This window comes from Tyto alba, unplaced genomic scaffold (assembly GCF_018691265.1).
Source record: "Tyto alba isolate M040663 unplaced genomic scaffold, T.alba_DEE_v4.0 Super-Scaffold_1000006, whole genome shotgun sequence".
NCBI lineage: Eukaryota > Metazoa > Chordata > Aves > Strigiformes > Tytonidae > Tyto > Tyto alba.
Window position 1 is genome coordinate 24,939,288 of NW_024881272.1, and position 63,110 is coordinate 25,002,397.

The 63,110-nt window shown below is 43.5% G+C and overlaps 4 protein-coding genes and 1 long non-coding RNA gene across 8 annotated transcripts in view; 3 read left to right on the forward strand and 2 right to left on the reverse strand.

Moving 5' to 3' along the window:
• The window catches only part of MMACHC (metabolism of cobalamin associated C), an 8,453-nt gene extending 6,317 nt beyond the window's left edge, over positions 1-2,136 (forward strand). The window contains exon 4 of the mRNA XM_033000849.2: positions 1-2,136. This exon is cut by the window's left edge and continues 2,772 nt beyond it. The gene's annotated coding sequence lies outside the window, so the exon portion shown is untranslated.
• A 7,192-nt stretch (positions 2,137-9,328) lies between these two features.
• PRDX1 (peroxiredoxin 1) lies at positions 9,329-16,689 on the reverse strand. 2 transcript variants are annotated; one of them, XM_033000891.2, is made up of 6 exons: positions 16,591-16,689; positions 13,599-13,715; positions 12,448-12,601; positions 12,039-12,161; positions 11,255-11,385; positions 9,329-9,711 (listed from the first exon to the last, which is right to left on the reverse strand). In XM_033000891.2, the coding sequence occupies exons 2-6, from the start codon at positions 13,702-13,704 to the stop codon at positions 9,626-9,628; spliced, it is 600 nt and encodes a 199-aa protein (XP_032856782.1). In that variant the 5' UTR covers positions 13,705-13,715; positions 16,591-16,689; the 3' UTR covers positions 9,329-9,625. The 2 variants fall into 2 exon arrangements, with proteins under 2 accessions (XP_032856782.1, XP_042663162.1); XM_042807228.1 differs by having other exon boundaries at positions 16,564-16,621.
• Positions 16,690-21,005: 4,316 nt separating this feature from the next.
• Positions 21,006-44,834, forward strand: AKR1A1 (aldo-keto reductase family 1 member A1). Of its 2 annotated transcripts, XM_033000578.2 has the most exons (10): positions 21,006-21,051; positions 23,498-23,540; positions 24,855-24,950; positions 30,953-31,072; positions 32,727-32,878; positions 35,606-35,801; positions 36,388-36,587; positions 37,607-37,679; positions 39,102-39,188; positions 42,865-44,834. In XM_033000578.2, exons 3-10 carry the CDS (start codon positions 24,861-24,863, stop codon positions 42,928-42,930), a joined length of 984 nt encoding a protein of 327 aa, XP_032856469.1. In that variant the 5' UTR covers positions 21,006-21,051; positions 23,498-23,540; positions 24,855-24,860; the 3' UTR covers positions 42,931-44,834. The 2 variants fall into 2 exon arrangements, with proteins under 2 accessions (XP_032856469.1, XP_032856470.1); XM_033000579.2 differs by lacking the exon at positions 23,498-23,540 and having other exon boundaries at positions 21,010-21,051.
• Positions 44,835-45,793: 959 nt separating this feature from the next.
• Positions 45,794-57,493, forward strand: LOC104365209 (nuclear autoantigenic sperm protein). Of its 2 annotated transcripts, XM_042783977.1 has the most exons (15): positions 45,797-45,959; positions 46,971-47,027; positions 47,801-47,911; positions 48,478-48,558; positions 48,732-48,829; positions 49,565-50,419; positions 52,239-52,318; positions 53,241-53,326; positions 53,439-53,512; positions 54,517-54,705; positions 54,926-55,092; positions 55,525-55,578; positions 55,667-55,738; positions 56,718-56,849; positions 57,327-57,493. In XM_042783977.1, the coding sequence occupies exons 1-15, from the start codon at positions 45,898-45,900 to the stop codon at positions 57,378-57,380; spliced, it is 2,172 nt and encodes a 723-aa protein (XP_042639911.1). In that variant the 5' UTR covers positions 45,797-45,897; the 3' UTR covers positions 57,381-57,493. The 2 variants fall into 2 exon arrangements, with proteins under 2 accessions (XP_042639919.1, XP_042639911.1); XM_042783985.1 differs by lacking the exon at positions 56,718-56,849 and having other exon boundaries at positions 45,794-45,959.
• A 624-nt stretch (positions 57,494-58,117) lies between these two features.
• LOC116963560 lies at positions 58,118-58,660 on the reverse strand. The gene is made up of 2 exons (XR_004408274.1): positions 58,613-58,660; positions 58,118-58,279 (listed from the first exon to the last, which is right to left on the reverse strand). It is a non-coding gene; the product is annotated as an uncharacterized LOC116963560 (long non-coding RNA).
• Positions 58,661-63,110: the final 4,450 nt, after the last annotated feature.

The following is a 63,110-nucleotide window of genomic DNA, read 5'->3' on the forward strand; positions in this document are numbered from 1 at the left end:
TTTTAACTCTGTTCTTAGAGTAACAAAAGTTCAAGGTGCCCAGTGATATGTAACTAATATTTGAACGATTTTTCCTCAGCAAGTTAAAAGTAATACCTGCAAGTACTGGAATTCTTATTTGTTAAAACATATGAGTTAATACCGAGTCATAGTAAGGGCAAATCTGTGTTCTTTGTGCTTCTGGCAATACAGCTATGTCAGGCAGAACGGAGTACAAATATTTAATAACGTATCTATTCCTACTACAGTAATTTCAGAGTGAATTGGATTGGTTCTTATTGGCTTTCTCTTAGCCAAGTCACTGAGATCCACAGCTGCAGCTAGTAATTTTATTTTCTTGCTGGTTGGACTATAATGGTCTTTGTCTTATAAAACTGAAGTTTGAAAACCTGTTTGACTTATCTCATCTCTTGGGACAAGACTAGACATGGTGAGGAACAGATCCTGCGGCATTGTGAAGACATTCTTATTTTCGGCACTTGCAAATGTCAAAAAAGTAATTGCAAATATTTGGATAGATTTACTAGTTCAAGTATCACATTATGCATTTTTAGACAGGTAAGTTTTTCTCTAAACCCTAATCCTTAAACATTTATTAAACTATCTTTTTTCTTCAATATAACCACAAGGGTAAGTATTCAAGAGCTGAACAGAAATAAAAATATTAAAAGCTACTTGAATTTTAATTCAGTTTTAGCAACAAAATATTTGGTATTTCAAGCTAATTAAAGATTCTATTTTTAGAAAATTAATCTGGAGAATTAACGAATCTGTAGTGTTTTCATGCACATAACATATATTATTCATCCTCTCCTTCAGTTAAAATTTCCTTTTTTTTGACTGTATTAACCTTAAAATAACTGAGATTTTTATTAAGATTAAAGATGTGACAGAAAATACCAATTAAATGCAAAATACAATCTAACCTGGTGACAAGCAGCCATCAGGATTATTGCTCAGAAAGGGAAAAAACACTTGAGAAAACACAGTTGTGGGTTTGGTTATTTTTTTTTGTACCAGTTAAATCAGTTACATCTCAGTGGTGCAAGAATAAGCACTAAAGTTTCTTCAGGGTATGAAGTAGATATACTGCTTTATTTCCTTTCTCCTGTAAAAAGAATGACTTGTAACAACAATCCTGTTCTCCTCTAAGAGATGCAAGACTAAAGATGGGTCAGTGCTGGTGTGTCAGACAAAAAGAGCCAACCTTATGAGAGCAGTGCACTCTTCTGGTTTTGCTGGGGTTTTTTAAGCCTGGTTTTTGGTTTTGGTTTTTTTTAGGGCAAGATTGCCCTCCGCTGGGTCAGAAGCATGATTTTACTCATACAGTATACATGGTCTTTTATTAATTTGTGACCAAAATAATTGGTGGTGTAACTACTATTTAACAGGGGTTAAATTACTAAAAATGTACAGGGACTTGAATTTAAGTAGGAACAAAAAAAAAAAATCTGAGTAAAGATTTCCATATTTCTAAAAACAAGAAGTGGAAGCTACTGATCAGTGCCACTGGGGTTATCAGCACTCTTTGTTCAGCCCGGTGCAAAAAGTACATTTAAAAAGTTAGCTTTGAATACTGATTTAAGCAGCAACAGTTCCAAAGTTCTTCCTCCAAGATGAAGTGGGTTTTGCCATTTACTGCGGTGAAGAGCCAGTTGTATCTCTGCAGCCTTGACTTTCACAAATTCACGTACCAAATGGACAAATGTATTCTTCATGAGACTTTTTTGCTGTTAGGTTGGCTTCCTGTCATATCACATATCCTGTGACAGATCATCCATCACATTTGCTTCTGAAAGCGAACAGAGCACTTCCCTTCTAGGTTTTCAAGGAGGAAACAGAAAGAACTAAAGAACACAAATGTGCTTTTCTTTTCTCTCTGCAACTGAAAAAAACAGATGTTCACATTCCTTAGAAAAAAACAGTACTTTAGATGAAAAAATGGGGTGGCATATTTTTTTTCTAATAACTGAAATACAATAATGGAAAATGTGGTGGGAAACAAAAAAATATTTTGTCATAGAATGAGCAGTAAGATATTTTAGTGGAATGTTTAAAATCTCTCCAATAATATACAACAATCTGCAAAATGTAATTATATACATATAAAAGTATTCGAAATAGCTCCTTCCTGGAAAAAATAAATTACATAACTATCATTCATTAATATTACATCTATAATATATTTCTTATGTTATTTTTGTTGATGTTTGTACATAATTCAGTGAGCAAACAATTTTATTTTTAATAACAGCATATGTTTTATTTTCCCAAAACACTTCCTAAAGGACATTTTGAAAGAGAATTTGATTTTTTTCTGTCTTCAGTGTTTCTGGAAATCAAACACCTTTACACTAAGTTGCTCTGTTTTGTTTTTTCTCTCATGTAAAATAAAGCATGGGATAGAATAATTCCTGTAAGTAAATTAAATACAGGAATGGGTGTGGGGGGATTTTCTGTGTTGAAAAATACCCTACAGAATCTGAAATTTATGCAAAATCATTAGTTTTTCTATGAATGCATAAAGCCTCTTACTAATTTTAAAGGAATTATCTAGTTTTAGGTTTTAATTTCATACCATAACCCTTTTCCCAGTATTGTTCTGATCAGTCTTCCTGAAACATTCATTGTTGCTTCAGTCTTTTTTTAACAGTCTCTTCTTCCAAACTATAAAAACCTACAGCAATAAAAAAGAAATTCACCTTATTTTTGCGAAAAATTAATGTGATGAAATACATTAATTTTAAATTACATTAAATTTTATTAAGTGTAGATTAAAGACTTTTTTCTCTCCTGACAAAGGATATTAATCTCATTTGTCAGTGCAGATACGTAAAAAATATGTTGCTGCAGAATATGGAACATAAACCTATTGGGCCCACAGTTTCAGAGGACAGTTCAACCTTAATGACCACATATATTCGTGTATCTATCATCAAATGGTATCTTGCACAGGAACAACCTAGATTCAGACACGTTTCCCATAATATGTACAAAGTTTCAGGTGAAACAGCCAAGTTTCACATTAAAGTCCAAAGCTATCATCACTAGGTGTGGTGAGAAGAGCTTACCGCAGGCACATCTCCTGCTCGGGAACACTGCAAACATCTCACAGCGTGATGGCAGCCTGTTCCTCTGCAGTTGTCTAAGTGTGTGCAGCACAGATCAGTGGACGATGCAGAGTCGTCTGATTTGCAGAGGCTTTGGCCTATAAATCCATTCTGTAAAATCATACTCCTATATTCTGTGAGGTGCTTAAGTTACACCAGTGTTACAGGTGAAGACGCTGACTGGTGACCCAATACAAACACAGACATGTGGACAGCCAAAGTAAAGTCAGCTCTGACTACATTAAAGGCAAATTCATGTTTTTTCTCTTCTAGTATTAAAAGTAGAAGCCAATATATTAATGATCAAAAAGATACCTGCTGTTTCTTTTATTTCCTAGTTCAGTGTTCTTTTTGTATGTACCATTAATTTGTATCAAAAAAAAGGCAGTGACAGCTTTAGCACACTTTCTGAATTGATGTCCAAGTGTGCTGCGTTCTCACTAGTACATGCTGCACAGAGCTAACTACCCTGTGGCTTCGTGCCACTCCCCTGCGTTTATTTCACCCTTTGCAAAGTAGAACCTTGACATTTCTGTTTTAAGTCTTCTATGCTTTATCTGTCTAGCAAGATATTTCAGAATATATATTTACACAGACTGTCATTTAATACTGAACATCAGACCCACTGAAAATTTCAGAGGATATACATCATATTTTTCAACCTATTAATATGATAAACACCATTATTTTAACATAATCTTTACTTGACTGTTGCTTTGATTACTAAAAAAAACAGACATGGGGCTTTTGCAAACATACTTTCCTAACCAAAGTGCATCATTTTGCAATACCTGCAAGATGTAAACTGCTTGCTTTTGGTCTTTGAACTGTATTGATTTGTTGGACTACCCAATAACCTATTTGTCAAAGGCCTGATAAAAAGGCTGGAGCACTTGTTAAGAAAATAGTACTTTTTAAACTTAGTAACTTCTTAGCATATTTTTCAAAACCTGTGAGAAACTTGTTTTGTAACAAAATGCTAATTCTTTAAACATTACTAAGTATTTTTTTCTTATAAATATCTAAAAATAAATATACAAATGTTAATTTTGAAATAGCATACTCCTAAAAAACGTATAAAATCTACTAGAAGTTAGGTTATGTATGTCAAATATTGAAAGCCACATTCTATGTATTCTATGATAAACACCTAATATATAGAATTTAAGTCCGATGCACTATTTTGTATTACACATACCAAAAAAATCCTCTTGGTCTTATACAAATGCTATTATCTGTAAACTTAATTACAGATACCTATCACAAAAATAATGGAGTAGATATTAATTTTAGATAGTACATGAAGAACACAATGCATATTTATTGTGTTTGCGTGGCAGGGTTATGGTACCGGGGGAGCTACAGGGGCAGCTTCTGTGAGGAGCTGCTGGAAGCTTCCCCCATGTCTGATGGAGCCAACACCAGCCGGCTCCGAGACAGACCCGCTGCTGGCCAAGGCCGAGCCCATCAGCGATGGCGGTAGCGCCTCTGGGGTGATGTATTAAAGAAGGGGGAGAAGTTGCTGCATGACAGCAACTGCAGCTGGAGAGAGGAGTGAGAATGTGAGAGCAACAGCTCTGCAGACAGCAAGGTCAGTGAAGGAGGAGGGCGAGATTCCCCTGCAGCCCGTGGTGAAGCCCATGGTGGGGCAGGCTGTGCCCGGCAGCCCGGGGAGGTCCGTGGTGGAGCAGATCTCCACCGGCAGCCCAGGGAGGACCCCACCCCAGAGCGTGGATGCTCAAAGGAGGCTGTGACCCCGTGGGAAGCCTGTGCAGGACCTGTGGGCCCACGGAGAGAGGAGCCCACGCGGGAGCAGGTTTGCTGGCAGGACTTGTGACCCCGTGGGGGACCCTTGCTGGAGCAGTCTGTTCCTGGAGGACTGCACCCCGTGGGAGGGATCCACACCCGAGCAATTTGTGAAGAACTGCAGCCTCTGAGAAGGACCCACATTGGAGAAGTTTGTGGAGGACTGTCTCCTGTGGGAGGGACCCCATGCTGGAGCAGGGTAAGAGTGCTGCTGAGGCAGGAGGAGGTAGAGAACTCAGGAGTAAAGTTAAGCCTGGGCATAAAGGATAGGTAGGGGGAAGGTGTCTTAAGGTTTAGGTTTTATTTCTCACTATCCTACTCTGATTTTATTGGTAATAAATTAAGTGAATTTCCCCAAGTCGATTTGGTTTTGCCCATGATGGTAACTGTTAAGTGATCTCCCTGTCCTTATCCTGACACACAAGTCTCTTGATATATTTTGTCTCCCCTCCCCAGTTGAGGACAGGAGTGACAGAGTGGCTTTGGTGGGCACCCAACATCCAGCCAGGGCTAGCCCACCACAGTATAGATTAATTTCTTTACACTTTTTCTCATTCTTCAGTAAGATCAGACAAATCAGTACCTAAAGCCATTGTCTGTAAAACTGCAGCAGACAGGACCTTTGCTATTGATTTTGAGGGCAAGATCACACCACCTGAGAGGTGATGCCAGGGCTACTTCACCACAACTGCTAAAGTTCTGTTTCAAAGACTGACAGTAGTTTGCTTTTGTTAGATACTGTTGCATACAATTTTGAAATAATATTTAATTATGTACCATTTTAAGTTTTATAGATCTTGCCAAAGAGATAAAATCCTATCTATATTTATATAATTACATCTACTATAGCTGCTTAACAGCGTAGGCACATGGTACTGTGTAGTTCAGCCCTCAAATCAATACAAATATATTAAAATACAGCCAATTTCATTATCATGTTGGCAGTAGATGACTGCTAGCTTGTTTATTGGAACTCTGATTTTGAGAGGAATGCAGTATCATAAATTTCTGTAAAAATCTGATAAAGATACATACAGGTATTTAAACTGATCCAGATAATTTTTTCAGAGATTATTAAGACTGAGACTTTGTATGCTTGTAAAATTTCTTTTGCAAAGCAGCAAGCCAGATATATAAACCCCCAGTAATTGTAGCAATCAGCTACAAATAACGAGAAATAGAAGAGACACAGAAAGATGTATTTCAGTTTCCCTTTCTTTGACCCAAGATACTCTAAAGAAATTAATGAATACAAGGTTATTTTTATATTACTATAAAAAACTAAGAAAAAAGTTTTTTCTAGATTGCACACAAACTAGAAAAAAAGATGTGCAATCACTCACATGCTAAAAAAAAAAAAAAAGCAAACATCACATTCAAGATTCTGACCTTTCCAAATAACATCTGCTGTATGCATCTTCAAGGAAAATCCTGCTAAGCAATACATGATACTACAACAGCTATCAGGCTTGTCACCGGAACTCAGAACTGCTGATGTGTTTTTTACCTCACTGGGAAATATGGCATCCATTGATCCTGACAGCAAAACCAGTTCATAACTGTAGTGAAAATACAATATGCATCTTGGTACATGAAAAAACATTTCTCAGTAAATGGGGATTATGGTTATTTGAATGTCATAAAAATTACACCAGTCTAAGATGTCACAATAGTAGGAGTGAGGTGTAAGTCCCAGAACACTTAATGGAAATTCCATGCTATATCTGAATCAGTAATAAGTTTAAGCAAATAAAGAAACCCAGACTCTTCTTGAAGAGGTTTTGTGTGTTATACTCTCAGAAACATTAAAATGACAGTGTGACAAGCATTCCCACGAGTGCTCGTATAGCTGAAGAATAAAAAAAAAGTGTTTAATTGCATTAATTCCCACAGTCAACCATTTGGTGCAAACATATAATAACAGTTCCTAACCCACAGGTATTTTGTTTCTTGGCTGTTTTGAATTTCCACATTGTCATCGTTCACCGGTGACTATGATGTTTAAATACATACTGCTAATAGTGTCTCAGCATTACCAACCCCCAAATAGATAGCAGCAGGCCAATTATAACCAAATTTTTTTTCGCAGTCACAGATTTTTTTTCTGAATTTGTAACTCCTTAAGTAGCGATCAAGATTAACCACTTTTCAAAATAGGAAAACTAACACATGAACACAACTATTATTGTTGGGACATTTAAAAGGTGGGAGGTATTTTAAAAAGTCGTTGGACAACATTAGGTATCACTAAAAGCAGAAGCGAACAGATCTGTGTTAGCAGAGAGGGTCAACGTCAACAGCTAATAAAATCTTACTGTCAGAACTGGAGTTTCCACATGACCAGTTAGCAAAGGAAATAAGGTATCAGCCGAAACACGTCACATCGGAGGAGCGAGCTAAATAAAGGAAGACAATCGGTATTTTGCCGGGTCACTCCCATCCCCGGCGCTCCCCTCAGGGCCACCCTGGCCCGCGCCCCCAGCAGCAGCCGAGGGACGACGCCGCGCGCAGGGAGGCGGGGCGCCGCCCGCGCGCCCCCAGCCGCAACCAATCCCCGGGCTCCGCGCGCGGCCGTTGGAAAAGCGCGGGCGGCGCGGTGCCCCCGCTGAGGGGAGGGCGAGGCCAGCCCCGCGCCCCGCGGGGGTCAGTCCCGGCTTCCCCCCCGAGCTGGGGGCTCCGCCGCCGCCGGACCTCTTCTTTCTCCAACAGCCTGAGATGGGCACAGGAACGCTGTCTCCACTTTCTGGGAGGAGCTCCAAGCCCAGAACGTGAGAGAACCCCTCTGACCCCTAGAAGGGGCTGGCAAGACAGCACCTAGTAAGTCTGTACCTTTTAAATGCATTTTTTTTTTTTTTTTTTTAAACATTCGAATAGTGAACACATTTGAAGGATTTGAGAATGGTTTATAGCATGGTACGGGGCTGAATTTGGTCATAAATGTAAAATCCCCATTCCACAGGACTTGACCACATTAATACCATACACTCCAAAGAACTGCTGTAATCCATTACATCACATTTCAAGGCCAATATAGCTAAATAGAACTAAGCTAAGTTTTACATTAGATTAGCCCTGACTATTCCTTTCACTCACTCAGAAAGGAAGTTTGATAGACAGGTAACTTTGTGCTCAGTCATTGATTAGTATTCATTCACTTACCTTGAACCCTATGCTATATGTATATATCCAAATGCTCCTCTTGCTCCTGTTACTTCTCAATGACACCGTAGGATGTTGGCCTCTTATCTTTAGAAGAATTTATATTTTAAATATCAAGCAGAAGTGGCCCAACTAAACATCACTAATGTATCTTCAGGAAGACATGTGGCACTTAAGACCCAGGGGATTAGCTATTTCAGCATTTATTGCAGTATTTGGTAGTAAGGCTTCTGCAATAAATCTATTTTTTCTAACTGCACAAGAAAAGTTTACTACTCAAGGCATGCAACTTTCCCTTCTCACTCATGTAAGTAGCCCTGGGCCTCAACTTTGCTATTTTTCACTTTAATCAGGACGGAACTTGCTTACTACTTGAGGACCTGAAGTTAGACACAAGGTCTTGGCCTTTAAGAGTTTAATCTTTACAGGTACATAAAGATCATGGGGTTCTAACTCACTTATATTGCTAGACAATAGTTCCTCAACACAAATTCTCTCAAGTTCAGAATGTTATTACAAGCCACTTTTAACCATGAAGCTATGCAGCAGACACAGCTTTAGTGTAACTTAAGGCCACAGTCATGTGCTTTGAGTTTCAGAATATGCACATAATCATTTGTAATAGGAATATTAAAGACAAGGCTGAGCACACCCAAGTACCAAATTTTAGATCACCACCCTTCTTTTGATCTTAATCATATGACTACAAGCTAATGAAAAACTGGCATATTCTCACTCCCATGTAGTGGGAGAAACTAGGGATGAGTGTCATGAGTGTTGTATCTTTAAGGAAGTTCCCTTTCCAGAAAGCCCAGTCTTCCACTACTGTGTAGACAGTGTTCAAACAATGTTGGACTCCCAGAAATTTAGTGTAAACAGTCAGTTTTGACCAAAGTGGATGCAAAACTGAGTAATTTGATAGTGCATGAAAGTATGACTGACTAAGGCTGGGTATGACTGATTAAGGCTGGGCATACATCTGTGCTTCATGCTCTGAGCACTGTAGTATTGCTTAAGGCTGACAGACTAATATCAAGCTGTGTTCCTCTACCTAGTAGCAGAGTCATGAAGACTGTAAAAAGTACCTTATCACAACATGAAACCAAAGTGTAGTAGTATCTCCATTCTAATGGCACAGTAAAAGGCCTTAGGGAATTGTGATGTCTACCGACAGCTCAGTAGACAGAGCTTTCAGAAGTGCAGCCTGCATTGCTTTCACATCTGACAACTACACACAAGAACAGCAGACAGTATGCTCTTTCCACAAGTTTAATAGAGTTACAAAAGGATACCACTGCTCTATATGCAACACATGCCTAACCACATACACTGCATTGTCACTAGAGCCAACAGGGCTTGATGTACAGATATTGATTGTTAATATTTTCTATGAAGGTACTGTCAGAGGGCAAATTTCTTTCAAGTAAAAAAAGTTACTGTTTATACCTACAGCATGATCCCTTGACTCAGATGCAATGGCTTAGTCAAAATTCAGTAACTGATGCTTGCTCTTTATGTAAGGCATACTAGTTTCCACTCAGACTGAAAGTTTATTTCTGCTTGGAGAAATACTCTTTGCTTTTCTGAACATCAGGCTTGATTGTGTCACTGCCAGGCTTCCAGCCAGCTGGGCACACTGAAATGATAAGAATGTTTAAGTCTTACCAGCTGCTCCTGCTGAACACGTTTTACACATTAAAGCAAACTAACAACTCCAAACATGTATACATCTTTGCAACATAAAGAAGGTGCATTATTCAGTGTGGCATTGTGTTCAGTTCCTTTTACTCATTTCCATTTGTTCACTAGGTAGTAGCACCCAAGAAACCAGGTGTTTGCCTATGGAATAGTGGGTCTTTTACACATGCACTCCTCCCCACCCTGCTTAAAAACTTTGTAAAAGCTGGTCAGCAAGGTAACACCAACTCCAGCAGCCTAGGTTAGAAAGGCTTTACAACTATTACAGTACAATTCTCTCCTTGGATTCAGTCAAGTCTATATTCTTCTAATCTTTAATCAACCCCAGTCCCTTTCTCCAGTTTAATGGGGAGGGGGAAGAGTTAAGCTGGCTTTAGTTCCCTTATATGGCTATCAAAAGGCCTCAAAACTGCAGTGACTCCTGAGCAGCACTTTTGGGACAGTATTCCTCATTTACAGCCATGCAAGGCTTGATGCTAGCTCCATAGAAGATTGACAAATGTAGCTATAGTATTCTCAGCTTCTGAGTGTTGCTACACACCAAACCAGGTCTATCCTGGTTTAGATGAGACTGCAGTCCTAGTTCTAGAGGCAAGGCTTTTGCCAGCTTTTGACTACTCCAGGGCATAGTAAACCCCAAAAGGTTTAATTTGCATGACATGTGACTGCATCAAGCATTAGTTATATCTCAGCTGACAGACAATTGCATACAAGTTCAGAAACATTGAGTCTCTTCAGGCTATAGCACAGCCACAAGAGAAGCTTGTTTTAATAAAAATCTGCCATTGATTTACCAGTTCTGAAGCAAGTTAAGTATGACCAGCAGCAACACATGTAATTAATGACAGCTGAAGACTACTAATACCTACATAACAATTTAGTTTCCATAACCTGGCTCAAACCTTCCATTAGCATTGCCTTTTTTTTTTAATTCCTGCAGAAGAGCTACCAGCCTCAAGCACCTTACTACTCCAGAACTACAGGCAAAGACTCATCTGTTTTCCCCTCACTACACATGGACACAAAGATCAGCAGGCATTCTCAGAATTTAAATGCTTTGTCTAACAGACTGTGTAAAACACTGCATTAGTACTGGTGGTCTCAGCCTAGCAAATCTGAAAGTAGAGTCTAAATTATGCTTACTCTTGCAGGTTAAGTTATTACATGGTCCTCATTTCTGTCAAGCATTTTCTGTGTCTTAATTTAAAGAGACAACTGCTATGTGGTTGACGTGACATCCAGCACTAAATTGATTTAAGTGATATTCCAATATCAGCAAATACTCAATGGACAAACTGAATAGGATAAATATTGCACTATGGCATCCTTCAACAAGCAGCTTTACAGAACTTGCTACGTTTTTGTAATTACCTGATGGGAACAGATCAATACAAGTACTTAATACCTTTCAGTAAATCTCAATTTAACCTGCCTTGTTACTGTTCTCTAGAAAAACATTTAAGATTAGAAAGTACTCTTACCTTCTCCATGTTTATCTGTAAACTGGAAGGCCTGGACAAGTCTGAGGGTTTCATCAACACAACGGCCAACAGGAAGATCATTGATTGTTATCTGCCTCAAGATCCCTTTCTCATCAATAATGAACAGGCCCCTAAACAAATAAGCCAGCCCTCAAGTTAAACACAGCTTTTGAGAGACTGATTAGACCAAAGTGAGTTTCAAAAACTCAGGGTCAGTATTCTATTACAGCAGTATGTTAGTTTTTAGGAAGAGGTCAGTAATACTAGATGACCTAATACCTTTGGTGTATGCATAGCATTAAAACATTAGCAGTTGAAAGCTTAACATTCAACAGGAACTAGGAGGAACAGGAGGCAAGTCAACACACTAATGTAGGAAAAGAAGGTATTAGTGGTAAAAACAAGAAGGAAGAGAAACCCTAGGAAAAAGTGAATTGAAGGAGAGGCATTCTTACTTTCAAAGAAAAATTGTACTTGAGTCACTAAATACCTGTAATCTTCTATGACTATGTAGGTCTTGCATTACCAATGTCTGCAGAATCTCACCTGCATGAGACTCCTGCACTGTGCAGATAGGTAATCAAAGGTAAGCAGCAGGCATTTATCTAGCTTGCCAAAACCATGAAGAGTCTAAATTGATATCTTGAAGCAGTTTACATCTAGAATAGCTAATAGCTTCAGCTTGCTGCAGGTGTCCCAAGTACATGCAAGCTCTGTGTTCATCTGACATGCTCCATACTGCAATGTAAGACTTTAACAGCAAGTTTACCTTCTTGCATATTACCTGTATGCAATCCCTTCATCCTCTTTAAGTACTCCATATTCTTTGGAAATCACACGTTTTGTGTCAGAAATCAATGGGATTTTCATAGTACCCAAACCACCTTGTTTCTTAGGAGTGTTGATCCTAAAAGAAGGAAGTTTAAATGTTAAAAATATGACCAGTTCAGAATAAAGTATAAGGCACAACAGAAGCTGATTCTTTCTGCAATATCACACTCCGTCTGCCATGAGCCAACAAGAGAACTGAATGGTATGCTCAGTTCTGTTCAAAAGCACCTGGCACTACTAACACTTTCCAAGTGCTTTTATTTAATACTTCAGTAAGCAAGTTTGAATACACACAGGATTCAGTTCCTGCAAGAACTGAGATCAGGCAGAACATCCTGTTAGATTAAAAAGCCAATTCTTACCAGGCAAGGTGACAGAAGTGAGAGTCAACAGAAGCTCCAATTACTTCACAGTTAATTTTCTTGAATTCATCGGCTCTGTCACTATATGCTATGATTTCAGTCGGACAGACAAAAGTGAAGTCCAGGGGGTAGAAGAAGAACACAACATATTTTCCTGGAAGAACAGTATAGCCAGTTAATATCTTACCTTTATAAGAGCTGTCATATTCAATATTGACCAAATACTGATATAAGAAAAAGGGTACAACACTGCCTTTAATGATTAAATGGATGACTACAGATGCCTCTATTTCAAGATTTGCTATATAAATGGCAAGACCATAACACACCTAGTGGATTTACACTTCAGCCAAATACCATCTACCCCGCTCTTCAAGGTCACTCCACAGCTAACAACACAGAACTCTACCAACTGAAGCCTCCAAAACCAGACTGCCAAATTTGACAGGGAATGCCTGTCTCCTGGGTCTACTCTCATAGGCCTGCCCAGAGCACACCTAGAACCTACACTAGAAGGCCCGATGGTTGGCTACTAACAGCACAGAAATGCCAAAGGTCCAAAACGACTACAAGCCAAGGAGACATTTTAACTGTGTGGGTGACTAGTCTATAGCTACTCACCACCCTCATGCAGTCTGAGGGCCACAGCTTCATTAGAGATGTCTTTCTAAAGCCATGTTAGTACTTGAATACTCTAGGCTTTCCTTTTGATTTTAATAAGCTTTTTTGTCAAGGCAAACATTTTGTCAGTACTCTAGAAAAAGGGACTTCATTGGTTAGAGGAAAGAATCTGCTTTCCACTGACAGAAAGCCTATGAGAAAAGATTTTGCTATTCCATATAGTCTAGGTATGTTATCAGTCTCACAGTATGACAGACAAGACAAATAAGCCTGGTCCAAGATTACAGTTTAGAAGAGTTTTATGCTAATTAGTAACAATTATCACAGCTGGGACATTCAGCTATGCTGCTGACAGCTTCCCAAGCATACTCCAGCCTTCATGGAGAACCACTGCACAAGTTGTGTACTTCAGTCTACTGCCAAGTGGTCACTGTTACTTCAAAAAACAATCAAGATGTATCCTTAGATGCCCTTCACTCCTGCATATGGCCAAATTATATCTGTGCAATTAGAGAAGCACATAAGCTTACCTTTATAGTCAGAGAGCTTGATGTCTTTGAATTGTCCATCTGGCATGACAGCCGTGGCAGTAAAGTCAGGGGCTGGTTTCCCAATGAAAGCCTTTCCTGAAGACATCTTGATTTAATCTAGATAGGAGTGAATAATGATACAGTTTAGATAATAGTACATTTGCACCTGGAAGTAATCATTTATTCAAAGCATCTTACCAGTTTAGATTGAACATTAAAGACAGTTTATCAGCACTTGGTCTTGCAAGAGCAAGACTTGAGTGAATTAGTTTGAACTTTGTCACATGGGTGGTCCAGTCAAAACACTAACTTTTTTTTTTCCCTGAAGCAGCACAGCAAGATACCGTTCAGTAACACAGCCTAGATACCAAGACACTATACAGATTATTAGCACTTTAAGATCTATGGCTTATTAGCATCTTAATGGTCATCTTTGACCAATAACAGCTCAAGAGTTTGGAAAGGGGCTAGTCTGGAGTGGCTAGCCTGGAGTTTTAGCAGCACTCAGTAAGTCTTCCCATTCCACTTGGCAGACGAGTTAAAGTCTGTTTTTTTAAAAACTTTTGCTGAGGAGACCCTTGGTCAATTTTATAAGGGAATTTAAGACCTCAAACTTTATCTTCTGTTGATTCTAGAAGAAAAGAACTTTTGCTAATCCCCAGAGAACAGTGCTCTGCATGACTACACTTCAGCCTTTCAAACAATTAAACTGTATTTTATTTGCAACTGGAAAGCCTTATGGTATACATGGGAATCACATTCTACATTAACAATCAAAATTTCACTAAGTCTTAAATCAATACAGCCAGGCTGTTCCCCCCCAAGTCTACTGAAAAAGAGTAAGAGGGTACACAAGGACAAGAGAACTCAGCTGCCTGCCCTAAAAGCTAATAATTTGTAATACACCCAGTACAGTATTTTTGCTCCATCTGGGAATGCAGTATATCACTTTAGAATTCCATTTACTTCCAGAGTGTAATCTTTCAGATAAGTAACTTTATGAACCTTGTTTAACTCAAAATCTTCTTAAGTTATTCTATACACAGCTACAAACATAGCTGCCTTAGAGATAAAAAAAGCCTCTGAAAGGTTAGCATGAGTCTCATGTTGCTAAGGAAAGCAGAGATTCATGGATTCTTCCAAGTCCTTCCTGCCTGCAAGGCATGAAGTCCATTCTAAAAAAGGTTGAAAGCACCTCACTTCTTGGCTTCTTCCCTCTTGCCAGCCCACTTTCTTCCTGTAGAATTAGCCCATAAGTCATAAGCATTTATCTTTCAAACCAAGTTTAGCCTTTTTCATAATGGTTTAACCATTATGTAAGCTTTTCTTACACACCCTGACAGTATATAGACAGTAATCATTTTGAAAACTGCCAAAATGTTTAGTGTTTCTAACGGCCTTTTGTAACAAAGCTCTTTATCCCCATGTTCATCCAAGGGTTTAGTCTTCAACTGCAGCAGACTGGGAGCGAGTCTTACAAATGAAGGTGGCCAGAACTAGAGCATTCATAGCATTGTACTGAAGCAGCCTAGCAGGAAGACAATAATCCCTCTGCCAAGTATTACAGGTAGCCATGGATGCAAGTGCATTCTGAAACTGCAGTTCTGTAAGAAGGATAGGGGACAGCCATTGCACAGAATTCAAGATGCCACCAACTACTGAGTTTTATCTTCTAAGCAAGAGCCATTTTGTCTGGGGTGCATGACCCCACATTTTGTCACTGAATTACATTCTTTTCCACTACTCAAGCCCAAGGTCATCCTTTTGCTCAGTACTATGCCAGTCCTCCTATATTTATTCCATCAGTAATCCCCTGGAGTATTTTACTACATATTCAATGTCAAATAAAAGCTGGCAGACAGCTCTTTGATACTTCCCCTTTCTAAACTGCAAATTATTGTCCCTTTTTTAGGTAACAAATCTTTAATATTGGCAGATTTCAGTTGCCTTGTACTGCAAGAGGACCATCTGCTTTCCTCAAGAGCACCTACTGTGACCTGCCAACATTTCTGCTTTTGCATGCAGGGTTAGCATGTGTCCTCACATGTTCTGCTTGGATTTTTAGCCACAGCGTTTCCTAACCCACAGAGGAACAGACCACTGACTCGATGTTATTTCCTTTCGTTCTAGAGGAAAGGAGAATGGGCACTGCAAATCAAGTACGCTTGAATCAGGTCAGAATACCTTTCTGCTGTTCCTAACTGCACACAGCCTCAATTATCTTTAAACTGCAATTATAAGCCAGGCCTGCACTCTTAACTAGTAATTCATACCTTCAGGATATCTTGAACAAAAGTGAAAGGCTATTTCAAAACACACCCGCTGCCTTCCACCTTGCTACCTTCAGACTATCACAAAAACGCGGTTAAGCTACTGAGCTGCGGTCAGAAGAGAGCAGCATCGCCCCAAGTCTCCTCGGTTCGAGTACACCGCAGCCAGCCACACACAGACCACGAAACGCGTTTTGCTCAGAAAGTTCTAAAGCGAGATCAAAGCATCCCCCTGCGCCCAAAGGCCACTACACCGCTCCGTGATGGGGACACCCGCCTCCTTCGAGGCCGCTCCGCAGCCTGGCTGCGCGCTCCCCGGGCAGCGCTGATAACGGCCGGCGGGTAGGAAAGGACTATCTCTGGGTACCGTCCCCTGTCCTCCCTCCCACTCCCCCCCAAAAAAAAAAAAAAAAATAAAAGCACGAAAGAGGGGGAAACCAAACAAGGGAGGAGAGCGGCAACCCCAGCAACGCGCTCCTCCAGGGGCGGGATGCGGAGATCAAGAGCTCGCCCTGCACGCTGCGCTCAAGAGCCCATCCGCGCAGAGGGGGAGGGGAAAACAAAACAAGCAAACACAAAAAAAACACACAAAAAAAAAAAAAAAAACAAAAAAAAAAAAAAAGAGAGAGAAAAATATGCACTGCAAAACCCCAAATAAACACCACCCCGGCCACCCCCCCGCGGCAAGCACGCACCTGCGCAACCCCCCCGCCAGCACTTACACAAAGAGCCGAGAATCACCAGCGCCCTACTCCAGCCCGACCCAGCCGCACACTGCCGCAGCCCCCCCGCGCCGCCCCCTTTATACCCGCCCCGATCTCGCGAGGAGACGGGCGCCTCCGCCGCGGAAGGGGGGGCCGCCGCCACCGCCCCTCCCCTCCCGCTTGCAAGGGCAGCGTGACTTGGCAGATTTGCACCGGTCCCTGGCGGGGTGGCCGATAGTGGGCTGTCCCCTCTTTATCTGAACGGAGATAGTGCCCCAGGCTGTTTAAAAGCAGCAAAAGAATTTGAATAAACAGAGATTATTCTCTGATAGTGATCTAGGAGATGCTGAGAAAATATCCAGTGTAATGGTTGTAAACAATTCACGGGATTCAGATGGCTTACTGTAAGAATAAATTATTTCTTTAATGCCTTAGCTATAACCAAGCGATGATTATTAGAAGCCCTCAAAGAGACTGAGGGTACACAGGATTTTGAGGGAGACTGAGAGATAACTCATGTCATTTAGGTGGAGTTCGTTGACTTCAATAAAACCAGACCTATTAACAAAGCAAATGCATTCACAGTGTTACATACTTCTGGGGTCAAATCTTTATCCTCTCATTCTTCATTATCAACTGCCTCCTCAAGCTGATACTAGTTCCCAAGGCTTTCATTGACTTTTCCCCATCAATGGGAAGACTGATCCAAGTCATGCAAGTCAGCAAAAAAGCAGAAAACTAAATTAGGTCTTGCCTCTAAGCTTCAGGGATGGGATGGAAACTCTTGGAAGAAACAGTTACTCACTTCAGGGAATTTTGCATCATTCCCAGAGTGAAGCTACTCTGAGGGACATACAGCCTGAGTGAATTCCTTGTAAGCATTGTGTTTGGATCCAGGACTGAATTAGTTCGTACTTTTTGAGGACCAAACCTTGAATTCAAATATAAAAGTTTTATTAAATAGTGAATACTGGAGGCTATGAAGGACACACCAATGACAAAACTGCTTGGTTTAGTCAAAAGCAACAAAAGTGTTTACCAACTGATTTTTTACTTGTCTGTTTTGTGGCTTACAGTTGCATTTCTTATACCTGTTAAAACTTGATTATACATTGTAATGAGGAGAAAACCACAAAGGATTAACAAACTTTAAATGTTTATAGTACATCATTGTAGTGTTGCTGGGTGACCATAACCATGTAGTGATTCATCCAAGAGATGACTGGTTTCGTTACCAGATGAAATTACACCTTAAATAATAAAAGCAAAATAGTATGTATATTTGCACTCAGAAAAATAAACTGCACTCACCTTAATGCAAGTATTTTATCTACTGCTGTTTCTGTTGCTTAATCTTTTACAGCAAGAAGTGTATTACTTTTTTAACATCAGTGTTGTGATGACAGTTGAGGTCTATAAATTGAGACATGTATATATCTACCTATCAACTCGTGCCATGAACCTGTGAACAGATTAACCTCTGAAAGATCAGGCAGTCCTAATTAAAACCTCTAGAACAATGCAGTCTTACTGCAACTCCAGCATGTTTACCAATGGACAAAGTAATGACTTTCTCATGGTTTCAGACTCCTTTAATGCTCGTTATGCACATTTCTCACACTTTCAGATGCATAATATACTCATTTTGCATAGCTACCGTGATATAGTTTGTTCCAGGTTTGTGCCTTAAGCATTGCATTTCCGTTCATGTGTCCATGGCTTCATTATTTTTGATTAGTTTCTGAGCTAGTCTTTCCAACCATCAATTTCTGGGGGTTTTGGAGTGATAAATTGTCAGGGCCACTTCTTGTTCACTGAGCAGATGGGTTTCTGTAGCCTTTTTCCATCTTTAGATGTAAAATGCTACTTAAATTAAAAAAAAAAAAAAAAAATCATTAAATTATCCAAGAAAGAAAGGGCATCTCTACTGAAGCAGGTGCTGGAAGGGCAGAGTTCTCTCCACACCTTGCTTCCCCACACTGTGTTCTTCACACACTGGATTAGCTGTAGTGTAATGCTCTGCTAGAATAGCTGCCAGAGAGAATCACCTTGTATCTGACTAGCATGGAACATCAGGAGCCCACGTGCAGGCCTCTTTGCACCCATTCATACAGATCTGGCCACAATAAGTAGTTTATTTGTTAACAAAGAGGAGCTGGGTGGCCCTGCAGTGCTGGAGCACTGAAACTACCAAAAGATTTCCAAATTGGTGGCCACACCAGATTTTACATGTATCATTTTAATGTCTTGGTTGGGAATTGGTCCCTGGTATGAAAATCAAAACCCTTGCTGGGTGTAAAAACAAAGAGGAAGAAATGGGTCCTACTTCAGAACACTACCACACATTTAGGTTTCCATGAATTTTGTCAGAAGAGAATTTGAGGATGTTATTTAAGTGTATCCAGGACTTCCAGAGTAAGATGAACTTAGTTAGAACAGTAGTGTGAACTGCGCTTGGGCAATGCTGGGTATGCCCCTTGAGCATATACACATCAGTGCTACAGCCAAGATGATCCATACACCCCTCTAAAGCCAGCACATCAGGACATCATCATGCACGTTCTGTAGAGCTGATCACTGCACGTGAAGAAAGCCTGATGAATCCTGAACATACTGAACTGACTGTATGCACATGATACCATCAGGGGCACAGTAAGAGTAAAATCCTGGCAATGTGGGGACATTTTAATATAATATATGCAAAAAGTCAACTGAAAAGCCAACAACTGGCATGTTCCCAAGCCGTGGGGCATTTATGCACTAGCAGCTGGTGCACAATAGTTTTAATGAAAACAATGACATGTCATTAAATATACAATGCACATTTGCTTTCCTTGATTTGCTCAAGTGACAACTGTATTTCTAAATCAAAATGTCTTTCATTACCTCTTTCTTCTCTACATATATATATTTTTTAAATTAAAAAAGTTTATTGTATGTTATTTGTATGTTTGGATAATCGCTGCCTTTTAATGACAAAATGTCTTCCTTACCTTTTCTCTTTCACTCCCTATTATATTGTCAGAGGCTGAGGTTTGTTAAAGTTTACATATGTGATACGAATATAATTCAAGCATCTTCTAGTGCATGAAGACTGTGGATTTTCAAATGGATTTGTGATTGACAGGGTCTCTGTAAAAATAAATCAAACCCAGCAGTGATTCCTCCCCCTTTATTCTTTCCTCTTCTTAATTCTCTATTTCCTGTTATTTTAAACTGTGTTGTCTTGTCCTTGCACTCTTTCCACTTTTCTGTATTTTGTCAAAATAGGCTGCACTACAGAAAAGTCTGATCATGTGCATGCCAAAGAGATTAATTAACCTTTGTGCCTTTAAACTTCCTGAGCAATTCAAGTCAGAAGCAGCAAAAAATCTGCAGCAGAATTATCTTTCTGGAAATAAATAACAGCCCCTTCAAAGCTCTGTTGGATATATATTTTGCCATATTTCTGATATAATCTTACTATTTTCAAACTCTGAATGTTTATAAATTACTTATAAAAAATGGAAGCCTGGAGTAAAAGACAGAACTGGTTACAATTTTATGGTGTTTAAGATTACATGTAAAGTCCTGTAAATCTAGGGGTAGCCTTTGAGTTACAGGCCAAAGTCTGCTCCTGGTAAAGGTCGTATCCTTGACTACAGTATCAAGATTGTACCTACCCAGGAGTAAGCACTCTGCTAAAATCAGTCTGGTTTAATCTTCCTTTCAATCTTACACAAATAAGGAAGTGCATTCTTGTGCACCTGTAAAAAGGAGCCTTAGTCCTTTCAGGAAGTGCCATTTCTTTCTCTTTATGCGCCTTTCAGCACAGAGGCCAAAGCAAAACGAGTGTGACTGGCTTTGGAATTCCCCTGGATTCCTATTATTCAGGGCTGCAATTAAAACGGTGGAAGTTCTGTCTTCCTACCAGTAAAAACAGCTTCAAGCAAATAGACAAGGAGATTGTTATGTAAATGCACACCTTTCCTGCAGCCTTCATCGGCTAGGTTTGCATTTTGTAGTTTTCCTCTCTGCGGTGGACTCCCTCAGATTTTTCTCTTAAGCACCCGCTGTGAACGGCAGAGTCCGGGCTGTCTGAATTTCCTGATGGGAACCGGGCCGAGAGTAAAAGATAAGCAGGGCAAACCCGTGGAGTTACCCGGGAGCGGGTCGGTGCCGAGGTCGCGGCAGCCCCCACGGCCCGCGGGACATCCCGCAGCCCCGAGGTGCGAACAGCGGGACGGCCGGGAGGGCAAGCCTGCAAAATCCCCGGCACGGCGAAGGGCCGTAACGAGGCCGGCTCCTCCGTCCACTCCCTGCAGAAACGCTCGTTGCCGGACTTTTAATTTCATTTTGTTTCTCTCGACGGACACTACCCCGCAGCACTGCAAAGCGCTGTGAACGCCAGTGCGCGTTCTCGCGTGGGCTGGGCCGCCGCTCCCGGGCGGAAGCGGAAGCGGGAGCGGCGGGAGCGGTATAAGCGAGCGGCGGCGCAAGGTGAGGGCGGATCACGCTCGGTGGGGCGCGGGGGAGTGCGGCCGTGGGCTGCGTGGCGCGGCGCGGCGCGTCCTTATCGTCCCCCCGTCGTGGGGCAGGCCTCGCTGGCCGCCCTGATAAGGGCACATGGGCGCGTTTGGCGCCTCCGGTAGAAGAGGAGCTGCGGAGGGTTAGCCCTATCTGCAGGGGCAGCAGCGATTCTGTAGCAGGGGATCCCGTATTTTCCATATGTGCCTATTTGTGTGGCCATATGTATTAATTTAATGCATATTTATACGTGTTTTAATGGTGAAAGACTTACTGTTTTAAATTAAAAGTTGTAGCTGTGGGTTCGTGCATAGCTGTAGTTTACCCCTCTCTGGTTATTAATGCATCCTCCTAGCCAGACTGCTTACATTGCCTTTGAATAGCTCTGAGCGTTACTCTTTTATGCAAATATGGCAGTAGGAGAGGCGAGTATTAAGCTGAAACCACATCTTAGTTACCCCAAATTATTTTGTTTCTATGTTTATTTGTCTTTGCCCTTTTAAAAGAGGCTTCTAGCTTTTTAATGAACCAAATAATGATGGCTAGGAGACACTCCAGTTCCCTTATATCCCCTTATTAGGGGAAAAATCTGAGTGGAAAGTATTAATTAGTGTGTTTTCTTCTAGTGTTTCTAATTCTGGCATGTTTCCATTCTTCCAGAGGTTGTAGTTTGCTCTCTCTGCAATGTTAATATACAACAGTGTTACAAGAAGCAAGATGGTTCTTAGAAAATATGCTGATGCTAGTTATTGACTAAATGTGTACCTTGTCTTCTGGGCTGAAGTGTTGCATCTAACATGATTGTGTAACATGGTTGTGTCCTAGGACAGTGTGAATCAAAAAGCCTTAAGTCTTTAGTTGTATTGCATGGTGTAGAAATATACCTTTATTTAGACAACTGAATTCAGGTAAAAAAACCACCCACTTGTATATGTAGCTGACTATGAAATTGCTATTCAAATTCAGAATATAAGAGAATACTGTTGTCATTGTAATTCTTCCTTCTGTGACTCCCTACCCCCAAAAATAGATATATACCTGTAACTTGGCTCACTAAGGATTGCTTTCAGCATTAACATCTGGACTTAATACATCTCGGTACAAATCCAGAACCATTAGTTTCTGTTTAACCGTTGTTTTGCACCAGGGGTGCTGGTCTGTTGCAGTCCTGATAAGAAAGCCACTCAGACTCTGTAAAGTACTGTCTCGAATGCTACTTGTTAGAGCTAACCCCATATGGAAGGAGCGTGGCCTTGATAATCTGGTATCCCTTCAGGTGCTGGGAACCCCAAGTTATGCAGCATTGAACAGAGCTCCTCCGATTCATGCACAGCATGTTGTGCAGACCCTGTCCGTAGAACGGGTTATCCCATTTCAGTCACTTGAGCTATTAGGGATTTTCTTACAAGAAAACAACTCTATTGATCATTTATACTGTCAAACAGAAAGGATGGTTGCATTAGAACTTCATGCTTTTTTAAGTAAATGCGAGGACATGTAGGTGGCTTAATCACAGGTACCAAGTGGGAGCTGCCTGCAGGCAGGCTCCCTGGTTACAGCTGGCTGCTGAGCTTATCCTGCAGCTGTGGGCTGTCTGTCCCACAGCACAGGCCTGAAAGCCACAGCACAGGCCTGAAAGCCAGGCCTGTACATGAAGTGCAGCACAAGACAAGCCTGGACCTACTCAGGTTAACTGTTAGGTGGATCTTCAGCTCCTTGGGGTACAATGGCCTTGAGGTCAGGGTCACTCCAACTATGCTATTATGTCTCTCTGTAAAAAAATGTGTGCTATTTGGTGCCTGCTGTAAATCTACAAAAATATTACTTGAAGATAAACAAGAAATTGAAAATATAAACTTTCTCTGTGAACACATCCAACAGCTCTGACAATATCTGTGGAAAATTATAACAACAGGGAGAAAGCAGGGCCATTTTGTGATAGTATGCTGTATGAATGCTCTGTTTTGAAAACATCTGTTCCTCCTATATAGTCAGCCATTCAGCCAACATTGCATACTTCCACTCTTGGTTTTGTTATAAACAAGTAACATTAATGAGTTTGGACACAGCTGAACTTGGGAAGTAACTTCCTCAGCTTCTGCTGAAATCAGCTAGCTAGTTTTGGAGCTCATCTTGAATGTGGTTCCTTTTTAATAGTTTGACCAAAAATGTAGATTGTGAACATGTTGGGACACACTGTAAACCCTTCCTTTTTGATAAAAAGCTTTACCACTGTGAGCGGATTCCTATTTGCAGCAGCTATAAAGCCAGCAAGAGGTCTTGGAAGATCCTGCTGGACCTTTGTTCTGTTGAGTTTCACAGGGAAAATGATTGGATATCACAGTGCTAAGCAGGAGAGAGAAGCTCAGGCTCAATGTGCCAACTGACTTTGCATAATCTTTTTTTATTCTCCCTTTAGTAACAGAAGAACACTACTCCTCTGTGACTTTGTGCTAAATCAGGTGCGTGATACTTTCTATAATAGCAATGCTAGCCATTGCATTCTGTTTGTACTTGAAATGCATGTTATGCAGGAGTTGAGCTCTTCATCTTGAATTTCCATCGAGAGTACACATGCAGATTTTGGCAGTATGGGAACAAGGAATTTTTCAGCTCTTTAAAAGATAGTGTCCCTTTCTGAATGATCAGGGAGATAGAAAAGAACAGGAAGACAAAAGTTACTTTGGAATTCAAAACACACAAATATGTAAGGACCTACTGCATTTAGGTCACTCTGCACACACGTATTTCTACTTATATGTCATAAAGAAAAATAAAAATTTATATTTGCACGAGTTTTATGTGATCAGTGTACTGAGGTGTTACTTCCCATGTTCCCCTTTGAAGGTGCCTCCATTTTGTCATAGCCTCGACTTCACATTAGAGAGGGTTTTTTTTTTTAGTGTTTAAAAAAAAAAAAAAGTAGTCTTCTCATTTGGTAGCATTTACCCATTGCAGGTATATAACAATTCATAAACAATTACGCTTGTTGCAGTGGAAGCCACAATGTTTCTGGTTTTCTTCACAATGCCAGACAGTCTTCATAATGAGTTGTAGTTCAGCTCTGAGTTGGTGGAAATTGGGATTCATGGCTGACAAAATGCATATCTGGCATAAAAAGATGGGACTGATGCTCCAACAGTGATGCTCTTTGGAGCATTTTTAAAAATTTTTTGTTTTTCTGGGCTATGCCTTCATAAATGCCTTTACCATTCACTCAGGTCTTCAAACCTTAACCTGCACTGGCTGTTTCTGACAAAATATGTTTATCCTCAACTGCAGTGGTAATTAGAGCTTAGTTCCTGAGCCAGCTGGTAGCAAGTTGGTAGTGAAAAAGACTGTGCAGAAGTCCTGTGGAATTACTGAATACTGATGGCAGACAAACATCACTTGCTCCCTTCTGCCTCCTCAATGCTTACTGCTGATAAAAAAAAAACAAACAAAAAAAGCACATTTTCACCTGAGCTTCTCTATTACTTGCATAATACTGCAGAATGCTTCTTTACGTACTTCTCAATTCTGAGAAATCTTGAACTTGTGCACTGTAAATGAGAAAAGAGAGTAAGAAGGAGGAGGAGGAAAAGGGATCCTTCTCTAGTCTCTCCAGGGTCACTATTAATCTCCTGTATACCAGTAAAAGCTGTAAAGAACCTGTTTCATCTTTATTATAGAATCATGAGAACCTCTATGATTTTATTTCTTTATGCATAGAAAAGGTAAATTGTTACAACTTACTGAATTGCTGCAAAACTCAGTTTGTTCTTGTTCTTCTTTAGGCAAAAATGTCTGCAGCATGCAACTTCATTGCGCTCCACACTGGGCAGAAGATGCCTTTCATAGGACTGGGAACTTGGAAAAGTGATCGTGGTCAAGTAAGCAGAGAACAATATAATATTGTGCCCTCAACTAGTATTTGTGTTCTGTGCACCTTTGTTGAAGATCTAGATGTGGGGACTGGATTCTTCACTTGAATGGTTTTAGTGTTAGGTACACTGAAATCAGTGGAATGTATGTATGTATTTGCAAAACTAAGGCCTTAAGGCACAAAGTCAGCAGCGGAAGATCCATTAAGACTTGTTAACCCAGGGCTCAGGCAGTGGTGCTCTGGGAGATGAATCCAGAAAGAGACCAATGAGTGGGGTGAGACAGGGAAAATGCTGTACCTATAGTATGGTGCCTGAGTCTTCCACTGGTAAATCCTTAGGCTGCCAGTTTGACCAGACATCCCTCTGGCTTGGTCTGATTACTCAGCTGAAAGCATTATTTTGGGAGGCAGGAACTCTAGGTGTTCTTGTCCTAAGTCATGTTCCAGTGGTCAATTCCATGTTTAGCAGAAAAACAAAGAGCTTGCTTAGGTCATCCTGCTTTTAGACTGAGAAAACTAATGTATCATTAGATATTCACTCTGCTTCTAAATGCAATGAATTGGGAAACACTACACTTGGAAACAATTCTGTGTTACTACAAACTGTCTGTGGGAGTGTTTATATGCTATGGACTGTGGCTCCTATTGTAGTACTTCTTCCCCTTGTCTGTCTTTCTGTTTCATTTAGTTAAAGAGATAATTTTTTAGGGGAGCAGAGATTGCTTTTCACAGCAAGTATGTGCCATGTCCAGCAGGAGTGTCCTCTTGCTTGGTGGAACTCTTGGCATTGTTTTAATGCCTTTTGGGTTACGTGTACCACTGTATGTTTGTGCAGTAAATGCTGCTACTCTTGTGTTAGCTTCATGATAGTTTTTGGAGTACATTGGATGACATTGTACTTGTGACTGAGAAAGTTAAAACCCTTCTCAAGATGATCCATTGTGCTGTTCTCATGTCAGCTAGAGAAAAAAGTGGGAAACAAGCTATAAAAATTAAATCTATACAGAGCCATTTTATTGTTGAGCTTTCTGTCCAAACAACTGTCAGGACATTGGATCTGTTTGGAATAGAAGCTGTGCTAATGGGGAAGCTGAGTTGGTGTGAGAGCTCAGTCAGCCTCTTAAAGACAAGGGTGAATGTTCAGCTCTGTCACTTAAAACATCAGCTGACAGCTGAATTAAGTTTATTAAGATGTAGGAACTTAATGAATTAATTTCTGTGCACCCAAAGCAGTTAAATGTGTATTGCCTAAACCAAATGCCTGAAACTAAACAAACAAAATATGAATGCATTATTTATTTTGTGCACTAATGGTTCTGAGGAAAGTGCAGTCTTATAAAAGAACAGGGAAAAATCCTGCTTGTGCATAATTTAAACCTAATTCAGGTGGATTTTGCCATAGTAAACAGTGCTTCTAGCAGCTGAACACCACACAAGATGCAGCCATCTTCTCTGGGGTCCCATGGAAGTCACTTAGAAATATCTGCTATCTTCGAAGACTTATTCATAGAATGTATTGAAAATATCTAGAAAGTGCAGTGAAAATGTCCAGAGTTAAAGAAGTGGCTGCTATTCATATGGAAGAAATAAATTCCTGTTTATTGCTCTCGAAAGTTCAGAATAGCAGCAATTTGGCAGAGCATCCAAATGATTTACCCTTAAAAGGACTTGAGTTCAGGGAGAATAATTGTAATTATGAATTAAAGACTAAGGGGCAAAACGCTAGAGAAGCAGAAGAATTATCATTGATTCTATTTAACAGTTTCCCACGTAAGAGGCTATTTTTCAAAAGCTCTTTGGTGCAAGGTCTGCATTAGAAGTAAGAATGCAAGTAGATGGCTTTTAAATTACTTCAGGTAAATAATTTGCATATTGTAATTATTTGCCTCGCCAAGCTGCTTTTCAGTATTGACCTTACTGTCTTCAGTAATTTCTTTATTATTGTTGTTACTATTCCTGATCCTAAACAAGCCTTGATCTTGTAGCCAGATCTTAGCAGCCTACTACAAAGGCATCATTGCAGCCCTAGTTTCCTAGATGGTAAGAATGTCAGGGATGGGGGAAATTAATGAATCTAAACACATATTGGAAGACTACAGGATTTTATAGGATTTAGATCCTATAATATAATAGGATGTTTTCTGTCTTACATGATAAAATGCTAGGAGAGAAATTTGTTTTACATGTTACCATAGGAACAAGATGGAGGGCTATTGAATGGAAGAGAACACAGTACAGAAGCTTATGAACTGGTAGCATGAATGAGTTCAAAGGGAAGTCCATTCAGACAGGAGCATCAAGAATATCAGCAGCACGTGGTTTTTAATATTGGATCTTGATTATCTGTCATCCTTTAATGCTTTGTTTTCTTATCTCAAATGGGCCATGCTTTCATCTTGGACGACTGATCCCCACCTGATGAACAGTCTAATCTGCAGCAGAGGCTGGTTCTGTGGGGAAGAGAGACATGGGGCTTAGGGAAGTTGTATTTCTGTGCAAAACTTCAGGAAAGCTGAAGAGGAAATACATAAGTCATTAAACCAGTTGGACTGGTTGTCTTGTGACAGGATTTCAGCTATGGGGGAGACTGTTTCATTCTTGGAAAAGTTTGTTAAACAATATAGAGAATCCTGGTTACGTGCATGAAAGTTCACTACTGCTGCTGTATATTAAGGGAGGGACTTGAATTCAGCATCTGAAGGGTAGGAGCCAAAACCATTTTAGGGAACATCAGCTCTTAAGTTGGCATGACTTACACGATGGTCTGAGTTCCTTTCCTGCAAATTTTAGTACAGTATGTGCAAACAGTGATATAGCAATACCGTAAGTATTGCTATGTCACAGATTGCATCTGAATATCAGGCGGACTCATGTTTTTTTTTTTTTTTTTTTTCCTGTTTCCTGTCAGCAGATGCACTTGGACTGCTAAAATGTGACAACTTTGCAGGAAAGAGGGGAGGCTGTCAGAGCCTCTTCTTTCCAGGTGTTATTGACTGGAACTGTTAGAGTGAAAGCTTCTTCATAATGTCTTGGAGCTGTATAGAAGAGGCTCCATAGTCACTTGAACTCTGTGTTGTTTGGAAGTATAAAGATGGCTTGTTAGTTTTTCACCTTGTGATGGGCAAATTGAAGAACTGGAAATTAATTAAAGGATATTATAATTAATTGGGACTTACAGATCCAGTTTCAGAATCTGCCACTGATTGTTAGTACTGTGTTCCTTCATCATCAAAACCAAAAGAGGGTGGGTGGGAAAGCCAAGTCCTTTGCTAGGATGTATAAATGGGTGTGTAGTTCCTAGGACTTTGCTATACAGTGAAAGAGGGTAAGGCTTCAGCTGCAACACTGTCTGTTTTGGGGAAAACCACTTCAAGAAAAGCATGAGCCAGCTGACAAGACAGCAACAACAGTGATGCAAGGTTTGAGAAAGGTGAGTTGTGATGTAAGATGGAAGCACCTACAGTTATGTGGCTAAGCAAGGTTTGAGGGGAGGCATGCTGGCATTTTCCAAATGCACAAGAAGCCCTCACAAAGGGGAAGCTATGGGCTTAATGTCTGTGAAGAACAGGATGGGGCATCAGGGCCATCTTGGTTAAATGTCTAAAAGGCTTTGAACATAAAGATAGCTAAACATTGGAATAGACTGCCTGTCACTTACAAGAAGGGTTTTGACAAATGTGTGTAGGAGTGGTTTAGACTTAATTTGCCATGCTGTGGGGCATGAGGATAGACTAGATGATGTCTCAAGATCCTTTCAGACCTACTTTCTGTAGTTATATGATGGTAGGTTGGTGAGTCATGCATAAGTTGTGTGACTCAACTTGCCTAATGCAAAATGAACTTGGTAATTGCTCTTTCCATAGCAGTATTGACAGGCTAAACTAAAGAATATGTGGAAAGTTTGAAGGATCCTTTGGCTGTTGTTACTTCACAACACCAAATATCTAGAGGCACGTGAATCTCCAACTGCTTCTGTTGTCTTTCTTTTTTTTTCCTCTGCCCCTCAGGAGATGCATGTTCTTGTTTTAACATAATCTCAAAAACATAGAACTTTCTGTTAAAACAAAATATTCAAATTTACATCTCTGTTGTTATTTTTTTTCCCCCCTCCAGAAATGCTGCTTTTGCACATTTTCTCTTGTTTGCCTTTTGCGTGGAACAGGAGCTCTCAGTTCACATTGGAATGCCATAGTAGGCTGAGAGTAGTTTACACCAGTACAGATTTTGCCCAAATCCAAACCTTATTTAAATGACTAGTCCCAGTTTTTCAGTGCTAGAAATTTATCAAAACGTGCTGATACAGAAATATGGCCTCATGTTTATCGTTTTGCAAAGACGTGTTTAGAGTGCTTTATCCCTATTTTCCTCTGAGTGGTGCCTACTTTAATTTTATGGGGAATTTTGTGCACGTTTGGATTAAAAAAAAATATTATCCTAATGGGGGAAATGAGGGATTAATACAGGCAAAGAACACTGCTGTTTTCCTTTTTGCTTCATCTCCACAACTCTCACCTTTTTGGAGAGTGGATACTGAGTCTTAAAAGCCTTTAATATATTTCAAGGGATTTCAGAATTACCATGACACTGACTTTGTAGTGACCTTCTGAGGAATGTCTTTATCAAAATAAAACAAGGACTGTAAATACCATCCTGCTAGAGAAAGGAAGAGCTTACTTCACTGTTGTAATAGAAGTGCTTTGTCATTCTGGCTAAGGGAAACTGGTCTACATTACAGTTTTCTTCTCAAAATGCCAAAGAATGCAGTCAGAATATTCTATGTTTGCCTTTACCGCAATTCTTGACAAGAAAACCAAATGAAATCCACCAGTAGAAGAAAGATCTTTTTCACAGCTCTTTCACCCCTTCTGTTTCTGTAGCATCTGAAAGCAGGACTGTACATGTCTTTAATTGGTGTTAATAATTTTATCAGCTTTAAAATTGAAAATACCAGTACTTCGATTAAGTTGAAAGAAATCAATCTCTCTAGCCTTTGTGGACACATTTTTTTTAATCTCTTGATAAGAGAGACTTAATCTCTATAAATATGTTAGGGTCCTGTTGCATCGAGCCTTTATATACAGAGTAATTTCCAATCTCCCACAGTCTCAAGATACAAGTCAATGAAAAGCAATGTACAGAAATCCCTGAACAGGTAAGATGTACTCTTACTGTAGCACTTCACATGGATAGATGTAAAAGAGAACATGTGCTTGCTGTCCACTGGAAGTTAAATGAACTAGATTTTACTTAATGCTCATCAACCTGATGGGAGATTATGATTATACTCAAATATATAGTAATTCTTTATTCTTACAAGGGATGCATTGCTGTTGGCAACATCCTCATTGTCATCAATGTGGAAAGCAAAATGCAAAGATGAGAGCATCATCAGGAGATCCCCTGCAGGCCATGGGTTAATATTCAGCAATATAGTGACTTCTGTTGTTGTGCAATCAATGAGAATGAGAAATGAAGGGAAAATGTGCCATAAAATAGCGTTAGCTTAGAAATTAAGTGTTAGCAGTTGAACAAAATCCAAACTCTGGCAATTCTGGAATTGTAAACCAGGCTCTTCCTTTACTGGGAGAAAGGAGGGATCTTCCAGGCTTGACTGATACGGATCAACTGGTCTGTTAGTCCCAGAAAGTTTGTCTTCCTAAACCATGATTTATTTGAAAACTGCTTCTTAAAGCTCACTTTATATTTAAGAAAAGTGTAACAACTACAGTTAAGAATGAATCTCTATTCTGTCTGATGAGTTCTTGCCTGCTTGGTCTGTGTGCATGGTCTGTTTTCTTGTTACACTTGGCAGGTCTGCTGGCAGTTAGCTTTCATTCCTAAAGGCTGTGCCACAGGGGACTGTATCCTGCTCTGGGTCTCATGACCTTATGTAGATCTGTACTTTGGGGGTGTTCCTGGCTAAGGCCTTAACTCTTTTTTTTTTTTTTTTTTTCTTCCAGTCATGTATTAATTTTCACTGATTGTATTGGATAATGTTTCTGATTACAGGTGAAAGAAGCAGTGAAATATGCCCTAAGTGTGGGTTATCGCCACATTGATTGTGCAGCAGCTTACTGCAATGAAGCAGAGATTGGTGAAGCTTTCCAGGAATGCCTAGGGCCCAACAAGGTAAAAACACAAGAACCACCATGCTGACTGTGTGTTGTATCAAAACTTACAACTGTGACCTGAAAGTAGACTGTAAAGTTAACATTTATGGCTTTTCCTCCTGGTCTATCCCAGCTGTTTGTTATTAAACAGGAGCAAGCATGAAAGAGGGCTTTCTCCTCTAACTGTCCTGGCTATGAGGAGGAGAAAAGATTGCCAGAAATATTTGCATGGAAACTCCAGAAAATGCCTTTTAAAATTTCCCTGTCCTGCCCCACCCTGCAAACTATCCCAGTTTGGCTGTCCAAAAAATTGGAGGTTCCCAGAATCACTAGTTAAAATGGAAAATATTTGCTGTGCTTTATATGAAAATTTACTCTAGTTTGTCAGTTTAGAATAGCATGCAGTGGTGAGTAGCCACAGAAAATTTGATGACTGGATTTTTTTTGTTATAGATCAAATATGAGTGAGTAAATAAATACTGTTTTTAAACAGTGATTGCATTTGAAGGTTTGGTAACTGTGACTCCAGGTCCTGCAGTGAGAGTCCATGGCCTAAATATAAAGTAATGTGACAGGCATTCCTATGGATGACCTGAGGTAGAATCTTAAATTCAACCCCTTGCTCTTGTTGGCCTGAGGGGCCAGAAGCATTACCTGTACAGCCTCAGAGCTCCTGGAAAGAAAGGTCTTATGTCCCTGCTTTCCTGCTGCTCTTGCCTTGGCTTTAGGGCAATTTCTTTGTTATGTGATTAGCTTGAGAGATGCTGTTTTCAGTTTGCCCCAAGGACACTAACTAATATGCAGAAGCATAGGACTCTCTTACTCAGTTTGCATTAGCTAGCTAACTCAAAACTGGAATTTTTAAAACCTCTTTCTCTTTGAATACAACAGCTGTAGGTGAAACACAAATAATGGAATGGCTGGAGACAAACTAAGCAACTAATCATTCCAGCTTCTACAAAGTATAGACGTGAGTGACACTTGCTCCTACATAAGTCAGTGAGAAATGGCCTCTGATGGTGTTCTGTGCTTCAGCTTGACAAACATGATCTCCCTTTTGTGTTTTACACTTCCTAGTTCATGGACTTTCCATTTGTTTAATTTCTGTGTTTTACCATTCCAGTACAGGGTACAGGGCACTCAATTCTTAGTGTGTTCCTCCCAGAACAAGTGCAGAGGTTTGGGGAAACTTCTGTTTATTTTCCCACACTCTTTCCATGAGAAGCATTCTTGGTTTGTAACATGTGATGCGTAAGTTAGCTGGTTGTGCCTAGAATCTGTTGATTGTTAAATAGAAATTACAAAATTTACATATGAATAAACTAAATAATCTTTCTTTAGTCTACAACACACTTAGTAGTGGCTTTAACCCTTGAATTGGAAAGTTTGGAGAAGAGGTGGGGGGAGTGTGTGGAGGAGATTGTTTTGCTTTTCAAAACTTCTAATAAATTGCTAAGTATTTGGTATACTTTAGGACTTGTCCATGTAAGTGTGTATTTCTCTTGCTGTCCTCCATCCAGTATATTTTTGAAAGGCTTAATTTGCAGTTTCCATTTGTTACCCTTTTGTTTTTTTAAAACTTGTTATATTAATTTTAAAGCTAGTTGGCGAATTGCTGCAGTTTCCTTTCTGAACTTTTCCCAGTAAATTATGCTCTCCTCCCTTTCTTAAAGGTTATTAAAAGGGAGGACCTGTTTGTAACATCAAAGCTCTGGAATACCAAGCACCACCCAGAAGACGTAGAGCCAGCACTAAGGAAAACGCTTGGAGATTTGAAACTGGATTACCTGGACCTGTACCTCATGCACTGGCCTCATGCCTTTGAGTAAGTTCTGCCTGGAAAGGGCACAGAAACCAGAAACGCCAGTTTTACGTAAGTGGCTGGTGTTACGTCCTGAGGAGCTTCTTTCTGGGCTTCGAATTTCTTCCTGTGTATACTGTCTATGAAATGTTTTTCAGTGTGGCTAATAGTGTAGTCCTATGGCCTGTCATATAGACACTCTTTTCTATCCATAACCTCTACACTTACTCATATTTGGTCCATTCATTTGTAGAAACAATTGTTTGAATTACATTCTTCTTTGAATTTCAGTTGGGTGAGAATTTGTTTACTGTTAGATTTGTAGCACATCTGTAAACATACAGTAGAGGAGACAAAATTTCTGGTTTTGTGTAGCAGTATTGTAAATAGAAAAGGGATAATTGTTTTCATTATTTAGGAATGATGAGGCTGGAAAATAGGCATTAAGTCTTCATTTAAAATCTTTAAGCAATTACTTAAATTATTTAATAGGGAGAGCAACTAGGCAATGATTTTAGGATCACTAAACTTCTGATACTTTGGCATGGATGCCAAAGTTAGGTAACTGAAAGTAGTCCTAACTGAGAAAAAGTAATAAAGCTTTATGGGAGAAGTTTCTATACTGAAGCTTGCCATCTTACACTAGCTGAAAATTGGGCTTGCTGTGAGGTAAAATTTTTGTCGAGTCTAAAATATATTAGAAGTTTAAAACAGTCTATTGTCTTTGTCTAGATACTGGGCAAGTATGGCAGCTATTCTTGGTTCTGCTGTTGACCTACATGGTAACCTTGAAGAAATCCTGTCACTGCTTTGTACCTTAGTTTTACTTGTAAAATGAGAATTAAGTGCTTTGTAAAGACAACAACACTTTTCACTAATAGTTATTAACTCTACTGTAGTGGCCAAGCACATGCAGTATCATGGTGGTATCTCTGAGAAGGAAATGAAAATAACTTCTTCTGGCACTTTAATTCTATGATCTGAGGAAATATGAGATGAGAAACTTCTCCAGTTAAGTGCTAAATGCACTTATCCTACAACCCGATCAGAAGTAGAGTTCCTTGCTTTATTTTCTTGTAGATGGGGAAGCAGTTCCACCCCCCTGCCCCTACAATCAGTAAAAAGGCAGACGGGGAATAAATATTCTGAGCAGATGTTCGCATGGAGAATTCACTCAACAGGGGGAACCCTGTCAGTTTAAGGGGCTTCTGTCCTGTAAATTTGAGAATGTCTTTTTCCCCCCTCCTAGTCATATGAACTGACTTTTACAAAGCATACAACACTAACGATAAGAGGAAAGACACTCAAAGTATGAATATATTCCTCAGCATGACAGAATGAGGAAGTGTTTTCAACTAGCGCTGCTTTGGAGGAAGAACTGTTAAAAATTCCCCCTATTGTGAAAAAGGGTTTCTTTCCAGTTGATTGAAAAAAAAAACCCCAACCAAAAACAAAACCAAAAAAACCCCCAAACCTCACCATTAAATATTGCTTTGATAATAGCACATAACACAAATAATGATGTATATTTAGATATTACTAATATTTGAACATGCTAGATGTTTTGGAAACTTGACAAAACTGATGTTCTAATAAAGCAGTTTTATGTTTTCTCATGGGAGACTTCACTATAGTTTTGCATTAGCTCTACTTCAGCTGTTCTAATGCATGGTTATTTATAATGCTTATTGTATTGGGAAGATAAGCAAAAGAATGTTGTTTCCACAAAAATTAAAATAGAATTCCAGATGAAAATCAGAGTGCCTCTAGGTCTTGAAAATTAATCTCTCAGTTTATTACTCTTGACATAGGAGGCTGCTTTTCTGAGTTGGGAGCTCATAAAGTTTTCAGTGTTATTTTTGGTTCCAGATCTATCAGACTTTAAGAACCATCTCCCCTTGTCCCCAGCTGCTGCCATTTCTTGCACCATTCACTGCATAGCTAGAGCAAGGTAAGACAGCCTCTGAGATCTGAGCTAGCAGAGTCCCACAGTGGTTCTGAAGCATCGCTCCTCCAGTGAGATTGCTGGCACCTCTTCAAGCATGGCTGCTCAGAGACCAGTCCTAGCCCTTTGGCAGTGTAGTGGTGTCACCTGGTATAACCAGGTTCTTTGTGTGTACTTTACTGGTTTTGGTTTTAATTTTTTTTTTTTAAATGTTGGTGTGACTAACTGGTAACACACCCAACCTACAGTGTCAACATTGTCAAGTTTAGCCAGGACAAACATGCACATTTTAATACCTCTGTGAGAATCTGTACTTGTACTGAGTGCTAACACTGCTACAGAATCAGAGGGAGTGGGAAAGTCAGTGTATTTTGAATGCGGTCTCTCCTAGAGCCCTTTGGTAGCCGCTCCAAACAGACTACAAAGAATATTAGTCCTCCCTCAAAAACAAATTGAAAAACTGAAGTTGCCTTATGAGTTACTGCTCTCTAAATCCGCTGTTTGCTGGGATCAAAGTGTGCAAAGAGCTGCTGCTGTGTATATGGTGTATCAGTTCTGTGTAGTCACTACCATACAGGGAAGTACTTTATAACAAGTTTACTTAGGAAAGACTGTATGTGAAATAAATTCTTATAGGTTAAGTCAGCATAATGGAATTTGACAGACAAATTTGCTTAGTTTGTACTCTACCCTTCAAACTATGTAGGAGCTTTTGAGAATACTATGATAAAAGTTTCTTTTAGTGAAGAACTAATATAATACAATAATGTGGTGTATGTACTTACACTTTATGTTTGATGCTGTAGACGAGGGGACAATCTCTTCCCAAAGAATGCTGATAACACGATGCGTTATGATTACACTGATTACAAGGATACCTGGAAGGCTATGGAGAAGCTGGTAGAAAAAGGTCTTGTGAAAGCCATTGGGCTGTCAAACTTCAACAGTCGTCAGATCGATGATGTACTAAGTGTGGCTGCTGTTAAGCCAGCTGTGCTCCAGGTAAGATGAATAAAGGCGAGGATGATTGCCTTTCCTATGTGTCCATAGGAGTGAAGAATTTGCAAACCAATGTTATGTGTTTAGCACAAGGGGTATAGCTTCTCTTTTACAGGGATGAATACATCTGGCTCTGCAGGAGTAGGCACACAGAGGTGGTCTTTCCAGGCAAATTAATCTGTTGGGGAGGAGGCCTGTGTCCACGTTCTGTGGCCATTTATGCCTGCTTAGTTGAGCAAGTCTGTGGAAGAGTTTGTCTTCCCTGTGAGGATCATTTTACTCTATAAAAAAAAAAAGTCTGAGTAACTTGAATCCCATCTATAGAGAGCTTCCTTGCTTGTTGGAAGATCTGTTTGGTACATGGGAAAAATCCAGCACTCTAAACTTAGACAATCGATTCTCCTTTTCCTGTAAACATAGCCTAACAGACACTTTTTCATTCCTCTTAACTTAAACCTTATCCTTGTAAGGTTTTCCAGAATCTGGAATGACTTGTGATGTGTCTAGTTCTGCTGTGCTTTTGACTTCCTGTTTAGAGTTTTGTGTTGATATCTGTTTTCTAGCCACTCATTGTGGGTCACTTTAATAGGTAGAATGCCATCCTTACCTAGCTCAGAACGAGCTGATAGCTCACTGCCAGAAACGAGGACTGGTTGTCACTGCCTACAGTCCCCTTGGTTCTCCAGATCGCACATGGAAACGCCCGGATGAGCCCACGCTTCTGGAAGAACCTGGGATCAAAAAACTGGCAGAAAAATACAGCAAGTCACCTGCACAGATCATCCTCAGGTACAGAACAACTGAGAGAGGGTAGCATTTGGGACCTAGCCTTAAAGCAAAACATGCAAGCTAGAAGGAATCTACTTAAAGTGTGTGTTCTTCCCCTTCAATGGAGCGTTAAAATCACAGAGTGCTAAAAGCGAATTGCATTTGGTGCTTGTTTTACAGAATTGGTAGAGTTGGTCCTGACTTAGGGCAGGTGGATGGACTAGATCCAAGTGGTCCATTCAGGGCCTGGATCCATGCATGGGACACTTCACTACCTTTTCTGCTGGGGAATAGCAGTAGGACAGTTAAGGCAGCAGTGTGCCACAGTTGAGTGCCACTTACTGAATTCGCATGTGATCAGTTGCTTCAACCCTTGAGCTCTTGCTACTGCATTGAAATGAGCTCCCAGGAAGAGGGGCTGTGGAAGGAACCTTCCTTCTTCGCACTGAAGAACCCTTTGCTGTTTTGTTTTTATGTAGCAAAAGCCAGCTGCTGAATACTGGGAAACAAGATGATTGACTGATACCCAGAATACGATCAGCACCTTGTAAAGTAAAACTGGATTTCTATCCTCACTTTTTTTGTCTGGCTCTGCATCTATCAATTATCACTAGTACGGTCTTGGGCAGCAGCAAGTTACCCTGCCAGCTGAACATGTTCGAGGCTTTGGGCTCAAACCACTAGACAGGCACTTGAGGGCTCTGGGTTTTCTTCTAGTTTCTTGGTGGTTGTCATGCTAGAACTTGCGTAAAATGCTTAAGTACGTTTTTTTTTTTTTCTGTTTCCTGGTTTTCTAGCTTAAAGCACTTGAAACTTGCTTGCTTGTTTAAAGGCATTAACATCTTCCTCTCGTTGATTAGTCCAGTGGCTAGTGTTTTGATTGAGCTTGGATGTAGTAGGTCCTAATACAATACAGTGCTATGTCAGCCCTTTTCTGGGAGTTTTTATTTCACATAGAAACACAGAATATTGTTCAAACAAAATAAATATTGTGGTTCTTGGGCTGCACGCACAGAAGGTCTCTCTCCTCCTCTTAACAGATGGCAAGTGCAGCGTAAAGTGGTTGCCATTCCCAAGAGTGTGACTCCTGCTCGCATTCAGCAGAATCTCCAGGTAAGTTTAAATGAAGGAAAGGAGTTTCAGCAGTGCCCTTTCATGTGAGTAGTACACTGTCCTACTACTTGCAGAACAACAAGCTGAGGCCCTTGGTTCATACTTGTTCATCAGTGTGTGCACATGCTTAGAAGGGAGGATAAAGATTTTTGGAAAATAAACTTCCTATCTTTTAAGCAACTAAGTGTGAAAGTGTGCACATATGTGCATGTGTATGGTTTTGTTATCAAAAGGTAAAGAATGTACTCTGTAGAAGTTAAATTTCAGTAAAGATTTTTCATTTATCTGAGACACAAATTTATTAAACAAGGGAGTCTTCTAATGATGTTTAGTGTTTCTTATTTATGAGTAACTGTTGCTTTACCCTGGAAGTGAAGGTGCAGGATGGTGCTGAAGGAATAGAAGTAATGTGATTCACTTCTGCTCTGAAGTAAAGACCGTTCACTTTAGAAATTATTTGAAAACTCTGACTTCCAACGATTTGGAGGGAAGTCTCTGAATCACCCCTGGTGATCTTTCAGTCCTTAGTCATACAGATGGGCCGGTTACACGTTTTTAAGTTAGAACTTGTTTCTTTAACTTACTCTCACTGAATTCTGCCAAGTCATGCTGCTAGAAATGTTGAGAAACTCCAGTAAACTGTGCAGTTACTTGAGGTTTAGATCTACACGGGAATGGAATATTTGATTGAATAGGCAGCACATGCTTGGAAAAAGTCTCACTGCTTTTTATCTTTGTGGAAGAGTGTTATGTAGTATCAGTGTAAACCTAGAGTTGGCAAGTGTCTGAACACCTCAGGCTTTAAGCCTTTGTTTTGGTGTATGTTATAATATGAGTTTAATTGCAACTTCAATAAACAGAGGACAAATTAATGCTGTCTGAAGCCATGATTTTTACAGACACATAAATTCTATTGATCAGAGTTGCATGGAAATCACTCTGAGGGTCAGAGTTATCAAAGTTGCAGCTTCTGAAGGTGTTTGAAATATTACAGGTGCATTATGTTTAATTTACTTGGGGTTTAACACTGGGATCTTGCAACTCTAATATAGTACGTAGGTTTTCTTTCTGAAAGTACAAAAGAAATATTATGCAACTACAGCTTAATAAAATATTCCAGTCTTGTGTGTGTGCATGTGTGTTTGCCTCAACTACAACTGTGTTGTTGCACTGTCACCTGAAATTAAACACTGAAATAGTCAGCAACGTCTCAGGTCACTGCTGCTGTTCCATTCTGTCCTGGAGTATTGAGAAGTGGAATCTTCTTGCCTTGTGGATTGCTTGTGGATCTCTGGAGAAATTCACAGCACAAGGGAATGGTTGTGACTTACAAAGGAAACAAAACCAAGAGGCAAAACTCAACACCAACTAAGTATGAAAAACTTATAGTTATTGAATAAAGCCTCTTGCTTTTGTTCTCAGGTGTTTGATTTCAGCCTCACAGAAGAGGAGATGAGCCACATTGGAAGCCTGAATAAAAACTGGCGTTACATTGTGCCAACAATTACGGTAAATTTCTCCATGTTTCAGTTAGTTTTCATTATGTGCATGTGGCCACAACTTGGGGTTTTTACAGTTTCCTTTCTTTTACTGTCCCCATCGGAACTACTTACTCATAAGAACATTACATCTTTTTAGGGTATCTAAGATGAAAGAATTTCTCAAAAGCTGTGTACAAAAAAGGTAGCTTTTTGAAAACTTTTCTCCTCTGTTTTGGCCAGTGATGGCACTCTAGAGCTCTCATTACTGACCTGTCCATGGGCCTTTTAAGCCAGAGTCCCACCTTGTTTCAGATCTCACCAAACTCCTGCTGATTTGCTCTTCTCACGTATGAGCAGGCTAAGGTCTATGCCATTCCTCCAGAAGTAGTCCTTGTTCCAACTGTCCCTGTTACCGCTAAGGTACCATAAACCTCTAAGATCAGTGAAGGCTCGGCGTGCTGTTAGTTCTCCACATCCATCGTGGAAGTCACGTGAAGAAATTTATCTGCTCCCCTTCACTGGATGTCCCCCCCTTTCAGCATCTGTTGTAATGACCTTCCTCCAGTGTAATTTTTGGCTTAGGCTTGTATTTTTCTTCCCAGATCCATTAGCCACAGCATCTTTTAGCATCGGTAGTTTACTCTCTCACATGGAACCTTACCTCTTGTGCTATCAGGTGCCAGTCTGGTTTTAGATAAACCAGTGCCTTGGAAGTGCTGAAGTCCTTCTGGTCTGTTGTTCCTTTCCCCTCAATGCAAAAAAAAAAAAAAAGTCAATGCCTTGCTGTCTCCTGTCTTTATAGTATTCCTCATTTCTTATTGTCCTGCTTCTGGATGTAGAACAGATCTGTTACCATTCCCTGGTGCATCATTGACCAACATATGGCAACTATGATAGAATGAGTCCGAAGTGATTTATCCATTCTCTCTCATGCGGTACACTGCGTAGGTACAGTAGGTCTCTGCAGATGTGGAAGCTGTCAAGCATACCCTTGCCTCTCCAGCAGTTTGTCTGCCTGTAAATTATTCTTCAGTAGTCAGTGGGCACTGGCTATAGGAATTCTTTGGGAAAAGCTTTTCCTCCAGGATTTATCACTGGGTTTTTCTGAGTACTTGAGAGCATATTTGTGACTAGTTTGAATTAGACAAGTTGTGAATGTTTGGTGAATGACTCTGGTATCAAGGGTAGATACTTGTTACAGCTTTCACTCTTTGTCATGCTAGGGCTTACATGAGCTTCAAGGCTGTGCTTTTAACTGTATGGTTGCTTCAGTGTGTATGCATAAATATAATCCCCCCCAATCACTGCAACCAAAATTATCTTTGTGTTTATGGATCAGTAGTCTGTACACCAAACTGCAAGCTTAGCTGCTGATCTATGTGAGTGTGGTAGTGACAAGCACACCTGCTGCTGACAGTATGTTTGTTTGAAGTGTTTTGCTACTCATGCTGCCAACAAGGTTATTTTGTTAATGAAACTGCAAAATACATTTGAATGTAGCCTGGCTTGGATGAGCCAGGGATAATTCATGTGCTTTTGTTACCTGGGAGACCTGATCAGATCACAGTGATTCACAAAGGTGAGATGAAATAGAGTTCAAAGTGCTAGCCCATCCGAGTAGAAAAATGGTGAATGTGATGCTGGGCTTCAAAGATATTGCCATATTGTCAGATAACAAGACAGGAAGAAGCAAGATGAGAGAATTAAAACATGACTCTGTAGCTGTGAGATCTCTAGCGGAACCTTTTGTCTCCTGCCTGTCCCTTCTGGGCTTATCGGAAAGAATTTTCATCAACTGTGAATTAAAATTCCTGTCTAACCTTTCATGCCTATCTTCTCTGAATCTAAGTTATAGTGTCTGGATTTCAGAGTGTGATATAGCAGTGATATCAGAGCTCCTATCATAACTGATGAGACAGTTTTTCCTTGCTTTACTTCATTGATATATAAACTCAAGTTCTTATAGTTGTGCTGCTCTTCTCCACATTGTGTTTTGTTTACAGCCTGAGAGGCTCTCCCATTGCATGTAGACAATTTAAGATGCTTTATACTTTAACAGTTCATTATCTGGGTAGAGGTTGAAAATTACCTTGCACCAGCCTGAAATCCAAACTTTTGGAAGCATTTAAGCGAAACTTGAATGACCAGCAAGCCAAGAGAAGGAGGAGTGATGGTGTCGTTCCTATGATGATCTGTCTATTTTTGGCCATTAGCTACTGTTGACCTGCAGTGTGTTCACTGCTGATTTTACTCCCCCTCCTTCTCTCGCATTCCTTGGGTAGACTGGAATCAGCTATGTGAAATATTGCTTCTGGCAGTTGCTGTCTTGGCATGCTGCGAACAAGAATATTTACCTGAAGAGCTGTGGTGTATAGCAAAATGTGCAGGGGAAGAAACGGGGGGCAAAAATGAGGAATACGAATTCTAGGAACATGAGGAAGTTGTTGGCTCTTGAGACAATATGAAGAAACCTGAAGATACTGTGATACTTTTGTCCACAGCTTTAAGGATTGCCTTCAGCTGACAGCTTAATTTCAGTTTTATTTTAATCTGAGCATCGAGTCAAATGTTAAACCTTAACATCTTAGTTTTCTGCTCTATAGTGCCCCCAAGTGACTAATTTCAGCCTTCAGTAGTTACTGTAAACAGTTCATTACTAGGGATTCCAGTTGTTGCTCTGAAATTCAGATTTTATACTGAAAGCTAATAGCAGGACTTGATAGTGGATGCTTGGTTTGAACGTCCCTGTGATTACCTCTGCCCCTGTAACATTTTGAGTCATCTCTAACAGCACATTTTTATGTGTAAAACCCACGTTTATATATGTAAAAAAAAATTGTTTCTCTAACATAACTTTTATTCAGTCATTAGTCAATATAAGTTTTAGCTGAATGATGCTAGTCTGTCACCTGGGGAGGTGTGTGTATCTGCCAGTGCTGCACCTGAAGTTCCCCAAATGATACAGATGAGGAGCAAGGTTTTGCCTCGGCTCCTTGGAAGTAGTAGGAAGTTCTTGCAGTGGACTCGGTGCAACTAGAAGTGCAGCTTGTGCATCTGAATGCTTGGAGGTGGAATGTAGGAACTGAGACTTGCATGGCCACGTCTGCTTTTGGGCCAGCGGGAGCCCCTGTTTCATTATCTATGAATATTGGTTTCAGTATTCCCATGCTACAGCTGAAGAAGCTGGTCTTCTGTGGAAATGTTCTTAAAAAAAAAAAAAGTGCTATGAAGGAGTTCAGTAACATTATTAATGTTTCAGTATATGACCCTGAACAAGTTATTCAATGTGTTTCGTCTTATCCATCTGTAAAATTGGCAGCCCAGCAACTCTGTCATGAAAACATGGGCAATAGTTCCAACTCCAGTAAAGTCTTTTGAAGAGTGCATGTTACAACACTTACTCAGTAACAAGGCAAAAGGCTTTTAACTATTCTTAATCCAATTCTTCAAGCCTCAGCAGCTTGAATGACTCTTGCTCTAGGCTACAGAAATCTATCTCCTTTTTTTAATTACTTTTTACATTTTTCCTTCAAGAAGTGCTAAGAGGACTCGTGTAGAGAGAACTGCTCTTGTTTAAGCTGAAAAAGATGCTCCCAGATGTTTAGGATATGAAGATTTAGAAATCTCAGCCATGCAGGATTTGAAACTGAGAGTAAGAATGGATTTTTATCTTTCTGACTTGTGTCTGTGTGTTTACTTCACAGATGGATGGAAAGCTAGTAGCAAGAGATGCTGGACACCCCCATTACCCCTTCAATGACCCCTATTAACTACTAGAAAATAAGGTGTTAGTGTAACGTGCTCCTCTGTGTGCCCTTCCACAAAATAATTGTTGCCATAATTTGTCAAAAACCCTGTCCAAATAAAACCTTCCTTCTCGAGTAGGTTAATTTACAGTGTACCGCTTCTAGTTGACCTCCTTTCTGGAGATACTCTGCCTTCCATGTCAAAGTTTGTGGATCTGTAACAATGACTACAAGCTTGCTCCTGGAAGCATCAAATCTTTTGGGGATTAGATAAAGGTTGGGGAAGACTAAGTCAAGTTCCAAACATGTCGTTATCAGGCTAGTAGGGCAATACTTTGGGTTTACTGCCCGTGAAAGAGTTTTGAAAGCTTTAGTTATTACCATGAAGGGAGAGAAAAAAAATCAGCGTGAAGGCATGAAAGCATTTTAAGACTGAGCAACTGCTCAGCCATCAACTTTAATATGTTTAATATTTTTTTTATACAAGGAATAAAGTAAAATGTGCTACAGTTGCACTATTTCCATAAACGATTAAAACCCAAGTAACCAGCCATGCCCAGTGCTTTTTATCCACTTTAGAGTACTTGTGGGACTTGGAATTCTCTATTTTGTTTTTCTTTTAATTCGCCTGTAGATTTAAGGAGAATAAATGCATACCCTGCCTCAGGCCTTCAGGGTAGTCCTCTCTGGTGCTTGTCACAGGGATAGGTTTCAGCTCTGACAATAGTTCTGATCCTCCTACCACAAAAGCCTCAAGAAATCTTTAGTAAGTCTTGCAGAAAACCACCCTGCTTTTCCCGTGAAGTTGCCCAGTGTCTCTTTACCAAAGATGTCCAGTTTGAGTTCTGCAAGGTCACAAAATTAGTTCCTGACTGTGCAGTGAGAGCAATGACCTGTCAGAGGGCCCCTGCCGTTTTCATGTTGCAATTCTAATGAGCTGGTCCTGTCTCCTGTCCTACCGCTGGCCTGCGGGCAGCGCCGGGCAAGTCACTTGCCTTTCCTGTGCCTCTGTTACTCTGGCAGGGAGGAATTTACTGAGTGCTGATACGCTGTTGAGCAGGACTGGAACTCTAGCTCTAACAACGGTTTTATTTTGTTTCAATCTCATAATGAATTGTCTAGCCATCTGACTACACATGCTGTCTTAGCACCTGCCAGCACTCTGGTGGTGATACCTTCTGTGGCCTTAGCAATGTTAACACTTTATTTTGGTTTAGCAAGGCAGAGTTTCTAAAGGCCTCTTGGATTTAAAACAAAGGCACTCTTTCAGAGCTGTTGATGCCATTCAGAGACAGTCATAGGCACGACTCCTCATTTGCTGCCAGATAAAGAAAGCTTAACTGCCTGTAAGTGAAGTAACACATTTTATTTTTCACATAGCAATAACAAACACAGAATTAGAAAAAAAAATCCTCTGCATTCACATAGTTCAAAAAATAATTAGATTCTTTGAGTTTTGATAACCTCATTTAGAGTAGGCCTATAGTAAAATTATACATTCATCTCAAGCATCATTCCTCCTCAAGTATTTCCTGCCCTGGGCCTCAGCATGCAGCTGAATGGGAACAAGCCTGTTTATTGCTTTTTGTAATCCTTATGTAGAATTTAAAGAACTTCTGTTCCTCAATAAAGTGTTTCCTAATTCCTGCTGAATTTACCTCAGTGGAGAAATCCATTCCAGCTCAGTTAGGAATCTTTACTAGACTGGACGCTTTCTTCTAAGGGAAATGAAATCCCTATTGGCTTTTTATTCTAATCAAACACGGGTGACTTTGAATACGGTTCTTACTGCAAATCATTAGGGAAGCAATTTTACTTTGAAGGAGCTATGTAGAATGTTAACAGCGGTCGTCCTACCAAGTGGCTTTTGTTGCGTGTATTTCAGCTTGCATGCTTGCATGTCTTAAATAAATACTGTACTCGGTGTATGACTCTGAGACTTTTTCCCCCCTTCCCCCTAATGTCAGGGCCCCAATTAACTTTTTTTTCTAATTACTTCTCTAATCAAAAGCAAGCAAGCGGGCAGAGAGGATTCCCCAGGAAAGCAATTAATTGTGCGTATCTATTAAACCCGCCCTTCCCAGCTCTGTCGCTGCATGGAGCACCACCGCTCAGCTGGGACGGGGGAGCTTTCACCTCGACATCGCGCAGGGGGGGATGAGCCTCCGGGTCTCCGCCAGCGGCTCCGCTGCTGCTGCTGCTGCTGCGCGAGTTTTGCGGCGGTCTCTGCCGTCAGAGCGGCCGCGGCCATGTCTGCCTTGTCCGGTGGGTCCCGTGTGCTGCGGGAGAAGCGAAGCGGCTGCGCGAACGAGGGCTCACCCTCGATCGCCTGAGGGCGCGGGGGGCGAGATTATGCCGGGGCAGGGGCGCTACAGCCCCCCCCCCATGTCAAATGCCAGGCAGGGAAATACGAGCCCGTCCGAGAACGGGCTGGGGGTGGAGCGGGGTGCGCGCCGCGTCCGTGAGCTGCGGATCGCGCTGCTGCAGGGGCAGGGGCTGCCCGCCCGCCCAGGCAGCGCCGGGCCGGAGGAGACCCGGCAGCAGCCACGGGCCGGGCTCGGGCGCTGCTCCCCGTCCCCGCCGGGCTGCCCCCGCCCAACCCGCCCCGCTTCCCCCGGGACTGGGGGGGGGGGAGCAGCGCGGCCGCGGCCTCCCGGGGGTGGTGGACTACACTTCCCGGCATGCCGCGCGGCAGCGGCTCCCGGCGCGGCCCCGCCCCCGCCTCACCCGGCACTACACTTCCCAGAGGGCCGCGCGGCCCGCCCCGGCCGCCCGTCCTTTTCGGGACTACGCTTCCCGGCATGCCTCGCGCCCAACCTCCGCGGGACGCTGGGGGGCCGCAGCCGCGCGGGGCGTGCCGGGAGCGGTAGTCCCCCCGCGGCGTGCGCGCGCCGCGAGGCGGGCCGGGGCGTGTCCTCGGGGGGTATATAGGCAGCCGGAGGGGCAGGGGTCTGCACTCTGCCGCCACCGCCCCTGTCTCCAGCAGCTTCTATGCAGTCTGCAGCCGTCGCCGCTCTCCCCTGCGTTGAGCCCGCGCCGGCCTCCCCGACTAGGTAGGGCCGCGCGGGCTGGTCCCGTTCCCGGTGTGTGCGTGTCGGGAGGTGGCGGGGGGGGAAGGCGGGCAGCAGGGGAGGGGGGGTGCGCTTTCGCGCCGCGGGGTGGCCGTGGAGGTGGGGGGGGGGGATAGGAGGTGGCGGCGGGCAGGATTTCCTTTGAGGGGGAGGGCTGGGTGTGCGGGTCTTGCTCTCGCCCTGTCCCCCTTCACCCCTCCTCCTTCCCCCCCGGTACCCCCCACCCCCCCCGGGCGGTGGTACGTGCCGCCCCGTTCCTCCAGCGCCAGCTGGGCCCGCTCGGCTCGCGGGGAACCACCACGTGACCCCGTGCGCGGCTGCTGCCATCTTTGTTGGGGGCAGCCGACGCCGCGGATCCTGCTCGGGTGGGGGGGGGGGGGGGGGTGGAAGGGGGAGGGGGGGGCGGCGGGTGGTCCCGCGGTGTCACGTGACGCCGGGCCGTCAGCCCGTCAGGAGCCGCCGTCGGGGTTTGGCGCCAACGGCGGGGGGCGGGGCCGGGGGGAAGGCGGGAAAGGCGCCCATTGTCTGGGAGGGCCGGGGGCTGCCGCCCGCCTCGCCCGGCCTTTGTTCCGCCCGCGGAGCCGCCCCCGCGCTCCCTCAGCCCGCCGCGGCGGCTGTCAGCCGCCCTGCCGGGAATCGCAGGGCGAAACACCCGGTGCCGTGCCGCTGGCTCGCGTGGGGAGAGCGCTGAGCCGCGGGGCTGCGAGCTGGCACGGGTGGGCGGTCCTGGTTTTTAGGCGGCAGGTCTGTCGGCCGGGTTTGGTCCGACCCAAGCGTCAAAACATTTGCTTTCCTGACAGTCTTTCGCTCAATCAGTGAACAAAACTGAAACTAATGGTCTTCTCCGAAAAACAACCAGCGGAGCGAACTCGCTGCAGGTGGCCAGACACCTGAAAGCGCGCACCCTTCCCTGGTTTCACGCCCCTGAGAGCTCAGTTCCTGACACAAAATGGGTAGCCTGTTACTAACGCCTACTCAATATTTTGTTTGCAGGATGGAAGAGGAATTGGCAGCTCCTTCCACTTCCACATCCACAGACAAGACAGACAGGTGAGGTCGGAGTTGTCAGTTACTTAGAGAACGCGAAACCCAGGGGTTAGTCAGTGAAACAAAAAGGTCGCCCTTCAGTCAGTTGTTAGGCCTGAAGTTTAACAGATGTGGACGCTGTAGGTGCTGATAACTTGTGCTCACCAGTAGTCTGCACAAATCTACCCCAACAAAACCCTTTCAAGGTCTAATAAATACACAAATACCAGTTGTTGTTTAGGAAGCTCTTAATCTGTGAGTCAGTGCTGGGGAAGCACTGGGGAGGTACGAGTACGTGACTAGCACGTAGCGGTCCTCCTCTGGACCTCTTGGAAATGGAGCTCTGTGAGACACACTGAATTGAAACTAAGGTTTGCATCTATCGTTATTCTCAAATGCCTCATGATGTGCTATGAGCAGTCATAAATTGGGTTTATTCTTCTTTTTCTTGGCTTAGGTAGTATCGGAGTCTGGTGAAACACTCTATGGTACTCGGTGTTATGTTGGTGTGCAACTCCGTAAAGTACATTCTATAGCATCTTTTGTCATATCAGATTCTGATACCCCCTTCTTGCAGCGATTTGTTAAAATTAACCTGTCTGCCTTCAGTCATCAGAACTAAAGGTTCATCCAGATTTAAGGAAACAACCTTCCCACCCTGGTAGTTCCAACCAGCATAATGTATGCAACTCACTTTATAGAAAGCTGACTAGGTTTTGAAAGCTGGACATGAAATTATTAAGGAAACTACAGAATATCCTGTATTTGGTTTTACTTATGTTTTTTTCTCCCTCCAGTATGGATGTGGATGGAGAATCAAAGAAACTGTTGGGTCTAGGACAGAAACACTTGGTAATGGGAAATATTCCAGCTGCTGTTAATGCATTCCAGGAGGCTGCGAGCTTACTGTGAGTACCAGGATGTTTTGTGTATTTTTGTAGGGCTTGGTTTTCAGCTTGACTAAACTGATGTGGCTTGTACAAGAAAGATTGAGATTTTTACCTTACATATGCTGCTGTGTTTATAATGCAACCAAGGAGAGGATGAACTATTTAAATTAACTGGAGTGTTGGACAATACTGTAGTGGGTGTGCAATTTAGGCAGCTTTTGTGATGGTAATTGCCAGTGCAGCTCCCTAAGGGAGGGAAGGGATTTGATACTTTGTTTTGCAGTGTGTGGTTCTGATGTCTGTTAATACAAAAATAACGAGATAGTGTTGCTTGTTAGTCACTTGTTTACTAGAATCGATCGGTCTCTCAGGGTGATACCTCTTTGGGTTTTAGATTAATTTGCTTTGCTATGTGCTTGATACCCATGTCTAGCTAAAGGAGAGGAGCATTCATTATTTGTTTGAAACAATGGGAGACGAGCTAAGGAATGGATTCTTCCTGTCCAGGAATTTTTAAACTTCCAAGTTGACATATCAAAATCTCAAGTAGGCACAGGCAAAATAATTCTTCATTACTTTTTTAGGGGAAAAAAGTATGGTGAGACAGCGGATGAGTGTGCAGAAGCTTTTTTTTACTATGGAAAATCTCTCCTGGAGTTGGCAAGGTATGCTAGCAGATTAAGAGTCTGCCTGGCCTAACAGGATTTCATCCTCATTTAGACAGAAATTCATATGTACGGGGTTGCATGAGGTGGGATGGGCCATGGCATTGCAGCTTGTGCAGTGAAAATGGTGTTATTACAAGGGCTAAGGGATAACAAACTTTTGTTCCCTTTAGAATGGAAAATGGTGTGCTGGGAAATGCCTTGGAAGGGGTGCAGGTTGAAGAGGAAGGGGAAAAAGCTGAAGGAGATTCTGCGTTACCAACTGTTGATGGTATGTAAAGCTGTCTGCCCTGTTGTGGAGTCACCAAGGTGCGTTTTCTTGTCTAAATGATCCAAGTTCAGTCCATTGATATCCGAGGTAGCCTGAATAATTCTGTTGAAACTTTAGCAGCCTGAATGGACTCTTTTTTTTTTTTTTTTTTTTTTTTTTTGTTCTAATCTTGCTTAAAGATTAAAAAAACCCTCAAACTTCTGCAAAGAACTGGTCACTTAAAGCATGTGTAAAGGGTCACCAGGTGTCTGTGTCCTGAAACACAACATTCAACCTTGCTTTCTTAAGCTTCACAGTCAACTTGAACTGCCTTGTAACCTTGTAGCGGTACAGAGTGTGTAGTAGGACAGATCAGAGTCTCTGTAAAAAGTCCAGGAATAGTAACTGGTTTGTACTACTTGCAGCTGGAGATAATACAGGAATTCCTGTCAATCCAGACTATTAAAGCACTGGCACCTCTTGCTTAGCTGTGACTAAAAACGCTAGCGCGCAAAACTGCACACTGCTTGAGCGGCCGCTTGCTATAATGCAGCCTGGGGAAGGGGAAGGGATTTGCTTAGTTCAAGTTATGTTGGTTGTGTCCTAATTCCTTTACTTTGAAAATGGAGCTCTTAAGAATGTCATCTAATCTGATGACGAACCAACACTGGAGGGTCTGAGGGTGGTGTTATCAGTGCCCGTTAATGTCTTTATCACTAAACTCGAAGAAATGTTTATGCTTCCTCAATCATGTAGAAGATGCAAGGGAGGAGTTGAGAGAACAGGTATATAACGCCATGGGGGAAAAAGAAGAGGCCAAAAAGTCTACAGAGGAGTCTCCAGTACTACCTGAAAAGGAAATCAAAGAGGAGAATGTTGAAGTGAAAGATATCCCAGGAGAAGCAATTGCTGACAAGGAAGTAAAGCTTGAAGAGGCTGAAGAGAAGGTGGAGGCTTCTGTGGAAACAGTAACTTCAGAAGAGCAGAAACAGCAGGTGGCTGTGGAAAATGAGGCTACAAAGGAGGAGGCAGCTGTGGAAGAGAAGGTAGTGGAAAAAGAGCAGAAGATGGTGCCTGAAGACAAGGTAGCAGAGGCAAGTGAGAAGGAAAGAACGACAGAAGTGTCAGACAAGGAGACAAAGGCAGCAGTGGAAGAGGCTGAGGCTGGAGAATTGGCGGTGGGAGAGCGGACAGCAGAAGCAACAGAAAAAGAGCCAGCTGTGGAAAAGAGAGAGGCTGTAGAAGGGCAGGCAGAGGCAGCTGTGGAAGCGAAGGCAGTAGCACAAGTGACAGCAGAAGTGCAGGCACCAGTTGCTGTGGAGCAGAAAGAAGTTGCAGAAGGGGAAGCAGAAGGAGCTGAACAGAAGGTGGAGGAGAAACAAGAGCCAGTAGAGACAGCTACAGAGGAGAAACCGGATGAATCTAAAGAGACAGAGTCCTCAAAGGAACCTGTGCCCACAGAGGGCAAAGAGCCGCCTAATGACATGGAAGAAAAGGCTGAAGTAGCTGCTAAGGTAGAGAAAGAAGAAAAGAAAGATGACCTGATGGAAGAGGGTGAAGGTGCTAAGGTAGAAAAAGAAGAGAAAGATGACCTGATGGAAGAGGGAGAAGGTAACAGTGAGAGGAGAAAAGTACTTGTGGGTGGATGACTTGATGGATTTGGCTAACAATGGGTAAAAAGTGTTCCATTCAGAATTTTCTGTTTGCCTTAAAATAAGGAAAAGGTACAGTAAAGGGGTTCTTGAAGGATTTTACATCCAAGTTAAAGTTTCAAGGAATAGTGAATAGTCTCAGTTTCTTTAGACTAACGCTTAACTAACTGCAAAGCAAATCTTGAAAGCAAACTTACAGCCCTGTGAAATGTGTAAGTAATGGCTGGGCTGGTGGAGAATACTGAATGGATGCTCACTTGCATGCATCTGGGTTTATTGCACTAACCTTCAAATAACTTGAAGCACAAGTTGCCTCTGGTTATAACCGTATTTTATTTTAAAACAGTGGAGCAGAAAAATAAGAACAACTGAATACATAACAAGACAGTAAATTTGCTTTTGGTGGGGGGAAGGACTTCTGTAGTTGAGTCTTTCTGGTGGTAATTACAAGTGAGAATTTGGTTGGCAAATCTAAACTTAGTTTGTCTTGGAAACTGAAGGCTTAATGCTACTATCCAGCACAGTCTCCCTGCTCTCTAGCTTTTTCTGCCATTCTGCTTCCCTGCTTCGTTATAGCTGTTTTCAGGATTATGTTAAAGTAACTTAGTAAAACTGGTATACTTTGAAGTATTAGTTCTGTGGTCTTAGTAGGCCAGGGCTTTCTATTGTATAAATTAATTGATGAGCTGATAATTGAAACTTTGCTTGTCAGTAACTTGGCTTCCCAGGAAGAGCCTTATTTTCAGAGTGGCACATACTCAGATAAAGTAGTTCTGGACACTGAAAGGATTTGTAGCGCAGGGCACAGTGAATGCTCAGTAGTGGAGCAGCTGCCTAACAGAGTATGACTGAATGTAAGCCAAGGGTAGTTACCCACTCCTCGTTGTCCTGTGACAGGCTGCTTACAGACACTCACTGCTGCTTCTTTGTCCCCAACTCCGTTAGTGTGAGGATGCTCTTGAACATCCTGGTCTGGTGCTGTGTCATTCCAGACTCCTCCCACTACTTAAATTTTAACTTCTGAACATCTCTTCAGTTTTACCTTTGATTGAGCTGTCCTCATACTTGCAAGTTTGGCCCTCTCAGTGGTAGGTGTGCCTTTTGGAGTTAGACCAATGAGCTCACGGGTCCTCTAGTCTCCACCCCATCAAGCTCCTGTTCTGGAATTATAATCAGTGGTCATGATACAGGAACTAAGTGTGCAACTCTAGCATGCAAGTCAACCAATGCTCTAGTTATTAGCCATACTTCACATTTTCCCAAAATGTTTTCTACGGATAGACTAGTTGGTGCAAGCTCCTGCACAGTATCAGAAGTCAAGTCAGTGATGCACAACAGCAAGTTCGTTAACAAAGTTGCCACTTAAATGTCTGACAGGAGGAACAGAAATTCAGGAACAGTTTTATTTGTACACAGCTTGGCAGCTATCTTGCTGAAAACACGTTACCTGTAGCACGAAGTCCAGCTGCTGACCAGTAGCACCGGGGCTGCTCGGGATCCTGTGGCTTCAGTGGGAGTTCACATTGCATTTGTGAGAACTGTGAAGGGTCTGTAAGTTTCTGTTCTAGTTAGTATGAAGTGAAACTTAAAACGAGGGTTAAGGGTACCTAACACTTTCAGCAAGATGGCTGCTAAGAGTTTAGTGTATCTGTGCTCTTATATCACACATCTAACCCGTCACTGGAAGGATAAGGGCTGGTTATAATATGTTCTGCCTGACTCCATGTGAAGCGAGTGTAGTAACAAGAAGTGCTCTCATTCACCTACTTTCCTTGTAGAAACAGAAGAATCTGAAGAGGAAGATAAAGAAAATGAGAAAGCTGAAGATAAGGAGAACGAATTGACAGTGGAAGACAAGGTGAGATTGCTGAGCTCTGATATCAGTGCTCATGGAAGAGGGCAGTATTTGTCTAAATGTTGTGTTAATATCTCTATAAAAGCTCACTTGTATTTAATTTAGTCCCGTGTAGGAAATTACTTTTGAAACCCAGTACTGCCTAAGGAAGGGGCAGCGTCATGTGCAGTCTGCATTGTAGGCTCTGGCTCTGCTCTGTCTGTAAGCCTGGGCTTGTTTAGCTACACTGAAACTTATGCTTGCAGCCTGCTGCTGGGTAATGCAGCCCGGTGAAGGCAGGGGCAGGCAGGAGAGATGCTTTAGCTGGTCACTAAAGTTAGTTACTTGTAATGGTGGTTTATTCTCTGCTTGTTTCGTTGTCTCGCTATGCGTGTTGAACGCACAGAGTCTGGTAAGGCATGACTGGGGTGGGAGTGTAGAGAGAAGTGTAATGCTGCTTGAGTCTGGGGTGTTACGTTGATGTAGCAGTCAAAACACTTGGAAAACTCTGAAGCCTATTAGAGTCTGATACTAAGCATGCTGGACAACTGTCTTGAATAGACTATCTGTCTCTTCCTCAGACTGTTGTAACAAAGTTCAAAAACTCTTTTTAAAAAAAAGTGAAATGTCAACTCCTTTTAGCTTTTGGTTCATCTAAATAGCACTTTAAACAAAATCTTAATATTGGTGCCTGTTATTTCTGGAAAAGTAATTGAGGCCATATTGACTAACAGTGTAAGCTTATCTTCCACCTAAAACATCTTCACTGCAGGCAAAGTCTTGGTTGATGCAATAACCTCTTCTGCATGTTCTTTTCTTCTGTTTTTACCTTCTAGTGGTAAACTGTTTATCTCAAATTTATTCCTTGCCAACACTGCTTGGAAACTTAGTTGTGTTGTTTGATGTGATATGTAACCAAGTCACTTAATCTTTAATTAATTTCTAGTCTTTACAGGAAAGTGAGGAGGATGAAATTGGAAATCTTGAGCTAGCCTGGGACATGCTGGAGTTGGCAAAAGTCATCTACAAGAGGTAAAGACGTCAGTCCTAATTTGGATACGTGCTAGAGAAACTCATTGTAAATTGGGGGGATGTGGCATATTCTGATGACAACTTGAAAACTACTTTTCTTTTCTTGACTTAGACAAGAGACAAAAGAAGCTCAGCTCCATGCTGCTCAAGCTCATCTAAAGCTAGGAGAAGTTAGCGTTGAATCCGGTAAGTAATGTTAAATCTCATGTACAGAGTGTTCAGTTCCACTTTCTGTCACTCTTTCATACTTTGAAATGAGTGGAGGTGAGTTAAGTCTGTTAAGATGATAAAAAAAAAAAATAGTTTGTCGAATTATGATAGTGCAGCCATGTCAGAAGGTTTGGAATCAATGGATGAACAAGTTAGTGCCTTCAACAGGATAGCCCGTGCTCTTCCAGAAAGGTGAAAGAAAGCTTTCAGTAACAAGTAATTTGTTACCAGATCAAAAACAGCCTTGTGTTCTGCTTTATAGGCAAGGTTTGGTTAACTTCAGAAACCTGGGAGAGACTTTCCTCACTGAAGCAGTGAGTCTCTGAGTTCAATAGGAGGTGTCAGTACCATGCCACTTCCAGAACATGAAGACTGCAGATGAAAAATGGTTGACTCTAGACTTTCCAAAATCCTGGGGCATGATCAGGAAAGACTCTGGGTTATGCAGCAGAAAAAAAGGAGTGGGAAGTAAGCCCCAGGTTTGTGCCTTCTAGTGTGTTGTACCTGGCCTGCATTTAAAAATGTGTTTTAATCTTACTGAATCCAAGTAGAGTGTAATCTTTCTGGACAAGCACTGGAAATAATCTGACAGGTTTCTGGACCAGGGCTGCAAAATGAAGGCTGTGTTTTATTTCACTAGAATTCATTCAATGGATAGCTTGACTGGAAGTTAGCAGGGGACTCTCCTTACCTCTAGATTGAAGTTGCAGTTGTGACCAGTTAAATTCAATTCATGGTAGCAGGTAAAACAGCAGGATTTCTGTGCCTGGTTTTGACTTGGCTGCTTGGTTTGCTGTGTTGCTGTAAATAGACAAAGCACTCTTTACAGTCCAGAGGAACTGGACTGCAAACAATCTTTGAGGTGGGAGGCAGTGTTGTATAAAGTCTAATAAAATACAGAGCAGCTGAATAAGGGTTTAGATCTTGCTTGTTTGGATAAATGAGTGTGGCTTGGAAGGACCTTGTGGCTTCTTCCCTAGAAAACTACACACAGGCTATCGAAGAGTTTCAGGCCTGCCTGGCCCTGCAGCAGAAGTACCTGGAGGATCACGACCGCCTGCTTGCCGAGAGTCACTACCAGCTGGCGCTGGCGTACCACTACAACAGCCAGTTCGACGAGGCGGTTTTGCAGTTCGGTAAATCCGTAGAAGTCATTGACAAGAGGATGGGTAAGTGGATTTCTAGAACTGTTCGACTGTGGGAGCTTTTCACGAGTCGAAGCAGACTTTAACTGCCTTAAAAGTAGTTGATACCTGAAAGGGGTGACGGGATATACTGATCCGGAATGGTTGAAGCAGTGTGTGTCAGCAGCTCCTTGCCTCTGGGGGTTGGTAACTGGACAGCTACTTTGTCTTGAGGTGTTTTGCCACGGTGACTGTTTCATCCTAGCAATGCTTACGGAGCGAATAAAGAAGGCAGAAAGTGGGTCCCCTGAAGATGAGAAGGAGATCGAAGAACTGAAGGGACTTCTTCCTGAAATTAAAGAAAAGATAGAAGATTCAAAGGAGTCTCAAAAGAGTGCAAGAGTAGCTGAGCTGGCTCTGAAAGCAACTCTGGTTAGTGTGGTGTGGTTTCCTTTTAACCAAACATTCGTCCAGTAAAACTTGAAGTAAATCAGTAATGGGAGGAGCTCGGGCTTGATCGTACAGACTGAGGGCTGGTGGTTGCTCCCAACTGTTAATGGGCTGTGATTGTGAGAAGGAAACCGAGGCAGTTGACATAGAGAGAGAGAGGGTATTTAGTAAATACACTGACGTGAATTGTTCCAAACTAAACTGGAATTTGATAGGCTACTATAGGAATTTAATGTGTCAGGGCTGGAAATGATAGATCAGGCAAATGTGAGAATGGACTGAATGTTGCTTCTGTCCTGTGTTTAAGTGTGGAATGGGGTGTTGAGACATGGAGTTGGGCTTTCTGTTCCTTTCTAAACCAGCATATGTATGTGGTCTTGCCAGAATTTAACTGTTTCTTCTGCTTTTCTTAAGGTTGGAACTACATCTGGCTTTGCACAAAGTGAAGACAGTGGTTCTGTTTCCACAGTAAGTTAATTTAAGGTGGATGTTGATAATTCCTGTCTGCTAGAAGGATTACAGTTTGCTCTTATTCACGTGTCAATATCTGTCTTAGATTCCAGTAAGAAAAGCAGCTGATGGTGCATCTCAGTGTGTTACAGACATCTCTCACCTCGTCAGGAAAAAGGTGAGTCCAAAAATGACTAGTTGAACAGTTCGTTAACGTACCGCTGGCTTGCTGTGTATAATTGGATTTCTTGTTTTAAAGCTTTTTAGTTCTGTAAGGGAAAAAAATCTCTAAAAGTAAAACCAGAAATAGTGCATGAAACTCCTTTCCACTGGGAGCCAATCAGTCTGGGAACCATTCAGCCTCCAGGAGACCCTTCTTGATGGTTGAGCACCCCTCCTGACCCATGCTGGTTTAACTGAAGAGCTGAGTTGTGTGACTCTGCAGGTGTTCTCTGAACAAGTGCCCTCCTCTGCTGAGGACCTGCAGGAAGAGCAGGGTCACCTTCAGATCTTAAGAAAAGGGCAAACAACCAGGCTGAGTTGGGTTCCCTTCTTTCCAAGTGGAAATGGAGAATTGGACTTGATGAATAGCAAAGCCAGTCTAATGGTAGTAATGATAAACTGCCTCAAAGAGATACTGTATTGAGCACTAGGTTCCTTTAGAGGTATATGCTTCTTCTAGAACTGTTTGCTAATATAACTAAAATTATCCCCTATAGGATCTTAGTTTATATTTTGTATGCTGCTGTGGCACAGCCTGGCCTCTGTTATATTGGGCTCTTTCAGCTCAGGTTTGCCTGGAGCAACTTTGATCTGCTTTACACAGGTGATTGTAAGTGTCATAGATGCCCTAAATCTACCCCCTTAACTGTTACCTGGCTCAGCAGTTGCATGTTTCCTTGCCAAACAATAACTAAGGATAATTCAGCACTATAGATACTAGCACCTAAATAATGTCTTACTGGAAATCCTTTGTGGTCGAGACCTCTGTACCAAAGCTTCAGAGCTTTGGTTAAATCTTAACACTTAAATACCTGTCTTGAACCTGGCAAGTAGAGGTTGAATAGATAATGTGCAATGACACCTAGATGCTAACTTTCTAAAAAATACTTAACTTTAATTTGTACATAGTGAAGACTAAACAATTTTGTCTTCAGAGGAAACCAGAGGAGGAGACTCAACAGGGAGACAATGAAGCTAAGAAATCTAAACCAGAACCGGCTGTCAATGGTGGTGGTGGTGACGATGCCCCCAGTGGAAATGAGGTTGCAGAAAAAATGGAAGAGGAGGTGGGCAGCTGAGGCAGGAGTCTGTGCCATGTTGTTTTTTTTTTTTTTTTTTTCCTCTTCCCCTCTCTGTTCAGGGATGTTTTTTTTGCCTGGTAGATGCACTGGGTTTATTGCCTGCTGGTCTTCACAAGGTGTCCCACATGAGATGGGGAATATTCCCCCGTTGGCGAGGATGCACGTTGTGCCAGGGTGTCTGACACTGTGTGGGCTGGAAGGGCAAAAGCTGTGGAGAGTTGTGACCTGTGGGGTGGGACAGAAATGTTCCGGGTGTTTGAGTTGGGCTGAAGTACAGCACAGGGCCTTTCCCCAAGGTATTGTTGTAATACTTACTACCTGGGCTACAGTTGATGTAAGACCAGTAAAGCATGAGTAGTCAGTTAAGTCTTAAAATGACAGAAACCTTGAACTGCTGCATGAATTGGTGCTGTAAGGCAGTGTCTTGTTTTTTTAAAAACAAAACCTTTCCTTTTCTTTTAGACAGAGAAAAGGCCACAAGCAGAATCGGGGGCTGCAGTTGAAAGCACAGTATGATAATTCTTTAACCTTGGACACTCCTCTCCTTACAAGGAAAATGGTTTTGTATATAGTGTATTTTTTCACTTTTTGGCAACTTTTGTATGACTTCAATAAAGATTGTAAGCAAATGGTCCTTGTCTTAACCCTCCCCTTGTTACAAGCTGCAGCCTTTGCTCCTCACAGCCCCTGAGCTGCAGGTCTTAGCCCTGGCTCACTGCTGGCCTCCCTGTCCCTTCAGCCTCAAAAGTTCCCTCCAGATCTGTCCAGTGAGGCAGGAGCAGGGTGGGAGCTGCTGGGAAGAAGAATGCTGAATGAAACCCACTGCCCTTGTGTCTAGGGCAAGTCGAGGTAAGATCTTTTTGTCTTTTGCTGGGGCAGGGGATGGGGCACAAGCCCTGGGGTCAGAGCTCTGGCTGTTTGGTTCTTTCTAGGCTGAGCCTGGTGTGGGTTCCTGGGGTGCCTCCCTCAGCCTTGAGCAGACTAAACAGCCTGGGGAAGGCTGATAAGAGCTTGGCTGGCTGCTTACACCCTTTGTAACTGCTGGGATACTGGAGATGCATTAAGGGTTCTGCTCAGCCTCTACTTTACCCCTTTATATCCCTACAGTTGTGCATGGGAGCTTGTGGAAAGGGAGGGGGGGTGGGAGCAGGGGGTGATGGTCTCTGTACATGCACAAGGGGGGCTGAGGGCCTGCTCTGGGACAGGGGTGGAGGTGGGTGTGTGCATTTTTTTTAAAAAAGGTCAAGCAAAGGTCGTGAGGGTGAAGCCATTTATTAAACCTGTAGCACATAGCCCCTACCCCAAGGGTGGAAATGGTGCTGGGGCTTTGTGCTGGTTCCCAGGGCTGAGCTGCGACTGCCTCGTGTCAGGCTTCCCCTAGAAGGGGCTTGTGGGGATGCGCCTGATGGAGCAAGCTGTAGGGAAAGGAGAGAGAAAAGTGATCCTGCCTCTCTGCTGCCGGCTCAGTGGCAGCTGGCTTGGGCCTGGGCCTGATGCTGCCGAAGTGCCCAGAGCCTCTCTGGTCTCAGGAGGGCCCCTTGTACGCTTCCTCTCAGCCCCAGCATCGTGGGACCTGGCTGTTAGTTATACAGCTGGTGCTGAGCCCCTGTCCCTGCATCTATAACAAGTTTTGTCACCCCTTTATTGTACTTTTAGTTAATAAAGCTGCCGTTTTCTGCTCCAGATGGGTGAGGGGATGTGGGAAGGCTGGGGCAGTGCTGTGGGGATACAGCCCGTTCCTAGCTCACCTTCAGAGAAGTTTGTGCTGTGCTGGGGGGTCCTGAGGAGGAGGAGGGTCCTCCAGGGCTGCGAGGGGGAGGGTGGGGGGAGCATAGGGGTGTCTGGGGCCTGCAGGACTGCCTGGCCCCAGCACTGCCCTGGGGGACTCCTGCAAAAGGAGAAAATCGGTGTTAATGGGAGGGGGGTCCCAGCATCCCCCCTGCCACACAGGGCATGGGGTGTGCAGAGCGCCTCCTGCCCGTGGTTCGGTACTGGGAGGGGGACATCTGCCCCAGTGGCCCTGGGTCTGTGGGGCAGGAGGTGTCCCCAGCTGCAGCCAGGGAAGCATTTCCAAAGGGTCTCCCGAAGCTCACACCTCCGCACCCATCATCCAGTCTGGGTCAGCCACCTGTCTCATCTCCCCTAGCTGCAAAGCTGGAAATCGCCCTGGGAGGGGGCTCTTACCACGAAAAGCTCTGGCACAGGCAGGGCTGGCAGGAGTGGGGGGGCCACAGAGGGTGGGAGGATGGTTGGGGGCAGCCGTGGCCCCATCTGCTCCACGTGGCACCGCAGCATCCTCACCTCTGCCTGGAGCTGGGCCAGCTCCTCCATGTGCCGCTGGGCCAGCCGGGAGCCTGAGGGCCAGGAACGCGTCACTGCAGGGTTTATGCTCCCCCCCCCCCCCCCCAGCGACCCCTTCCCCTGTCGTCCCACTGGGCTGGTGTGCAGGGTCACTGGGGGGGTCCCATTTGTGCTGCTGCTGTGACTCTCCCCTCCTTGTTTCCCCCCACAATGTCTAAGGGAACGTTGTCCCCTCCCGCTCAATGATGTGACCGTGCAAGTGTTCCTGTCGTCCCCGCCCCCCCCCCCCAGTGCAGCCCAGGGGCTCTGACAACTGCAACCCCAGAGGCAACTGGGGGCTGTGGGGGTGCAGGTGGGAGCTGCCCCGGTCCCTGGGACCCGTCACCTACCGGCATCTGCTCGTCTCTCCCTCCTGACCTTCAGCGCCAAGAGCTCGTCTTCCAGTCGCCGGTTCTCCAGCTCCAGGGCCAGCACCGCCGCGTCCAGGCCCTGTGCACCAGCGGCGGGGAGCTCTGCCCGCGCAGCCGGGGCTGCCTCGGTGTTCAGCTGCGGAGCCAGGGGCCCCTCGGGGATGGGCCGGGGTTGGGGCTTACCCATCCTCCTGCCCCCGCGCAGCCCCGTGGGGCTCTTCTCCAGCGCCGTGGCCTCCAGCTGGAGGTGGAGGAGCTGGTCCAAGATGGCCGGGTTGTGCCCCCCCGCCTGCAGGTAGGACAGCCGCAGCGCCCTGCCGCAGCCCCGGCCTCAGCCGCTGCCGGGGCTCGGCAGGACGCTCAGCCCGGCTCCTCCGGCACCCCCAGACCCTCACCTGGCCTCGGCGGCCAGCGGCCCGGCGGCTGACAGGAGGGCGTCGAGGCGGAGGGCAGCCCTGGGGAGGAAACAGGCGAATGAGGTGGGGCCGGGGGGTGCTGAGGGCCCCCTTAATGGCGAGCACCACCACCCCCTTCCCCCGGGCTCACCCTCCACGCCACAGCCCTCCGACAGGATCCTGCAGCACCGCTGGGGCCCGGTTCAGCTCCAGTTCCCCCTGCTGAGGGTGGGGGGTCGCACCTGCCCCGGTCCCCAGCGCTGCCAGCCGCTGGCACAGCCCTGTGGGACGGTGAAGGGGCTGCAGGAGGGGCCTCAGCACAGTCCCCACAGCCCCGCTCCCTGGGGGTTAACTCCACCCCACAGGTGGCTCCCCATCACCCCAAAACCCCTTGCCAGTGCCTACCCTCGCGCTGCTGCTCCAGCTGTTGGGTCCTGGCCCGGATTTTGGCCATGTGGCCCTCGTGGGCTTCCAGCAGCTCCTGCGCCCGCTGCCCGTGCCCCCGCGCCGGGGCTGGCCCCCGGCTGGGCTCTCCCTGCTGCACAGGGGGGGGGTCGCAACGGGCTGGGGGGGGTGGCTGGACCCCACCAGCCACAGGGCTTGGGGTGCAGGGGGCATGTTGGGGTGCTGCTGCCCGCCCCAGGGGTGTGGGGTTCACCGTACCTGCACCGGCAGCCTCCTGGACGCGGGGTCGCCCGCCCGGAGCAGGGCCCTCTCGCGGGGGGTGAGCACGCTGCCCAGGGGAGCCCCCCGCCCTCGCCCCGGCCCCGGCCGTCCCCCCACGGGAAGCAGGAGGAGATGGCGTGGCTCAGCACGGCCCCCACGCTGGGACCCCCCGACCTCGCAGAGGCAAGCAGGAAGAAAAGGTGGGGAGGGTGGGAAAAAAAAACTGCTTAATAATATAAACTTTTCTGGTTTTGGCAAAAATGAGCGCCGAGGGCTGACCATGTGGCGCAGGGGAGGATGGGGGGGTGCTCCAGTTCAGGCTGGGCTGGATCCAGCTGTGGGAGCTGTGACCCTCCCTTTCCTCGCCCACAGCACGTCCCAGCCCAGCACCCTCCCTCTCCCTGTCCCCACTGACTGCCCCGTCCCCCCACGCCCCACACTACCGAGGTGTCCTGCGGCCTCCTCGCCGAGCCCGGAGTCCCCCCCGCAGAGGGCCGGTGCCCCCCCGGGAGGCAGGAGCCGCTGCCCACCGGGGTCCCGGGGCACAGCTTCTCCTCGTGCGCCCGCAGCAGCGGCCGGGAGCCGAAAGCCATCCGGCAGTGGGGACAGATGAAGCCCCCCACACCCGGCATGGGGCACCCTGGAAAGCACAGCGGGGTGGGGGTTACCTGGGGGTGCCACCCGGCCAGGGCAGGGGGTCATCCCGCCGGGGCTGGGACCTGTGCACCGACCGGCTGCCGGTGTTTGAAGCCGCCGTTGCTACGCTGGGACGGGTGAGGGAGGGCGGCCGCACCCCTGGCCCTGGCGAGTCCCAGTGTTTACCACAGGCACTGGAAAGGGGAAGAAAGAAAAAAAAAAAACAAAAACAAAAAAACAAAACCCAAAAATGTTGCTTGGTCACCTGAGTGATCCACAGAAACCAAGACGGGGGAAGGCCCCAACAGCAGCAATGCACAGCATGAGGCTGACCCGTCCCCCACTTTGCTTTCCAAATTATTTCCTAATTCCTGGGGAGGGGGGGGCCTGCTCCTTGCAGCAGCTTATAACCACGCGCTGTCCTCTTCAAGCTCCTGGACAGTCTCTGCACCGACATGAAACTGCTCCTGCCCCCCCCCTGCCCCCTTCTCATTGCCACAGCTAGCCAGGGGCCCACCCTTGTTCCCAAAATAAGCCCCACTTCTTCCCCCCCTTGCCCCCCACGCTGCTTGCTGAGCAGCCACAGGGTCCTCTCAGTCACCCCCTCTCACCGTGCTGCTAGCGCTACTCACCACAGAAAACCGGTGATTTACTCAGGAAAAAAAAATGCTGCTTGATTTACGGGGCTTCGCTCAGCCCCCGGGCAGTCAGTAAGGCTTTAGAAGTTCCATCGGTGATTAAACAGTGCGCGGCCCAGGGGAGGGCTGGGGGCAGAGGTTGAGGGAAGGGTTTGGCAATAAACACAAAGAGCTCCGGGGACACAGGGGTCTCGCGTGGCTGTCCCCCAGCTGGCAGGTTCCTCACTCAGCAGGGCCGGTTCAGCCTCCCAGTTTGCCCATCACCAGTGGCTGCCAGCGTGGAGGCGAAGTGAAGGAACTTACCCCATTTCTTGACAACAGTGCAAACGCCTTTACATATTTTTTTTTTTCACTGGGAAGGATGCAGGAAGGCACGTACTTAAAAAAAATGGATAAACTCTTCCAGACAAAAGCCACGTTTGATGGGACCGAAGCGGTAGGACCTTCAAAAGGAACCAGAGGATCTGCAAAAAGTCTGAGAGGAGCCCAAGCGCTTCCCTGCGCGCTCCCAGCCAGACCCAGGGGCTGGAGCTTGGCTCCCGGCCGGCAGCGATGCAGAACCGGCCCCGGCCCCCGTCCTTCCCCGGGGTGAAGCGCAGCACCAGCCTCCCGCAGCCGGCCGGAGCTGAAGGCACAAAGAACAGAGTTACACCTGGTGCTGCCGAGTGCCCTCCCTCAAGTTCAGGTGCAAAGATTCACGGCTAAACGCTGCGCATCTGCCCTCCCTGCCTCGTCAGGAGTGGATTAAAAAGACCGAAGCAAGACCTCGGGTGAAATCCCCCCGGGGATTTCGCACCCAGCATGCGATTCCGTCCAACCCACTTGCAAACAGTGCACAACCATGCCGATGCTCTCCAGTCCAAAAGGTTTGCGTACAAGCTGAACTTAGAACAGACACTGAAATAGCTTAGGCCACAACTGAGTTGTTTGTAAAATCCTTTTTAATCTAATAGAAATGTTTTCATGAATTTTTAAAAAAGATTTCAATGAAAACAGCTTTGGATTCAGACATTCCCTTGCCACGTTGTGAACATAAACAGCAGCATTGCACTAGGAACAAGTGACACCGACCAGTCGAGCTTCACAATTTTGTATGAAGCGGAAAAAAAAAAAGCACACTGCTTTAAGTGGAAGATAATTTGAATTATTTTCTTTCTTTAAAAAAACCAAAAAAACAAAACCAACAAAACAAAACCAAAC

What these genes read in the sequence shown, in the direction of transcription:
- PRDX1 (XM_033000891.2), bottom strand. Translation starts at nt 13,704, where the DNA reads ATGTCTTCAGGAAAGGCTTTCATTGGGAAACCAGCCCCTGACTTTACT. An exon ending in CAAGCTCTCTGACTATAAAG is followed by an intron (nt 12,602 to 13,598) that starts GTAAGCTTATGT and finishes CTGTTCTTCCAG; the next exon opens with GAAAATATGTTGTGTTCTTC. An exon ending in TACAGATAAACATGGAGAAG is followed by an intron (nt 9,712 to 11,254) that starts GTAAGAGTACTT and finishes TTATCATTTCAG; the next exon opens with TGTGCCCAGCTGGCTGGAAG.
- AKR1A1 (XM_033000578.2), top strand. Translation starts at nt 24,861, where the DNA reads ATGTCTGCAGCATGCAACTTCATTGCGCTCCACACTGGGCAGAAGATG. An exon ending in CCTGCACAGATCATCCTCAG is followed by an intron (nt 36,588 to 37,606) that starts GTACAGAACAAC and finishes TCCTCTTAACAG; the next exon opens with ATGGCAAGTGCAGCGTAAAG. An exon ending in ACATTGTGCCAACAATTACG is followed by an intron (nt 39,189 to 42,864) that starts GTAAATTTCTCC and finishes TTTACTTCACAG; the next exon opens with ATGGATGGAAAGCTAGTAGC.
- LOC104365209 (XM_042783977.1), top strand. Translation starts at nt 45,898, where the DNA reads ATGCAGTCTGCAGCCGTCGCCGCTCTCCCCTGCGTTGAGCCCGCGCCG. An exon ending in TCCACAGACAAGACAGACAG is followed by an intron (nt 47,028 to 47,800) that starts GTGAGGTCGGAG and finishes TTCTCCCTCCAG; the next exon opens with TATGGATGTGGATGGAGAAT. An exon ending in TCTCTCCTGGAGTTGGCAAG is followed by an intron (nt 48,559 to 48,731) that starts GTATGCTAGCAG and finishes TGTTCCCTTTAG; the next exon opens with AATGGAAAATGGTGTGCTGG.